A 60,647-nucleotide genomic window follows, 5' to 3' on the forward strand; every position below is an offset into this window, starting at 1 on the left:
GAAACCGCAAGGAAATATCAAGGGATGGTATGGCCTTGTTGGAGAGGATACAGCTATTCTTTAAAATCAACAACATTGATGATACGTAGATTATAAATAAATAAAAAATGCTAGAACATGACATACAATTGTTATTTCTTTTCAATTTCAGGACAAGAAAAACAATGAATTTACATAAAATTTCCTACATTAACCGATTCCAAGTTTTGTAAAAAGGATATTTCAAATTTCAGTATTAGTTTGCTATATTTAAGTTGTAGTTTGTTCTGAAAAGCTGTTTGTGGTCAATGTTTCTTTGTTATAGCCTTAATTGCTGAGAGGGTGGTATACTGCAATCCCGTTGTCCGTATCTTTCACTACACAAATGTAGAAATGATCTTATAAGTGGTCTGGAACTACTGACTTGTATGGTTTAATTGATGACTAAGGATTTTCTTATCCTAGGCACAGATTACCTTAGCCGTATTTGGCTTAACTTTTTGGAATTTTGGATCCTCAATGCTCTTCAACTTAAAGTTTGTACTTGTTTGACTTTATAAATATTTTGATATTAGCGTCACTGATGAGTCTTATGTAGACGCGCGCCTGGCGTCTGGCGTAAATATGCCGGTTATTGGCATCCTGATTGGCGATACTTATAGTTCCAAGAAGTGAAGATTAAATTACTCTTTCATAAATTTTACGGATGCCGTTGGTTGACCAGCATAGCGGTGTATACTCGCACGTAATAGTTTTGGTTTCACTTTGGTAATCTTATGAAGCCAATAATCGGATAACATTATGTGTTCAAATTCAGGATATTCTTCAATTTCACAATCTCTACTTTGTTAATTGTTTCAAACACATCAAACGAATGGATAACAACGTTTACTGTCATATTCCTGACTTGGAACAGGTATTTTCTCATGTAGAAAATGAAGGATTAAACCTAGTTTTAAAGCTAGCAAAATTTCTCACTTGTATGACAGTCGCATCAAGTTCCAATATATCGTTCTATTTCGGTCTATGCCGGTAAGACCTAAGTGACCGTGTTCAAATGGGCTGATAGGTAAAAAATCCAGCTGAATCAAAGCAGGCGACTGAAGACCACTTTATACTCCTTTTTAAACTGTCAAATATGAGAATGGACTTAGTAATAACAAAATAATCTTTCTTTCCAAAGTAAGTCTGTTGGCTTCTTTTTTTAGCCATAATATGGATACACGTGGAAGAGTGTAGTAAGATACCAGAGGGTCATTCAAACTCATAGATCGAAAATAAACTGACAACGCAATGGCTAACCATGAACCCTATCTGACAGACCTACCACGGAAGCCATATACACAACAATGAAGAAGCCGAAATCTCTCTACTTCTTTACTTGCATAGGTTTTATGTTTATAGCCCTAAATATAAGGCTTTACTTCTAGTATCACATAAACTTAACATGATCCAAGAAAATGTCAAGGTCAGATAAATCCAACAAGCAATGTACAACCTTACAATCATTCAATAAACCAAATATAGTTGACCTATTGCTTATAGTTCAAGAAATAGTCTTAACCAAGAAAAGTGAACATTGGCAAATGAACCATTATAACGAGGTATGCGTAAAATGAACCATGCCAGATATACGTGTGCACCTTAAAAGTAATTTATGCATAGATACAGTTACCATATTGCTTATCAGGTTAAGCAGAACAATTAAATATCAAGTCGACGACATGGGTATCTATCAAGTTGGATGTAGTAAATGCATAACATCCGATTTTTTTGAAAAAAAATTACCACGGACGGAGAACATATCAATCTAATAGTTCAGCAATTTTCGTGTCTGCCCTTCAATTACTGTGACTCAAGAAAAAATTCTTAAAAAATGGGTAACAATTGTATCGAAAAGAGTAAATCGAGTGCACCTTTTTATGTTAGGGCGTGTTTGAGTTGAATATCTTGTCTAGAAAACGTTCAAATCAAGAATATCTGATACATCATCTCGTTTCAGATTCTACCATTTTTATATATCAAACCTACAGATTGACTTTATTACATACAAAAATCACAGTATTAAAAGATGAAATATATGGGTCAAGTGAAATACCTATCTAATGAATCATAAAAACAGAGTACGTGTGTTCGAATAGCTATTTTTTTTTTACTAAAAGTACTTTACGACAGTCTTTCAAGTTGGATGATGAAAATGCATATCTTCGAAAAAAAATGTTGTTTTTTTTTTTGTGTGATAACTAAAGGTTTATAGTCTTCAACCACTTAAAACATCTAGTCTGCCCTTCCACGAAATATTTAATTAGAATTTTTTTAAATGTTTATGAATTTTCAAAAAATTCCACCTGACAACCGATTAGACAATAGTTTTAAGTTGAATCAATGCAGGCACGACCATTAACTGATGCTCATTAGCTAGTAGATACATTTGTCTTTTAAAATACAACTTACATATAAGGATCGTAATGGTGCTATGCGGACAAATTTATCGGTTTTTTCAAGAGCTAAATTGGCAGCGATTCATCCCTACAATGGCTTCCATTTTTACGATTGTAAAAATGAACTGGTGTAATGGAAATAATTTTGACGAAGTAGAATCCTGACTGTTATACTATCTGGAAACAAAACTTATATATTTTGGCCACGAGCATCACTGAAGAAACATGTATTGTCGAAATGCACATCTGGTGCAGAAAAATTAGTACCGTTACTGTTATTACTACCACTGGGTCGATGCCTCTGCTGGTGGACTGTTAGTCCCCGAGGGTATCACCAGCCCAGTAGCCAGTACTCCGGTACTGGCATGAAAATACGGATTTTCTGTGTTTCTAAATTTGCTGTTACAAAATATTAAAAATTATTATAAATTAAGGAATGTATCTCCCTCATGCAAAGCTCTGATTCCTTTCACGGATTTTTGGAATTTTTGGATTATAGCTCCCTCATCTTTGATATAAGCTTCGGATTTTACATATTTTGGCCACGAGCATCACTGAAGAGACATGTATTGTCAAAATGCGCATCTGGTGCAGAAAAATTGGTACCGTTAATGTTATTAACTATGAAAACTTCATATTGAACAATAAACCATACAAATGAGATCAAGGTTAGACAATACCTACCCGACAGACATAAACACCTTTTACAATGTTATAATCATTCCGTATAACAAATATAGTTAACTAATTGCTTATAGTTTTAAGAAAACAGTCCAAATTACAAAACTTAACACTGAACAATTAACCAAGAAAATTGGGTCAAGGTCACAAAAGTCCTGAGAGACTGACATGCACATCATAAAATATTTCCATATACCGGAAATATTTGACCTAATGAATATGATATTAGAAAAAAAAATCTCAAAAACTTCATTTCGAATATGACCGTTGTTATCCATTCGTTTCATGTGTTTGAGCTATTGAGTTTGCTATTTGATCAAGGACTTTCCGTTGGTAATTTTCTTTGGAGCTCAATATTTTTATGATTTTACTTTTTTCGACCACTGAACCATATAAAATGAGGTAAAGGTCAGATTACACAGGCCAGTTGGACATGTACATCTTATAATCATTTAATTTCATACACTAATTACAGAAGACTTAAAATATAAAGTTTTAAGGAAGTGAACTAAAGCCATTGCCCCCCTGCTGGATCACTATCCATATGTCGTGGTTTAAGTGACAGAAGTAGCCAGCTCCACAAAAAAAATACTTAATATCTTATTACTTATTATGTAAGTATCTTAAATTACAAAACAAGAATGTTTCCATAGTACACGGATGCCCACTTGCACTATCATTGTCCATGTTCAGTGGACCATGCAATTGGTAACAAAACTAGTTTGCATTAGAAAGATCATATCATAGGGAACATTAGTAATAAGTTTCAAGTTGATTGGACTTCAACTTCATCAAAAACTCCCTTGACCAAAAGCTTTAACCTCAAACTTTGCACTATCATTTTTTATGTTCGGTGGACCTATAAATTGGGTCTTAACTTTAATTTGGCATTAAAATTACAAAGATCATATCATGAGAACATGTGTACTTAGTTTTAAGTTGATTAGACTTCAACTTTATCAAAATAAACTCATCATAGATACCAGGATAAAAAAATATTTACGCCAGACGCGCGTTTCGTCTAAAAAAAAAAGACTCATCAATGATGCTTGAATCAAAAAAAGTTAAGACGGCCAAATAGAGAACAAAGTTGAAGAGCATTGAGGACCAAAAATTCCGAAAAGTTTTGCCAAATTAAGTTAAGGTAATCTATTCCTTAGGTAGAAAAGCCTTAGTTTTTTTTTTAAAATTCAAAGTTTTGTTAACAGTTAATTTATAATTATAAACTACCTTGACCAAAATCTTTAACCTGAAGCGGAACAGACGGACGAATGGACGCACAGACCAGAAAACAAAATGCCCATCTACTATCGTAGGTGAGGCATAATAAGTTTTTCAGCAAACAAATACCTGAACATTAATAATAAGGACAAGAACAATGAACATAGTACAGACGGTCACATAAGATATCTGAATAAAACACATGAAGCATCCAGGTCTTCTGTATACCTTCTAAAAAATGCAGCTTTATGCAAAACGTTTACACTGTCATCGACAATGCTTGATTCCCATCACTACATCTTGCAGAATTTTGTCGCAGATTAGAGAAAATTATACTTTATGCTGATAAATGAATCATGTAGATTACCTCTGATCATCTGGATCCTGATGGCAAGTTATCTAAACCTTATAATAATTTCATACATAAAACATAATTGATCTTTTCTTAAAAGTATTTGCGATAGAAAAACAAAATTAGACTAATATTGGTCAGGTTGTTGTCTCTTTGACATATTCCCCATTTTTATTCTCAATTTTATTATCTGACATCATATAGACATTGCAATGATTTCAATTATCAAATATATTTATCACAAACTGGCAACACATAATAAGTCAAACACTCAAAAGTATGAACACCTATATGTAACTATGAAAGCATTGCTGAACAATGAAGATTAGGGTAAGGACAATCAGCATATCAGAGCCTGACACTTAGTAACATAGGATATCAGCATATTAGGAATCACATATCCATATGAAATTTAAAGCTTTTAACATTACATGAAATAGTTCACGCCATCTTCTTTGACATCTTCAAATAAGCATCCCTTTGACTCCCATTCAGATACTACAAGTTGACTTAATCATGTAATTTTTTTTTTATTTAAAACAATTTTCAAAATATTGGACACACCTGGAGTTTACCGATAAACTAAGCTTAGCCTTGGTGACCATGTTGATTAGCAGACATGATTATCTGACATAATTGTTTAATAAAACACAATAAGGAGGATTATGGTGGTTTGGTTCCAACTGGCCAAAGTTATATTTTACAGGAGAAGAATTTTTTTGGCAACAAAAGGATGACTTTGGTAAGAGAATGCAGGTGATCGGAAAATGACTTTTGGCAAGGTTAGTCAAAAAAGGCATTTTAGAAATTAAAACAATGATAACTTATAATTTCTTTATTATCTGTCCTTAAATAATCATCCACACAATAATATAATTATCTACTAATCTTTTAATATCCACATCATTAAAAACATTTCCCTTTACAGTGCTAACTCATATTTCTCTGTACTTGTATATAATTTTTAAAAGTAACACAAGTCCACTTTAAAAACAAATTTATTAACTATAAAACAAAACAAAAAAGTTTTTTTCTAATGTAGGTTTTGTGCTTGTATGCTCTAGGCAAATCATTTCTCTATTATCTATGCAAAAACATATGTAGTTGTTTTTAATTTAAAAGTGGAGATGTCTATCTTTCTTTAATGGTCCATCAATTTCAAAGATTTAATTTTTGCATTTTTTCTGCTTCTGAATCTAATCATCTATAAGATCAAATTCATTACATCAGATATTAAAAAAAACTACTTTATTTATCTTACACAATTTTTAAAATCTTAAACTTTACAATCTTAAACTTTACAATCTTAAACTTTACAATCTTAAAATTGACAGTTTAAATTGACATACGCATGAGCATACCCTTACATAATTATGTTTATAATATTACAAATTAAGAAAACAAACGATTACAAATCGAGATAATCAAAAAATCCAAAATAAAGTCTTAGATCATCAAATAATTAAATAATCACGAATATTTTATATAAAAATGACCACGTATTCATGTAATCAAAAACCCTTCAGACAAGGCTCATACATAATAAATGATGCACCACATTGATAATTGTAACATGACAAGGCGCGAAAAAAAGCATAAACATGAACACACTAAAAACAAATATGACACATTGGAACTTTATTTTCATAAAAAATATCAATAAAAGAAAAAAAGCACACTAAAAGTAATATCTATAACAGAATTTAAACCCAATATACAAACAGCTGGTCGATACAATCATGATCAATTTCATTTCTACCTAAAAAAAAAATTGTCTAATAAGACAAAATGCTAACAAATAATAAAGCAACAAACATAATTAATGAATCACAAATGAGCAATTACCAATAACATGATTTTGTAATAATATTTTAAAAAAAAAGCAACATAAAGGACAAAAGACTGGTAAAACAGAACAAATATTCTTGAAACAAGTTTAATAAAAAGTTGAATTAAAATCAAATTTAATAATTCATAAAAGCATTTCTATTGACATTCCCATTCACTGATCTTCAAACACTTCATCATTTTTTCTAGAATTTCCATAACTTTTTTTTTCAACAAGTAGGTTATTGTGAACAACTATAAATTTATTAACGAATTTGTTTTTCAAACTTCCCTGAATAAAACAAAAATGTGTATTGTCAAAAAATATGTCAAACGAGGATTTTATTTATCAAATGAATGTAATAATTTTCTAAGCATAAATTGTTTTGAAGTCTACTGAAAAGTGTATATTGTCAAAAAATATGTCAAACAAGGATTTTATTTATCAAATGAATGTAATATTTTTCTAAGCATAAATTGATTTGAAGTCTACTGAAAAGTGTATATTGTCAAAAAATATGTCTAACAAGGATTTTATTTATCAAATGAATGTAATTATTTTTTAAACATAAATTGTTTTGAAGTCTACTGAAAAGGGGGAAAAAACAGCAAAACATTTTTGTTTTATATTCTATTTTGACAAACATTGTTTTAAAACCTTTAATATAATCTAATATTTTTTTCTAAGACTGACATTAATTGTGTATCAATCACCAATCTACAGTGGACAGTCTATATATATTTCACCAGTTTTGATTTATCTTATCTCAAATAATTGTTTATTGTCCTTGAATCTTAAAGACAATTAACAATAACATGTATAAGAATATTTGATGTAGTCAGTTCTTTTATTAATGCGATTTTAACACTAATTGTTGCTAATTATTGCCATTTCAGAAAAATCTGCATAAATATATACGCATTAGATTTTATTATGCGAGTTCTTACTTTTGAGATACCCACCCAGTAGCATTATTCGCATAAAAAAAACCTTCCAATATTTTATACAGTATCAAAATAAAAGTAAATCATGTCTTGTAATATGGCTTCAATACATTAAGAATCTTGCTTTTAAACTGGCTATGTTTTGCTATTCCTAGGTCTTTAAGTCTTTGACAACTTAGCTGAGAATTGAATGGTCTAGAGGCTCCAGGTGAAGGCTTTTTGTCAGGTTGAATATGATCTGAAGGAAGACTGAAAACCTCTGCCATTACTAAAGCCATGTCATATTTAGTCATATTTTCATCACCACTCCAATGGTATACCCCTTTTATACTATTATCCTGTGAAAAAGAAAAAAACAAATATTGAAACAAATTAAAAAGAATCAGATATTATTTTAATGACAGTTCCATCTTGAATTGGTTTATAATGTTTTTTAATTACAATTTGTAGAGGTAAACAAGAATGTTTCAAGTGTAAACATTGTAAAAGTTATTACGGATATGATTATATTATATATGTGGTTTCATTGCCTATGATACAACTATCTACCTGATTCAAATTCAAATGAACTTATGTCCTGTAACTAAAAGTTCATTGTAATGCCCTCAACAATGAGTAAACTCATACACTAGAGTAAGCTATATATATTAGAGGTCCTAATTATATATAACATGACAACATAAGTTCATCTCACATAACATGTTTCTGGTATGACCTTTACTAGTAATATGCTCCTGATAAACTTTTAGAAAGTACCAAAAAAACAAAACATTTGAGAGTATCGAAAATGTAAAGGATTGATCTGGAAACCTGAACAGAAATGCTTAAAAATTGAAAATTGAAAATTGAAAGGCAATATTTAACATAAAACCTTTGTCCCTCACTTCTGTGGAATTGATAAAAACAAATCACCACACTGTCATCACTGTAATTAAAGAAAATACTCTCACAATGACAGAACCATAATGCCAAGTACAGTGTAATATTTTTTAACATTGAGACAAATGCCAATAACTGATACAATGTTATGCCTTGCTAAAAGATGTTGTCTAACACACAAATGTTTTCCTTTTTAACCCTGTCTATAGTGGATAGGTACTCAATGTCTTCTCAAATGTATACCTTTGATCTAAAATTATAGAAATGTTAATACAAATTTTTCTATCAAAATTGTCAAGAAAGTGTGCTAAAGTTTGTGGTTTTTTTTATTACCAGAGCCCCTTTGTACTGAAATAAAAGCAAAAACCCTGTCCTTTGTAGTGTATATTAAAATTGTGAATCAGTCCAACACCAAGAACCAAATCAGTGAAAACATTTATCAAAAAAATATAACATCTGATGAAATCTGTGGAAAAAACAACACCAGTGTGAATTCTATTTCACCTCCAGCTGTAAATTGTCCATTAATGTTGAGACCATTTCCTTTCCTTCAGAAGAATTTTCAGTATGAGAATCCATTCCTACTTGTTTATCACTTTTGGTTGTTTCCATTGTCTTTCCATAGTATTCTTCTAACTTTTTTGCCATTTTATAAATCTCAGTATCTGGTTCGCTGTGTAGATAGCAGTTCTGGTATAGAAAACGCATGTCATCACTGAATTCATCTACTGATTTGTATAGACAACATTCCAAATTATTCTGAAAAAAAACATACTCAACATGTAAATAAAAAAACAGCTCTAATGTCCTACGCATAGCACACATTTTATCTATCCAAGGTATGAGGCCAGGGCAACAATAAAAAAAGCCCTATTAGTTTGTTTAATACAACTTTTTATTAATTTATTTTAAAAAAGAAATGAAGGCTTCAAGACAAATACAATGTGATTTTCATTTTAATCTCGTAGGGGCTTAACTTGTTAAAAATCTCTCATCAGAACTCATGTTCAAAATTATCAAAAACATTGCTGGCATAAACCTATATATATTTATAAGTTTCAAAACATTCTGGCAAGAATTGAACACATGAGAGCAATAACATTGCAATTCACATATAATCAATATTTTCAAGGGGCATAACTAATGGATACTGTTTTTTGAACTCTTGAAGAAAATTGATGATATAAACCAATAAACATAAATTTTATAAAAATTTGACAGGAATTGTACACATTAGAGTGCTAAATGTGCAATTTTCCATGACATAGATATAGGAAGATGTGGTGTGAGTGCCAATGAGACAACTCTCCATCCAAATGACAATTAATAAAAGTAAACCATTATAGGTCGAGGTACGGCCTTCAACACGGAGTCTTGGTTCACACCGAACAACAAGCTAAAAAGGGCTCCAAAATTAAAAGTGTAAAACTATTCAATCGGGGAAAACCAACTAATGTTTCCAAGGGGCAAACATTGATACGAACTGAATTTCTATCTTGTACAGGACATTGCTGATATAAACCTATGATATAAGTTTCATAAAAATCTTGCATTAATGGTACACTTGAGAGGACTTACAAGGCAGGACAGACGGTCAACAATATACCATAATATGTCCCTTGAACAGGTGGATACACAATGTTGTACAAAGCCTCTTAATTAGATATAAGAAGATGTGGAATGAGTGTTAATGAGACAACTCTCCATTCAAGTCACAATTTATAAAAGTAAACCATTAAAGGGCAAAGTACGGTCTTCCAACACAGAGCATTGGCTCACACTAAACAAAAGCTATAAAGCTTAAGGGACCCAAAAATTAACCCTGTGTGTCACTCTGTTCATAATAAAGCACTTGCTTGTGTTTATTATTCTTACCTTTATTGTACTGAGGTCCATTGGTTTCTTGACTATCTCAAAGTAATCATAGAGGCCTAAGGCTGTTTGGTCCACTGGTTGGTAGAATGGCCATATATAACTCTAAAATATACAACATAAGGTGTCACTAACCATTGCTGACAAATAAATATGCAGATTAAACAAAAACAGAAATGTAAATGTTAAAATCTGTTCATTTTTTTCTGTAAAAACATTGTTTTAGTGTAAAAAATAGAATATGTGTGTTGAATTGCATGAGATAGTAAGAAAACATAAGAGATTGTATTATTGACCTGAATAATGTTTACAATATTTTATCAATTAAAAAATATAATATAATGCATAATTTACATTATTTTTTACGTATTTCATATTTATATTTAACATTAAACAATAAAATATCAGCTCTTTTTTTTTATTTTAATATGCATAGTCAAAAGAGTTCTTACAAGCTAAATCACGTAAGTACAATGTATATAAATTAACTTTAGATAAAAATATTACCTGATGTTTTTCACTCAACAAGTCATCTACTAACTTTATACAGTTTTCCAAGTCTACATCTTGTATTTGACACCTCTGATTCTAAAATAAACGTTTTTCCCTTAAAATGTCCTCTGAATTCATGCTCCAGAAAAAGTGCTCCCTTTTCCAGTGTGCTTTTTAGTGCATTGAAGTATCCCAGACCCTAAAAGATTCTTAAGTACCTGTCTTTGTAAGAATCATGCAGGTTCCTGTTGATAGGCGATTCATGACCCCTCTCCAAATGTCTTTATATTTTGTTTATGAAGAAGTTAAGGTATGAAAATAAGTTTTATGTTTTATTTTTTTTTTTCTTTTGAACCTTGGTTCCCAAGGAAACCATCCTTACAAAATTTTGCCTAAATACGTAAATAAGTAGCCTTTGAAAAATGAAATATAAGGGATTTTAAAGAACCATAGAAATAAAGTTAATCAATATAAACAATATGTATACTTACAGTATTGACAAACTTAACCCCAAACTATACAAAAACGTTAAAATTTTGAATTTACTGAATAGTTTGTTTCCATAGCAACCATTTAAAAATGTGTAAAAATACGTAAATGAAAATTTTTAAAAACTCTTAAATTTCAAATCTGTTTATCTCCCAAGACCAACAATACTATGACATGTCATTGACAAATTTTGAAATACCGCGTTCTATATATTGATAAAATAAAAAGAAAGTCGTGTGTTTTTTTTTCTTTAAAATTGTCAATTTTCACCAAAATTCAGATTACCAAACAGATGAATACTGAAACATTTTGAACTTAAAAAGCTAAATCATTCCATTTATACGTGCATTTCTGACACAAATTGGGTAATGAATAAATGAAAATATATGATTGATAGAGGTATTTTGGTGGAGAAGGAAAATTTTCTCTCTGGGCATGAGGCCCCCTTTTTTTTGGAAAGAAAAAATCTTTTTTTTCAAAATTAAAAAAAATATTAAAAATTTTAAACATGAAATTTCTTCAAAGGGTGAGGGCAACAATAGAACCCCCTACACCATTTTTATATATAAAGATTTTTTTTAGAAATTGGGAATGTGTCAAAGAGACAAAAACCCAAACAAACAACAGAAAAAAGCTGAAAAGCTGAATGAAGGATAGCTGCGTCCCTAAATACACTTGTTTTGTGCAAATTGAAATTAAAAACTTTTATATGCTATTTCATGGTTTTTTAAATAAGACTCTGTCCAAGTTTCATTTCAATCTATGTAAAAAAAAACTTAGTCTCAGACTGTCTTTAAATTTTTTATTCTAAACAACAGGCTTTAAAGAGCCGTGAATCGATCACCTGTAATTTTTTGGTTAAATCTTGTATCAATGATTATCTGTGCTTTTCAATATATATCAATGAGTGGCTTAACAATTCCATTTAAATGTTCTTTGTATCAGTCGTTTTTTCTTTAAAAGTAAAAAATGCATTTTACCCCGATGTTCCATTTTAGCCATAGTGGCTAAGTTTCTTGAAGTACAAGGAAATAAAATACAAAATTTATACAAGATATTCCCAAGTTGGGGTGAAATTGATTTAGCATATTCAGATTAAGAAGATTTTTTTTAAAGTAAGCAAACTAGAACAAATTGTGAAAAATTTCTTTAAAGGGCAATAACTCCATATGGATTCAATTGACAATTTTGGTCATATAAACTTATTTGTAGATATTACTTTGGCACATATTTGAAACAACTTTTTGGAATTTTGGATCCTCAATGCTCTTCAATTTGTACTTGTTTGGCTTTATAAATATTTTGATATGAGCGTCACTGATGAGTCTTATGTAGACGAAACGCGCGTCTGGCGTACTAAATTATAATCCTGGTACCTTTGATAACTATTTACTTTGCTGAATAATAAAGGCAACAGTAGTATACCGCTGTTCAAAATTCATAAATTGATAGAGAAACCAGATGCTCCGCAGGGCGCAGCTCTATACGACCGCAGAGGTTGAACCCTGAACGGTTGGGGCAAGTATGGACACAACATTCAAGCTGGATTAAGCTCTAAATTTGGATTGTGATTAAATAGTTGACACTGCATAGGTTTCTGACACAGAATGAATGTGGTCTAATGAACTTAAAATAATTTTTTTTTCTTTGAGTAATTCACTATGCTGTTGAATATTAATCCTCTCAAAAAAAAGTTTGAAGAAATTTTCTATTTATTTATGAAATCTGAAATGAGAAAAATTCCCCCCCCCCCCATTTTTTTTCACATCCCCCTTTCCCTTTTTCCAAAACTTATCTCAATTCAAATTTCTAATGGAGTTTGCAACAATAACTACTCATTTAAATACATCATAAAATATTAAAATGTAACAAAAGGTGCTTGTTATCACTGAATGGTAAAGATTGTTTTAATTTATCAGTTGGTAGTAAAAGTGAATATACATTGTATATTGTATAAAACAATGATTTAAGTTGATTCAACTACTATTCTGGACAAAGAAAGATAACTCCAATCAATTGAAAATTTCTTGCTATTTCAAAATATTGTGCAATTAGATATTTCTTGCTATTGCTCAATACTGTGCAATTGAAAATATTTGCTATTGTACAATACTGTACAATTGAAGATTTCTTGCTATTGCTGAATACTGTGCAATTGAAAATTTCTTGCTATTGCACAATACTTAATATAATAATTTTGGATCCTGATTTGAACCAACTTGAAAACTGGGCCCATAATCAAAAATCTAAGTACATGTTTAGATTCAGCATATCAAAAAAGCTCAAGAATTCAATTTTTGTTAAAATCAAACTTAGTTTAATTTTGGACCCTTAGGACTTTAATGTAGACCCATTTCAAAACGGGACTTAAAATGATGAATCTACATACACAGTAAGATTTGGCATATCAAAGAACCCCAATTATTCAATTTTTGATGAAATCAAACAAAGTTTAATTTGGACCAACTTGAAAACTGGGCCAATAATAAAAAATCTAAGTACATTTTTAGATTCAGCATATCAAAGAACCCCAAGGATTCAATTTTTGTCAAAATCAAACTAAGTTTAATTTTGGACCCTTTGGACCTTAATGTAGACCAATTTGAAAACGGGACCAAAAATTAAGAATCTACATACACAGTTAGATTCGGCATATCAAAGAACCCCAATTATTCAATTTTTTTATGAAATCAAACTAAGTTCAATTTTGGACCCTTTGGGCCCCTTATTCCTAAACTGTTAGGACCAAAACTCCCAAAATCAAACCCAATCTTCCTTTAGTGGTCATAAACCTTGTGTTTAAATTTCATAGATTTCTATTTACTTAAACTAAAGTTATGGTGCGAAAACCAAGAATAATGCTTACTTGGGCCCCTTTTTGGCCCCTAATTCCTAAACTGTTCAGACCTTAACTCCCAAAATCAATACCAACCTTCCTTTTGTGGTCATAAACCTTGTGTTTAAATTTCATTGATTTCTATTTACTTAAACTAAAGTTATTGTGCGAAAACCAAGAGTAATGCTTATTTGGGCCTTTTTTTGGCCCCTAATTCCTAAATTGTTAAAACCGAAACTCCAAAAATCTATCCCAACCTTCCTTTTGTGGTCATAAACCTTGTGTTAAAATTTCATAGATTTCTATTCAATGTTACTAAAGTTAGAGTGCGAAAACTAAAAGTATTCGGACGACGACGCAGACGACGACGGCAACGTGACAGTAATATACGACGAAAAATTAAATTTTTGCGGTCGTATAAAAACAAATCCGGGTTACAAACTAAAACTGAGGGAAATATATCAAATATAAAAGAACTACGATATAACAGAGACACAATACCGAAATGTAACACACACAGAAATGAACTATAATAATGTAACAATGGCCATTATCCTTACTTGGTACAGGACATTTTATGAAAAAAATGTGGGTTGAACCTTTTTTTATTTGTGGCATGCCAAACCTCCCGCTTTAATGGCAGAGGATGAATTGTTTGCTGTTTACAGTTTATCTTTGTCATTAATAATATTCAAGATAATAACCAAAAACTGCTAAATTTCTGTACACTTAACAATTTAGTGACAGCAACCCAACAATGGGTTGTTAGATTCAACTGAAAATTTGATCTTAAGGCTTTAGTGTTTGAGATATAAGCCACACACTGCATTTTACCCCTATGTTCTATTTTTACCCATAGCGGCCATGGTTTTTTACAAAATAGAAAATAAAACACACACTTTATTCTAGATATCCTAAGGATCATTCAGTTTAAGTTTCAGTAGTTTCAGAGGAAGTGTTTCAAGTATTTAACACCGTACAGACGGCGGATGCCAAGTGATGACAAAATTCACAGTTCCTTTGAAACGGTGATCTAAAAAAATATGTTCGTTCTATCAGAAATAAACTGAAAATAAAAAATAAAAGACTTGTACCATTGAGAGCGCTAACGAGGCCACTTTCCATAAATTTAAATACTTTTAAGGATCATAACTCTTTTAAAAAAGTCCATTGTCCATCATTATAGAACTTATCCGCGATATTGTTGATGTTAAACTAGTTTATAAGTTTTGTTAAAAATCTGGCAAGAATTGTACCTGTGGGAGCGCTAGGGGCTTTTCCATAAATTTATTATTTTCAAGGGTTATAACTGCTTTTATAAAAGTCGATTGGCCACCAATGTATAACTTGTTTGAGATATTGCTTATACTTAAAGTATTTGTTTCGTAAAAATCTGACAGGATTTGTACATGTGCGAACGCTGCAAGGACCAGACAGACAAACACAAGGACAGCCCGATGGACGCAAGGACAGATTGCAATCAAAATGTTAAGCAGACCATGTTTAAGTTTAAAAAATTTCGTTCTAATTTAGAATTTTTTGTTTATAAAAATACTATTTTTGATATAACAAAAATTTTTGAAAATCAAATATTTTTTTGGGGTCTTAAAGAAAATAACACTCTGTAAAGACTAGACCAATGGGACAGTTTAAGTTTAGTACAGTGTATCCAATTTCATTATCTATGGAAAATGCATTGCCTTGTATCATTTCTTTTGTTGACTAGTATACTTACTCTTGCGCAGAGTCAGATTATGTACCCATAATGGCTGTTACTATAATTTACCTCTCATGTAAATCGACATGTATCGAAACCTTTATGCAAACACTTATTTGTCACTATGTCGATTTAACTGTGTTAAAATAGAAATTGAAGAAGAACTACAAACCGTTTCTTTCTATCATAATATATAATAATCTTAACTTATGCAAAAGATTTGAAATAAATGCGGAATGTGTCCATTAGACACAGATGATGCTCCCGCTTGCATATCATTAAAGTTATAAACGGACATAACTGAATTACGGTAAAAGTGACACTAACCAATTGTGTACTAACGTTTATGGTGATAAGTATTGTATAAAAGTTTCATAACATTTGGTTGAGGCAAACTAAAGAAATAAATACAAAACAAGAAATTCAGCAACTTTTTCCGATCTATAAAGAGGCATGGCATAGAACAGTAAAAGTGACACCACCAAAATTCAAACTTGATCTGTATTTGGTGGTTTTAAGCATTGTGTATAATTTTCATAGCATTTGGTAAAGACAAACTAAAGTTAGAGAACAGAAACGGGAAATTCAGTAATATTTCTATTTGTAAAGGGCATAACTCTTGGACGGTTTAAGTGACACCACCAAAATCCAACCTTAGTCTGTGTGTTATGGTAATAAGCAATGTGATCAAGTTTCATAACATTTGGTTGAGGCACGGTGACCTATAGTTGTTAATGTCTGTGTAATTTTGGTCTCTTGTGTACAGTTGTCTCATTTGCAATCAGCTAATCTTATTCTGACCTCATTTTCTTAGAACATTGATAATGTTAAGTTATTATGATAATTGTATTATAATCTTTACATAACACTTACAGAGTTGTAAAAGTAATTCAATGATAAATAAAACCAACCAGACATTTCAGGGTGAGCCTTCTTGTTAAACAGATCAAAGCCTAGGGTTTAAGTTTTTAAAGAATCAATCTGTTTCAAAAACCAACAATGAGTTGCAATAAATTGTTACTGTAACTACTTTATAACCATTTTGAAAGAGAAAGTATCCTGAGCTATTTTTTTTTAAATGTTCATTAAGATTTATTTTATAGATAATCATGCTATGCTCATTGTTGAAGGCTATACAGTGACCTGTGGTTGCTTATTTCTATGTCTTTGCTCTCTGGTGGAGAGTTAATGGTTTCATTGACAATTAAAACACATCCTCTTATTTTTATACATAGACTTAATAGAGTAATTAAGTTTTGGATTCAACATTATTCTTTTTCACTGACAGCATCAGTCCAAGGCAAGATAACGGGTTTTGCGTATTACCATTTTTAAACAAGAGGCTCTCAAGAGCCTGAATCGCTCACCTGAATTTTTTTGGTTTAATCTCTCATCAATGATTATTTTGGCTTTTCAATTTATTTAAATGTTCTTTGAATCGTCCTATTTTCTTCAAAAGCAAAAAAAAAAATCATTTTCTCCTATGTTCTATTTTAGCCATAGGAGCTATGTTTCTTGACATACAAGGAAATGAAATATAAAATTTATACTAGATACTCTGAAACTCTAAAACTCATTTAGCCTAAGTTTGGCTGAAATTGATACAGCAGTTTCAAAGGAGAAGATTTTTAAAGTAAGTCAACATGATGAACAAATTGTGAAAAAAGTCTTTAAAGGGCAATAACTCCTTAAGAGGTCAATTGACAATTTTGGTCAAATTGACTTATTTGTAGATCTTACTTTGCTTAACATTTTTGCTATAACAGTTTATCTGTATCTATAATAATATTCAAGATAATGACTAAAAACTGCAAAATTTCCTTAAAATTACCAATTAAGTGGCAGCAACCCAACAATGGTTTGTTTGATTCATCTGAAAATTTCAGGGCTGATAGATCTTGACCTAATGAACATTTTTACCCCATGTCAGATTTGCTCTAAATGCTTTCGTTTTTGAGATATAAGCCAAAAACTGCATTTGACCCCTATGTTCTATTTTAAGTAACGGCGGCCATGTTTTTTGACGGATCAAAAATCGAAGCACACACTTTGTGCAGGATAATCTAAGGAACAATCATGCTAAGTTTCATCCAAATCCATTCAGCAGTTTCAGAGGAGAAGATTTTTTAAAGTTAGCAAATATGATGAACAAATTGTGAAAAATTGTCATTAAAGGACAATAACCCCTTAAGGGGTCAATTGACAATTTTGGTCATGTTGACTTATTTGTAGATCTTACTTTGCTGATCATTTTTGCTGTTTACAGTTTATCTTTATCTATAATAATATTCAAGATAATGACCAAAAACTGCAAAATGTCCTTAAAATTATCAATTAAGTGGCAGCAACCCAACAATGGTTTGTTTGATTCATCTAAAAATTTCAGGGCTGATAGATCTTGACCTAATGAACATTTTTACCCCATGTCAGATTTGCTCTAAATGCTTTCGTTTTTGAGATATAAGCCAAAAACTGCATTAGACCCCTATGTTCTATTTTAAGTAACGGCGGCCATGTTTTTTGACGGATCAAAAATCGAAGCGCACATTTTGTGCAGGATATACTAAGGAACAATCATGCTAAGTTTCATTCAAATCCATTCAGTAGTTTCAGAGGAGAAGATGTTTGAAAAATTGTTAACGACGACGACGACGACGACGACGGACGCCAAGTGATGAGAAAAGCTCACATGGCCTTTTAGGCCAGGTGAGCTAAAAAACTTATGACAAATCTTACATATAAGATTGAAGGGAGGGGTACACATGCAGCCCTCAACTTTAGAAGTTGTGTTATGCTTAAATTCTTAAAATACTTAGTTCACAAGTAAACACTATGAGATACCACACTTTTTTCAACAAATTTTATAATTTTGAAAAAAAAAAAAATCGACTTCATTTATCATATATTTTCGTTTAAAATTACCATATTTGTGTCAGAAATGCACGTATAAATTGAAAGTTTTAGCTTTTTAAGTTCAAAATGTTTCAGTATTCATCTGTTTGGTAATCTAACTTTTGGTGAAAATTGACAATTTTTGACTAAAATTATTTTTTTAAAGAAAGAAAAAACACACGACTTTCTTTTTATTTTATTAATATATAGAATGTGATCTTTCAAAATTTGTCAATGACATGTCATAATAGTGTTGGTCTTGGGAGATAAATAGGTTTAAAATTTAGGTGTTTTTGAAATTTTTCATTTTCGAATTTTAACACATTAATTTTTAAATTGTTGCTATGGAAACAAACTATTTAGTAAATTCAAAATTTTAACGTTTTTGTATAGTTAGGGGTTTAGTTGCAATACTGTAAATATTCATATTGTTTGAATTGATTAACTTTATTTCTATCGGACTTTAAATTTCCTTATTTTATATTTTCAAAAGGGTCTTTTTTCACATATTCAGGCAAAATGTTGATTTGATGGTTACCATGGCAACGGGCATAAAACAGGGAAAAAAAAGACAGAATTTTACTCATCTACCAAAGTTCTTATAATATAGGGCAAAAACAATTACTTCTGTGACATGTCATGAATCACCTTCTGCATGATTTTTACAAAGACCGGTACTTAACAGGTTGAAGGCGACTTGAATAGAGTTTAGTACTGATTTTCCAACTTTGATTGTGGCCCTGATAGTCTGATAGCACTCTCCACTTTTAAATAGGATTTGTGCACTGTAGCATGACATCTCCACCTCCAACTGTGATTGGTGCAATGGTGCAAGACATCTTCATCTCCAACTGTGATTTGCGCACTGTAGCATGAAGTCTCCACCTCCAACTGAGATTTGTGCACTGTAGCATGACATCTCCACCGTAAACTGTCATTTGTGCACTGTAGCTAGACATCTCCACCTTCAACTGTGATTTGTGCACTGTAGCATGACATCTCCACCTCCAACTGTGATTTGTGCACTGTAGCATGACGTCTCCACCTCCAACTGTGATTTCTGCACTGTAGCATGACATCTCCACCACCAACTGTGATTTGTGCACTGTAGCATTATATCTCCACCTCCAACTGTGATTTGCGCACTGTAGCATGAAGTCTCCACCTCCAACTGTTATTTGTGCACTGTAGCATGACATCTCCACCTCCAACTGTGCTTTGTGCACTGTAACATGACGTCTCCACATCCAACTGTGATTTGTGCACTGTAGCATGACATCTCCACCTCCAACTGTGATCTGTGAAATGTAGCATGACATCTCCACCTCCAACTGTGATCTGTGAAATGTAGAATGACACTTTTAAGTGAGATTTGTGCACTGTAGCATGACGTCTAGTCAATCTCCATCTTCAACTGCGATCTGTGCAATGTAGCATGACATCTCCACCTCAACCTGTGATTTGTGCACTGTAGCATGACATCTCCACCTCCAACTGTGATTTGTGCACTGTAGCATGACATCTCCACCTCCAACTGTGATTTGTGCACTGTAGCATGACATCTTCACCTCAACCTGTGATTTGTGCACTGTTGCATGACATCTCCACCTAAACCTGTGATTTGTGCACTGTAGCATGACATCTCAACCTCAACCTGTGATTTGTGCACTGTAGCATGACAACTCTATCTCCAACTGTGATTTGTGCACTGTAGCATGACATCTCCACCTCAACCTGTGATTTGTGCACTGTAGCATGACATCCTCACCTCCATCTGTTATTTGTGCACTTTAGCTTGACATCTCCACCTACAACTGATCGTACTTGATTGAAATAAGCTTTGAGATCAATGCAGTATTATAAACTTCACGTGCACGTTTAAGGTTTATGTTCTTATAATATCAAGATAATCATAGTAATGGAGTGTGTGCTCGAGCGACAGTTCTTTTCTATTCTTTGTCAAATTGTTGTCTCTTTGACACATTCCCCATTTCTGCTCTAAATTTTATTAGTTGAACTAAATACAATAAAGAAAAGAAGAAAAATGAATTGCACTGTAGCAGGACTTTCCTGAAATATAAATGTGTTAAATTTTAAGAATAAGGATGATATATACAACAAAATTTCATTTTTGAATAAAATAAACACACAATTTCACACAATAATTTTGACTAAGGTTGCAGCTGAAAATTTCGAAAAGCACAAGGGTTGCAAGATGTTACAATAAGAGAGAAAATATTTTGAACCTATTTTGAAAAGTGATTTGAGAAAACTGTATGTTAAACTTTGTTCGATAAAAAGAATTATGTGACAGTAGGTATAGTTATATTGTTGTTGGTAATTCTGTTTGTAATTTCTTGATAATATGTTTTTGTTGTAATTTCTTTATATTTTCAAACTGAAACTGTCCAATATTGATATCAGATATAAAAAAGAAACGTAAGGCTTCCGCGGAACCAAGTGTCTCGCCTATTTTTGCTGAACATCGCAGGCTCAACAAAAATTAGGAAACAAATTAAGAAATAGATTTCTCTCGATTCTATCTGTTGATTGTAAGATTGAAGCTTCTGTCCAAGTTTGGTAAAAATCAGGGATACTTGTAGTTTGTGAATCTTATGTATGTTTTTGTTAAACTTTAACTGCAGACTGTATGCAATGTTATGTTAACTGTAAGAAAAATTAAGACCATTTAAAAGAAAAGTACGGAAAAACAGGTACAAAATACAGTGAAATAATAACAAAATTTCCTTCTAGATACTAGCTTTTGATCATAAACAAGATTCAGTCCAAGTTTGGTACAAATCCAGGATAGTTTGAGAAAGTAATTAGAATTTTAAAAACCTTAGACCACCACAGAGTGAATTTAATGTTTCCTGGCAGAAAAACTAAGTTCATTTATAAGTAAGATATGGAAAAAAAATCCAATAAATTTACTTCTGGATCATAAACTTCTCTCCAAGTTTGGTTAAAACCTAGGATATTTTAAGAATGTAATTAAAAATTTTTAAATTTTAACCAGAGTACATTTAAGTAAAATACGGCAAAACAGGATTATTTGTTTTACAAAATTTACTTCTGGAAACTATCTTTTAATAATAAATAAGCTTCTTTCAAAGTTTGATAGAAATCCAGGATAGATTAAAAAGTTATAACTAGTGTTGTCAACGGTTAACCGGTTAACCGGTTAACCGGTCGAACGACCGAATACCGAATACCAAATACGCTAACCGGTTAACCCCGGACTTTTTTACAATTTTAATAGATTTGATATAAATTTGTATTGAAATCATTAAATAGTTAGGTTTTAATTGTCGTCGTGGTAATTAATTTTACAGATCAATTGTTCAGTAAATTGATTGCTATTGTTAATCATATAAACATAAAATTAATTAGAACTTGTTTCTCAGCTCGGGGCAGGATCTTAAAGAAACATAATTAGTATACATGTTTTTTTAACAGTAACTCTAAATCAGTAATGCGATTAAATTTTACGATTTACTTCATTATTTCGTTTCTGATCTAACATTGTGTAAACCTACATCTAATGTGAAACCTCCGTCGTGCAAGGCTTAGTCTTACTTTAAACGAAATGCTTAACAAGAATGTGTCCACAGTACACAGATGCCCCACTCGCACTATCATTTTCTATGTTTAGTGGACCGTGAAATTGGAATAAATTCTCTAATTTGGCATTAAAATTAGAATGATCTTATCAAAGGGAACATGTATACTAAGTTTCAAGTTGATTGGACTTCTACTTTATCAAAAACTACCTTGACCAAAAACTTTAACCTGAAATTTGCACTATCATTTTCTATGTTCAGTGAACCGTAAAATTGGGGTCAAAACTATAATTTGGCATTAAAATTAGAAAGATCATATCATAGGGCACATGTATACTAAGTTTCAAGTTGATTGGACTTCAACTTCATCAAAAACTACCTTGACCAAAAACTTTAACCTGAAGCGGGACAGACGGACGAACGGACTTACGGACGAACGAACAGACGGACGGACGAACGAACAGACGGACGGACGAACGGACGCACAGACCAGAAAACATAATGCCCCTCTACTATCGTAGGTGGGGCATAAAAAATGCTCAAAAATTGTGAAATGCAAACCAATGTGAATGTACTCAATGTATCCGTGATAGTACGAGTAACATGCAAACAAAGTAAAGAAACAGGCCGTACGGTGACCTATAGTTGTAAATTTCTGTGTCATTTTGATCTCTTGTGGAGAATTGTCTTATTGGCAATCATACCACATCTTCTTTTTTATAATTAATCATTCAAACTGAAACATGAATGATTTTCGGAGACAACAAGTGAAAAGAAAAGAATAATCAGTTTCAGACATATTCAATTCTAAGAGATCAAGAAGTCTTTTTTTTATCTTTCAATCTAAAGTTGGTACAAACACTTTTTTCACAGACAAGCCTTATAATGCCAGAGGACTTCAATTCTAAAAGCGTAAATGTATGACTTGGATGAAAGGTTGTCAAATTGACTATCATACCACATCTTATATCTAAGTGTAGGGTACTACAAGCACCAACTCAAACTACCGGTTAACCGGTTAATCGGTCGAACGATTATCCGAGTAACCGGTTAGGCAAAAGTGTACGATTTGACAACACTAGTTATAACACATTCTAAAACTTTAACTACAGAGTGAATAATTGTTGACGCCGCCCCGGCGACATCGACGACGACGACAACGTAATGGAGGATCGCTGTTTCGCTTTATCGACCAAAGTCGAAGGGTCGACAAAAAGAAGTTAGATGAAACATGTATATGAAGGAATATATTTATCTACGCATTGATTTAATGTGCAGTTGGAGAGCTAGGTTTTATTTCAGTAATTAGATGATAAAACACGAACTTTCATTTTTTTATAGAAATAAAGCCGTTAGTTTTCTCGTTTGAATTGTTTTACATTGTCATTTTATAGTTGACTATGCGGTATGGACTTTGCTCATTGTTGAAGGCCGTGTCGTGACCTATACTTGTTAATGTCTGTGTCATTTTGGTCTCTTACGGAGAGTTGTTCTCATTAGCAATCATATCACATCTTCTTTTCTATATTAAACAATGAGGTATAAGTAAATAATATTATTTGGAGTATTTTCAATATTTGTAGAAGATTCTATTCACGTTATCGTATGCCCCATCTTGTTCTGAACAATATTTGATGCTCTTCAATGTTAATGTTAAAAGGGAGGTATGGTACAAGGTTCAATAAATATATAAAGATACAAAGATGTTAATGTTGCTGTTCTTGAAATGTTACGGACGGTTCAATACTTTTTACTTATTAAATTAGATCCAACACCATAACAGAGATCAGTTCTGTGGAAATTTGATTGAAATAAGGGAAAACCAATTAGCATATATACAATGGTTTGGCGGTAAAACAAAAAGATAAACCTATTGCGAACACTCGATTGATAATATATCAAAAATCATGACAAAGTGACGGCGGCTGAACTTAGGATTTTAACCACAGGATAGAAATCAAGTCATATAATTAAAATGAGCATGCAAACATGTATATGTCCATACAAAAATATAACACACCAATGAATCAAACTGTCGACTGCACTATCAAAATTAAGTAATAAATACATGTAATGGTACTGTACATATAAACTGTACAATCAATGATAAAATGTAAATTTGATGAAATGTTATCAAACTACCAGACCATACTAGTAGTTGTTTTACATTTTCCTGGAATTACTGTAACACGTTGTACAGTATTGATTCATAGAAACATGTAAACATGATAGAAACAAATAACACATTATCAAATTACAGTTTACTAAAACAATAAAACAGTTAAAACATTTCTACAGTTTACATTCAGTTGGTAGATTGTTCCCGAAATGAATGTATCCTTCAGCAAAATGTTCTTATTGAAAATAATCCTAGTTACAACGTTTGTTGTTATGGTAACTACAACGAACGCGCAGATTGGGAAAAATTTTCATAACACGAAACGTACGCCATCCACAGGTAAATATCATGTTAAAAAAAAAAAAAAAAAAAATATATGTTTGTTCAAGAATAATAATTATGTTTGAGTGAATAATTGATAAACTTATAAAGATGAATAATATATCCGAAGAGCTTAATAAAGTGTATTGAAGTTATAATGACGAGTTTTAACATGATGATAAAAAAACCTAGAGTTGTAATATGTTTGTTTTGCAGTTAACGGTATGATAACAACTAGTAACGAAATTCTGTAATCTATATATAACACTGAAATTTTATTGTTTTAATAGAAAAATATACATATAAAGTGACATAATGTATCAATAACATTAATATTTAACGTCTCCACCAAATTACAGTGCACTTTTGTATGTTCCGTTTATATTCAATGTTAACTGGTTTCTTTGTAGTAAAATTGTGAGATGAATATTATTTCACCCATTACAACAGGTGTGATAACTTTAATAAGGAAAATATGCAAACACAGAAAACGTAATACAAAACCGCGAAGAAAGCATTTGTCTAAATTTCTACCTAATTGTATCATAGAAAAACAATATTACAATATGCTTACTACACAAGAAAGAAACTATTTGTTAGAATATAATGTATATAAACTCATCATAGATACCACGACTAAAGTTTGTATATACGCCAGACGCGCGTTTTGTCTACAAAAGACTCATCAGTGACGCCCGAATCCAAAAAAGTTAAAAAGGCAAAATAAAGTACGAAGTTGAAGAGCATTGAGGATCAAAATTCATAAAAGTTTTGCCAAATCCAGCTAAGGTAATATATTCCTGTCTATGAATGTAAGTTCAAATATTTATGTGTAAATTTGTCGATTTCGTATATACACTTGTGTTTCTACAATTTCAATTTAATTGTATATTATGCAACGTACGTTTATTATAACTATTGTGCATCATAACGACATCACTGTTGAATGTTATGAAATAATTGTTTTACGTTATAATTTTTACAGGAAATTTTAAGTATTGGCAAGGGAAAATGATCAATAACTGGTGTCCAGGTAAGACAATTGTTTTACGCTTCCGTTTTGTTTTTTCAATACTCATACTGATCTTTAAATATTTTTTGATAGGTACTTTGATTTTCTTAATAATTAATATAAATGTATTCGGTAAATATGTATATAACTAAACACTAATAGACGTTTACGGTCTTTGAGTCATTGCAGGAGGTCGCACTTATTTTACATTTAATATTTTTGTAAGTACCACGATTAGTTATAATTGGCTTTGGAATACTTTTTAATATCGTGAAGTACTCCTCAATGTATATCCGATCCAAGTGTTTTCGCTACACTTCTGCCCTATTAGTGTGAGAGTTTGGCACGTGTTAAATATTTGATCCCATCATATTCTGTATCCGCTTGTACTAATTCAGGGTTTATTTTCGTTCACCAAATTATCGGTTTGAGTAATTAATTAATTTATTTATTTGTTTGTTTTTTTTTTTTTTTGGGGGGGGGGGGGGTATTTTACATTTTGTCATATTAAAGCCTTTCATATCTTATACCATGTGAATCGTTGAAAAAATATCAAACAGGAATGTTTTGTCCAAATAGATTAAAATGAATCATTCAATTCATATACATGTACCTGAACATCAAACTACCTGATTTAATAAGGCTTAAAATTGTCATCATCGAATTACTATTTGTATATTGCTTCAAATTTTAACAATCGTTTACTTTCGATAGTGTTTCTATATTATGAAGAAAACAGACATATTATCAAATACATATTATTATTGTTCTTTCAATCACTGTACCTTCTGCTTATTTGAAAATTACCAAATAGTTAAAATTCACATATTTTTACATCAACCTAAAAGCTTTAAACAAGTTAAGTTAAAAACTTCAGACGCAAATATTTGCAGAAAAGTAATATGAATAAAATAATTGGTAATAGAACAAAAACCCAAAGAACTATCTAACCTATTAAACTGTAAATAACATTTAACCTTTTAGTTGCAAAACCCAAAGACTGTGAAGAGATAGACCCAGCACATTGTAAAAGTGGAGTATATACAATCTTCCCGACAGGACTAAAACCATTTGACGTTTACTGTAAACTGACCAACCAAGGGAAAGCTTGGACAGTGAGTTTTATATTATTATACTTTTCAGATAAAGTACTTTGTTGTCCGTTAACGATTGATAAGAAGTATCCCTCTAAGATTCCAACCGACTAATGATTAAGTAAAAATATTATAAGGCAATTGATACAGTGTCGCTTATAACGACTGATGAGTAACAAATCAAGACGTTTTAGCGTTCATATTCTTAAATATTAACAACGAGTCGGTTAGTATGTTATGAAATAGACACATGTTCACAAATATTCTGTAGTTGTTAGTTCATGTGTGTCATATTTGTTTTCGTAAATTGTTTTGTTAAACAGTAGGTAGTTAGTTTTCTACATTGAATAGTTTTATATTTTTCATGCCGGTTCTTTTATGGCCGACTTTAAACTATGTTTTTTTTTTTTCATGGTTGACGACCGTTTGGTTGCCTTTTACCTACTTTATCTACTTCATTTCAACTTTGGTTTATAGTTGTGTCATTAGCAATTACGCCACGTACTCTTTTTTCATAGTTACTTCATGTATAAAAGTATAACAGTAATGATAAAACAAAAGACAGAACAATATACCTCATTAACATTGATTTATGGCCAAAATGTCAAGAAAGGAACAAGGACAACTCATTGCTTGATAAGTTTCAGTATATCTATAACATGACATTGATATCGTATTCAGGTTATTCAAAGACGATTCGATGGGAAAATAAACTTCTACAGAACCTGGCGAGAGTATGAGCATGGGTTTGGTAATCTTAAAGGAGAACACTGGCTTGGTAAGTTCAACAATCTCACACAAATATACTGGAGCGTCGAATAGCTTGTTTAATATATCCATATTTGTTTGTCTCAAACGTATTCCATTTGTTTTTTTTTTTAACTTGCATTATCACAAATAAGTGTGGAAATACATTGGTTGTTGTTATGTGTTTCAATTGCTTAAAAGGACACATTATTTAAATAATCAGTGGTTCTTTTTCTCAACGTGTGCGTTGTTGAGACATAGTGTATTAACAGGTTTTTTTTATCAAATTTTTTTTTTATTTGATATTGTAAAAGAAAATAACTTTACAGGATAAATATTGAGATAAAAGGTTGCACACAAATTATTACAAATATTGGTGATTTAATTTAATATATTCTTGTGTTATTTTTTGTTAAAACATAAGTATATATAGCTTATATTAATGGGGGGGGCAAGGGGGTCCCAATAGCAGCATAACAGCAAATTGATTTGGCTTATAACAGATAACAAGGAATTAAAATGGACAAAAACAGATAACAGTAAATGAAATATTAAAATAAGTCAGGTCGTGGACTGATTCAACGATTATGTCTCCATCATTTGAAAATCAAGCACAATCCCTTCCGTTGCTGATTTTTTTCATTAATTGTAACTCATAACAATACAGAAACAGGTCTACAATAAGTGGTGCACAGTTAGTCTCCATTGGAATTCTGATAGCTTGACAATCTACGGAAACTCCATAGCAGACAGAAATTATATATAGTAAAAATTTAAGGGCAGTTATGGTATCAAAGCAGGTCCAATTGACATAGTTTTTTTGTTTGTTATTACTAAAAATGACCTGAGTTTGAATATATATATTTGTATTCTGAATTTTTTTTTAATGCATTACAATAATATAAAATGTTAACTGGTAGTAAGGACATACATGTAGTTCTTAATTGAGATCCTCATCAGATATCCATGGCCATATATTTTCCTTTTTGTCATATTGAGAAATGTTCGAATTTAATATGTACGTACGGGAAACAAGGAACATCATTCCAATACAAAAAAAAATCTAAATACATATAGATATAGGAAAATGTGGTATGAGTGCCAATGAGACAACTCTCCATCCAAGTAACAATTTATAAAAGTAAACCATTGTAGGTAAAAAAAAAACAGCCTTCAACACGGAGCCTTGGCTCACACCGAACAGAAAGCTACATGTTCATAAAAAAATGGATTTTATTGCAAAGGATAATCATAAAATATACTGGAATTGTCCTGGACCTCACTGATATTAATATGTTTATGTGTTGATCTGTGATGGGTATATATTAATGAATCCTTCACCGAATACGGGACCACCATATCATTAGTGGCAGACCCCAATGTCCAATAATATTCAATTTCTACCAAATATGGGCTGTCAAAAAAAAAAATGCTAACATTCCAATTTTCAATAACAGTTAACAGCAAATATATTATCACAATTACAGATATCAAAATACCTAATAGTCCAATAACAGCTAATAATGAATAAGACAATAACAGCTAACAGCAAATATATTTTCAGAATAACAGATAACAAAGAATTAAATTGCCCCATAACAGCATAACAGTTAAACCCCTTGCACCCCCCCCCCCCCCCCCCATTAATATATAATAAATTACAGTTTTGATCACAATACAATACATGATGCATACTCTCATAATTTTCGTTTTTGTTTTTAAAAATCAAGAATGATGAACATTTATCATTAATATTACAGTTATAAACTAACTGATTACTGAAAAAGAAATGTTCGGAAATCTCCGGATTATCTATCATGTCTATCCCAGGAATAAATTACCCTAGCCATTTTAGAATTGTGTGTCCAAAGGCTCTCAAACGTCGTTCGTTCATGGTCGTTACTTCAACATTTCAACTTTTTTTTATTAAGCGTCAGTAATAAGTCTGTAGTAGACAGAATGCGCGCGTCTGGCCTATACCATTGTAATTCTTGTATCTATGATGCATTTGGCCAAAATGAACGGGAGGTGGTCAATCATATATAAGAGTTCGCGGCAATTACTTGAATACACACAGATAAGAAATTTTGTAGTAGATATTATACACCAAAGTACGAAATATGACACATCAATCCGTTAAACGTTTCATCCGTTAATATGTAAGGTTCAGTGACTTTAATGCCCAATATGTGGTTCAAAACCCTCGAATACTGTAAACCAAATAATATTCGCGATTGAATTATTTTCATGAATTTCGCGAGTAGAAAAATAACGCGAATATAAATTTATTTGTCGCGAATATGTAAAACTTGATCTTTTCTTATTTACTACATCAATCAAATTTGAAAATTGCGAAATGAATAACAATGAAATGGGCGTGTGAGGGCATATAAACGCGAAAATAAGTATTCGCGAAAAAAAGTTGGTTTACAGTAGTCATAAATTAGACATAATCTCTGAACATGCTCATCAAGTTTAGTTACCAAAGGAAAGGCAAACTAAATAAGTGATCATGAAGATGCTCAGTTCTGTATGGCTGCTTGTATCTATATAAAAATTATAACAATTGACGTGTTTAGTCTAGTTATGTAATATATTTTCTATTTATAGGTAATGATAAAATACATATTTTAACTTCTGGAGGATACTCTGAATTAAGAATAGATCTTGCGGATTTTGACGGAGAGACCAGATATGCTTTATATAGGAAGTTTTCGGTTGGTAATGCTGGTTCAAAATACAAACTGGAAGTTGGTGGTTACAGCGGAAATGCAGGTATGTACTTGAAATGAATTTTTAGACAACTCTATTGATAGTTTTGTGTTTAGGTTTTTTTTAGATTACTTTTGTATTTAAAGAAAACATTTAAGTAGTTGGTTTTGACAGAAAACGTGGATTGACAGGACACGAAGAACACGAACTAGAAAGAATTAAACCGTATTTGATTACACTCAAACTGGAATCACTTTATTTCAGTTATCTTGAGTGCTTATGTAAACAACAAATCAACAAAAAATCACACAAAATATAAACAATAAAAAAACTTCAAATGTTTACAAACAATGCGGTAGGGCTTGGCAACTATTTACCTGTATCATATTTTTTTATTTTTATTATAATATTTTCTAACAAAAGATCATTGTGTATTTATTGCACTCATTCATTTTAAACTAATTTTATACAAAGCCAAAATATATATTTATGTTATGAGTTGGAAAATAAAATGGTTAAAATTAAGCAACACACCATTCCTTTGTTACAGGGGACTGTCTAACTGCCCATAATGGTAGGCTTTTCTCGACTCCTGACCAGGACAATGACACCTCTGAAAAATATAACTGTGCCGATTCCAATAAGGGCGGCTATTGGTATTATAAATGTTATCGTTCAAATTTAAATGGAGCCTATTTGAAAGGTGGAACCAAAATCAAATATCAAGGGATCACATGGCCTTGTTGGAGAGGATACAACTATTCTTTAAAATCAACAACATTCATGATACGTAAATTATAAATAAATAAATAAAAGCTAGAACATGACATACAATTATTGCGCCTGTCCCAAGTCAGGAGCTTCTGGCTTTTGTTAGTCGTGTATTTTTTTTTTATAATTTTATCTTCTTGTGTGCAATTTGGAGTTTAGTATGGCGTTCATTATCACTGAACTAGTATATATTTGTTTAGGGGCCAGCTGAAGGACGCCTCCGGGTGCGGGAATTTCTCGCTACATTGAAGACCTGTTAGTGACCTGCTGTTGGTGTCTTTTCTATGGTCGGGTTGTTGTCTCTTTGACACATTCCCCATTTCCATTCTTAATTTAAATTGTTATTTCTTTTAAATTGCACGATACAAAAAAAAATTAATTTACCTAAAATTTCCCACATTAACCGATTACAAGTTGTAAAAAGGATATTTAAAAATTCAATTTTAGTTTGATATATTTAGATGTAGTTTGTTCTGAATTAATTAGAAAGCTGTTTGTGTTTCTTTGTTATAGCCCCAACTGCTGAGAGGGTGGTATACTGCAATCCCATTGTCCGTATCTTTCACTACACAAAAGTAGAAATAATCTTATAAGTTGTCTGTTGACTTGTATGGTTTAATTGATGACTAAGGATTTTCTTTTCCTAGGCACAGATTATCTTAGCCGTATTTGGCTTAACTTATTGGCATTTTGGATCCTCAATGCTCTTCAACTTTGTACTTGTTTGACTGTATAAATATTTTGATATGAGCGTCACTGATGAGTCTTATGTAGAAGAAACGCGCAACTGGCTTCTGACGTAGATGTGCCGGTCAAAGACATCCTGATTGTCAATACTTATAGTTCCAAGAAGTGAGGATTAACTTATTCTTTCGTAAATTTTACGGATGCCGTTGGCTGACCAGCATAGCGGTGTATACTCGTACGTTTTGGTTTCACTTTGGTAATCTTATCAAGCCAATAATCGGATAACATTATGTGTTCAAATTCAGGACATTCTTCAATTTCACGAACTCTACTTTGTTAATTGTTTCAAACACATCAAACGAATGGATAACAACGTTTACTGTCATATTCCTGACTTGGAACAGGTATTTTCTTATGTAGAAAATGAAGTATTAAACCTAGTTTTAAAGCTAGTAAAATTTCTCACTTGTATGACAGTCGCATAAAGTTCCATTATATCGTTCTATTTCGGGCTATGCCGGTAAGACCTAAGTGACCGTGTTCAAAGGGGCTGATAGGTAAAAAATGTGGAACCAGCTGAATCAAAGCAGGCGACTGAAAACCACTTTATACTCCTTTTAAAACTGTCAAATATGAGAATGGACCTCGTAAAAACAAAATAATCTTTCTTTCCAAAGTAAGTTTGTTGGCTTTTTTTTAGCCATAATATGGACATACGTGGAAGAGTGTCGTAAGATATCAGCGTGACATTCAAACTCATAGATCGAAAATAAACTGACAACGCCATGGCTAACCATGAACCCTATCTGACAGACCTACCACGAAAGCCATATACAAAACAGTGCAGGAGCCGAACTGTCTCTTCATTTTTACTTCCATAGGTTTTATGTTTATAGCCCTAAATATAAAGCTTTACTTCAAGTATCACATAAACTTAACATGTTCCAAGAAAATGTAGTCAGTGTCAGATAAATCAAACCGGAAACGTACACCTTACAATCATTCAAAAAACCAAATATAGTTGATCTATTGCTTATAGTTTAAGAAATAGTACTAGTCTTAACCAAGAAAAGTAAACATTGGCAAATGAACCATCAAAACGAGGTATGGGTAACATGAACCATGCCAGATATACGTGTGCACCTTACAAGTAATTTATTCATAAATACAGTTACCATGATGTTGCTTATACTATCTCGAGACAAAACTTGACTATGAAAACTTTATATTGAACAATGAACCATAAAAATGAGATCAAGGTTAGACGATACCTCCCCGACAGACATATACACCTTACAATCATTCCGTATAACAAATATAGTCAACCAATTGCTAATAGTTTTAGGAAAAACAGCCTAAATCACAAAACTTGACACTGAACAATTAACCATGGAAATTGGGTCAAGGTCACAAAAATCCTGCGAGACTGACATTCACATCATAAATTATTTCAATATACCGGAAATATTTGACCTAATGCATATGATATTAGAAAAAAAAAATCTCAAAAACTTCATTTGAATATGACCGCTGTAATACATTCGTTTCATGTGTTTGATCAAGGACTTTCCGTTGGTAACTTTCCTTGGGGCTCAATATTTTAATGATTTTACATTTTTCGACCACTGAACCATATAAATGAGGTAAAGGTCAGATTACACAGGCCAGTTGGACATGTACATCTTATAATCATTTAATTTCATACACGAAACACAGAAGACCTAAAATATAAAGTTTTAAGGAAGTGAACTAAAGCCATTGCCTCCCCTGTTGGATCATTATCCATATGTCGTGGTTTTAGCGACAGAAGTAGCCAGTTCCACAAAAAACTACTTATCTTATTACTTATTATGTAAGTATCATAAATTACAAAACAAGAATGTGTCCATAGTACACGGATGCCCACTCGCACTATCATTGTCCATGTTCAGTTGACCATGCAATTGGTAACAAAACTTTAATTTGCATTAAAAAGATCATATTATAGGGAATATGAGTACTAAGTTTCAAGTTGATTAGACTTCAACTTCATCAAAACTACCTTGACCAAGAACTTTAACCTCAAACTTTGCACTATCATTTTTTATGTTCAGTGGACCTATAAATTGGGGTATAAACTTTAATTTGGTATTAAAATTATAAAGCTCATATCATGAGAAAATGTGTACTAAGTTTTAAGTTGATTGGACTTCAACTTTATCAAAATAAACTTATCATAGATACCAGGATCAAAATTTTATATTTACGCCAGACGCACGTTTCGTCTAAACTAGAGGCTCTAAAGAGCCTGTGTCGCTCACCTTGGTATATGTGAATATTAAACAAAGGAAGCAGATGGATTCATGACAAAATTGTGTTTAGGTGATGGTGATGTGTTTGTACATCTTACTTTACTGAACATTCTTGCTCCTTACAATTATCTCTATCTATAATGATCTTGGCCCAGTAGTTTCAGTGGAAAATGTTAGTAAAAATTTACAAATTTTATGAAAATTGTTAAAAATTGACTATAAAGGACAATAACTCCTTAGGGGGTCAACTGACCATTTTTGTCATGTTTGACTTATCTTAAGGTCTTACTTTGCTGTACATTATTGCTGTTTACAGTTATCTCTATCTATAATAATATTCAAGATAATAACAAAAAACGTCAAAATTTTCTTAAAATTACCAATTATGGGGCAGCAACCCAACAACCGGTTGTCGGATCCATCTGAAAATTTCAGGGCAGATAGATCTTGACATGATAAACAATTTCACTCCGTCAGATTTGCTTTAAATGCTTTGATTTTTGAGTTATAAGCCAAAAACTGCATTTTACCCCTATGTCCTATATTTAGCCGTGGCAGCCATCTTGGTTGGATGGCCGGGTCACCGGACACATTTTTAAAACTACATACCCCAAAGATGATTGTGGCCAAGTTTGGATTAATTTAGCCCAGTAGTTTCAGAGGAGAAGATTTTTGTAAAAGATCACTAAGATTTACGAAAAATGGTTAAAAATTGACTATAAAGGGCAATAACTCCTTAAGGGGTCAACCGACCATTTCGGTCATGTTGACTTATTTGTAAATCTTACTTTGCTGAACATTATTGCTGTTTACAGTTTATCTCTATCTATAATAATATTCAAGATAATAACCAAAAACAGCAAAATTTCCATAAAATTACCAATTCAGGGGCAGTAACCCATCAACGGGTTGTCAGATTCATCTGAAAATTTCTGGGCAGATAGATCTTGACCTGATAAACAATTTTACCCCATGTCAGATTTCCTCTAAATGCTTTGATTTTTGAGTTATAAGCCAAAAACTGCATTTTACCCCTATGTCCTATATTTAGCCGTGGCAGCCATCTTGGTTGGATGGCCGGGTCACCGGACACATTTTTTAAACTACATACCCCAAAGATGATTGTGGCCGTGTTTGGATTAATTTAGCCCAGTAGTTTCAGAGAAGATTTTTGTAAAAGATTACTAAGATTTACGAAAAATGGTTAAAAATTGACTATAAAGGGCAATAACTCCTTAAGGGGTCAACTGACCATTTTGGTCATGTTGACTTATTTGTAAATCTTACCTTGCTGAACATTATTGCTGTTTACAGTTTATCTCTATCTATAATAATATTCCAGATAATAACCAAAAACAGCAAAATTTCCATAAAATTACCAATTCAGGGGCAGCAACCCATCAACGGGTTGTCCGATTCATCTGAAAATTTCTGGGCAGATAGATCTTGACCTGATAAACAATGTTACCCCATGTCAGATTTGCTCTAAATGCTTTGGTTTATGAGTTATAAGCCAAAAACTGCATTTTACCCCTATGTTCTATTTTTAGCCATGGCGGCCATCTTGGTTGGTTGGCGGGGTCACCGGACACATTTTTTAAACTAGATACCCCAATGATGATTGTGGCCAAGTTTGATTAAATTTGGCTTAGTAGTTTCAGAGGAGAAGATTTTTGTAAAAGTTAACGACGACGGACGCAGGACGACGACGGACTACGGACGCCGGACGCAAAGTGATGGGAAAAGCTCACTTGGCCCTTCGGGCCAGGTGAGCTAAAAAAGACTCATCAATGACGCTTGAATCAACAAAAGTTTAAAAGGTCAAATAGAGTACAAAGTTGAAGAGCATTGAGGACCAAAAATTCCGAAAAGTTTCGCCAAATACAGCTAAGGTAATCCATTCCTGAGGTAGAAAAGCCTTAGTTTTTCAAAAATTCAAAGTTTTGTTAACAGTAAACTTATAATTATAAACTACCTTGACCAAAAACTTTAACCTGAAGCGGAACAGACGGACGAACGGACGCACAGACCAGAAAACATAATGCCCATCTACTATCGTAGGTGAGGCATAACAAGTTTTTCAGCAAATAAATAACTGTACATTATTAATAAGGACAAGGACAAATGAACATAGTAAAATGTACATGTAGTACAGACGGAAACTTTGTCACATTAGATATCTGAAAAAAAACACATGAAGCATCCAGGTCTTCTACCTTCTAAAAAATGCAGCTTTATGCAAAAAGTTTACACTGGGTTCGACAATGCTTGATTCCCCTCACTACATCTTGCAGAATTTCGTCGCAGATTAGAGAAAATTAAACTTTATGCTGATAAATGAATCATGTAGATTACCTCTGATCATCTGGTTCCTGATGGCAAGTTATCTAAACCTTATCATGCTTATATTAATTTCATACATAAAACATAATTGATCTTTTCCTAGAAGTATTTGCGATAGAAAAACAAAAATAGACTAATATTGGTCAGGTTGTTGTCTCTTTGACATATTCCCCATTTTCATTCTCAATTTTATTATCTGACATCATATAGACATTGCATGATTTCAATTATCAGATATATTTATCGCAAACTGGCAACACATAATAAGTCAGACACTCAAAGGTATGAACACCTATATGTAACTATGAAAGCAATTGCTGAACAATGAAGATTATGGTAAGGACAATAAGCATATCAGAGCCTGACACTTAGTAACATAGGATATCAGCATATTAGGAATCACATATCAATATGAAATTTAAAGCTTTCAACATTACATGAAAAAGTTCATGCCATCTTATTTGACATCTTCAAATAAGCATCCCTTTGACTCCCATTCAGATACTACAAGTTGACTTAATCATGTTAATTTTTTTTTTTTATTTAAAACAATTTTCAAAATATTGGACACACCTTGAGTTTACAGATAAACTAAGCTTAGCCTTGGTGACCATGTTGATTAGCAGACATGATTATCTGACATAATTGTTTAATAAAACACAATAAGGAGGATTATGGTGGTTTGGTTCCAACTGGCCAAAGTTATATTTTACAGGAGAAGAATTTTTTTGGCAACAAAAGGATGACTTTTGTAAGAGAAAGCTGGTAATCGGAAAATGACTTTTGGCAAGGTTAGCCAAAAAAGGCATTTTAGAAATTAAAACAATGATAACTTATAATTTCTTTATTATCTGTCCTTAAATAATCATCCACACAATAATATAATTATCTACTAATCTTTTAATATCCACATCATTTAAAACATTTCCCTTTACAGTGTTATCTCATATTTCTCTGTACACTTGTATATAATTTTTAAAAATAACACAAGTCCACTTTAAAAACAAATTTATTAACTATAAAACAAAAAAAAAGTGTTTTTTTTTAATGTAGGTTTTGTGCTTGTATGCTCTAGGCAAATTATTTCTCTATTATCTATGCAAAAACATATTTAATTGTTTTTAAATTAAAAGTGGAGATGTCTATCTTTCTTTAATGGCCCATCAATTTCAAAGATTTAATTTTTGCATTTTTTCTGCTTCTGAATCTAATCATCTATAAGATCAAATTCATTACATTAGATATTAAAAAAAAACTACTTTATTTACTTTACACAATTTTTAAAATCTTAAACTTTACAATCTTAAACTTTACAATCTTTAAATTGATAGTTTAAATCGACATACGCATGAGCATACCCTTACATAATTATGTTTATAATATTACAAATTAAGAAAACAAACGATTACAAATCGAGATAATCAAAAAATCAAAAATAAAGTCTTAGATCATCAAATAATTAAATAATCTCGAATATTTTATATGGCAATCAAACAATCACTATGAAAATGACCAAGTATTTATGTTATCAAAAGCCCTTCAAACAAGGCTCATATATAATAAATGATGCACCGCATTGTTATTTTAACATGACAAGGCGCGAAAAAAGCATAAACATGAACACACTAAAAACAAGTATGACACATTGGAACTTTATTTTCATAAAAATATCAATAAAAGAAAAAAAGCACACTAAAAGTAATATCTATAACAGAATTTAAACCCAATTTACAAAAAGCTGGTCGATACAATCATGATCAATTTCATTTCTACCTAAAAAAAAAATTGTCTAATAAGACAAAATGCTTACAAATAATAAAGCAACAAACATAATTAATGAATCACAAATGACCAATTACCAATAACATGATTTTGTAATAATATTTTTAAAAAAAAGCAACATAAAGGACAAAAGACTGGTAAAACAGAACAAATATTCTTGAAACAAGTTTAATAAAAAGTTGAATTAAAATCAAATTTAATAATTAATAAAAGCATTTCTATTGACATTCCCATTCACTGATCTTCAAACACGTCATCATTTTTTCTAGAATTTCCATAACTCTTTTTTTCAACATCATTTTTTGTGAACAACTATACATTTATTAACAAATTTGTTTTTCAAACTTCCCTGAATAAAACATAAATGTGTATTGTAAAAAAATTTGTCAAACAAGAATTTTATTTATCAAATGAATGTAATAATTTTCTAAGCATAAATTGATTTGAAGTCTACTGAAAAGTGTGTATTGTCAAAAAATATGTCAAACAAGGATTTTATTTATCAAATGAATGTAATAATTTTTTAAACATAAACTGTTTTGAAGTCTACTGAAAAGGGGGAAAAACCAGCAAAACATTTTTTTCTTTATATTCTATTTTGACAAACATTGTTTTAAAACCTTTAATATAATCTAATATTTTTTTCTAAGACTGACATTAATTGTGTATCAATCACCAATCTACAGTGGACAGTCTATATATATTTCACCAGTTTTGATTTTAAATTCTTATCTCAAATAATTGTTTATTGTCCTTGAATCTTAAAGACAATTAACAATAACATGTATAAGAATATTTGATATAGTCAGTTCTTTTATTAATGCAATTTTAACACTAATTGTTGCTAATTATTGCCATTTCAGAAAAATCTGCATAAATATATACGCATTAGATTTTATTATGCGAGTTCTTACTTTTGAGATACCCACCCAGTAGCATTATTCGCATAAAAAAAACCTTCCAATATTTTATACAGTATCAAAATAAAAGTAAATCATGTCTTGTAATATGGCTTCAATACATTAAGAATCTTGCTTTGAAACTGGCTATGTTTTGCTATTCCTAGGTCTTTAAGTCTTTGACAACTTAGCTGAGAATTGAATGGTCTAGAGGCTCCAGGTGAAGGCTTTTTGTCAGGTTGAATATGATCTGAAGGAAGACTGAAAACTTCTGCCATTACTAAAGCCATGTCATATTTAGTCATATTTTCATCACCACTCCAATGGTATACCCCTTTTATACTATTATCCTATGAAAAAGAAAAAAAATAATATTAAAACAAATTAAAAAGAATCAGATATTATTTTAATGACAGTTCCATCTTGAATTGGTTTATAATGTTTTTTAATTACAATTTGTAGAGGTAAACAAGAATGTTTCAAGTGTAAACATTGTAAAAGTTATTGCTGATATGATTATATATAAGATATGTGGTTTCATTGCCTATGATACAACTATCTACCTGATTCGAAATCGAATGAACTTATGTTCTGTAACTAAAAGTTCATTGTAATGCCCTCATCAATGAGTAAACTCATACAATAGAGTAAGCTATATATGTTAGAGGTCCTAATTATATATAACATGACAACATGAGTTCATCTAACATGACATGTTTCTGGTATGACCTTTATTAGTAATATGCTCCTGATAAACTTTTAGAAAGTACCAAAAAAAAACAACATTTGAGAGTATCAAAAATGTAAAGGAAACCTGAACAGAAATGCTTAAAAATTGCAAATTGCAAATTGAAATGCAATATTAAACATAAAACCTTTGTCCCTCACTTCTGTGGAATTGATAAAAAAAAATCACCACACTGTCATTACTGTAATTAAAGAAAATACTCTCACAATGACAGAACCATAATGCCAAGTACAGTGTAATATTTTTAACATTAAGACAAATGCCAATAACTGATACAATGTTATGCCTTGCTAAAAGATGTTGTGTAACACACAAATGTTTTCCTTTTTGACCCTGTCTATAGTGGATAGGTACTCAATGTCTTCTCAAATAAACTCATCATAGATACCAGGACTAAATTGTGTATGTACGCCAGACGCAGGTTTTGTCTACAAAAAAGACTCACAAAAAAGTGACGCTCGAATCCAAAAAAGTTAAAAAGGCCAAATAAAGTACAAAGTTGAAGAGCATTGAGGACCAAAATACCTTAAAGTTTTGCAAAATCCAATGTATACCTTTTATCTAAGATTATAGAAATCTTAATACAAATTTTTCTATCAAAATTGACAAGAAAGTGGGCAGAAGTTCTGTTTTTTTTTTTTTTTGTTACCAGAGCCCCTATGTACTGAAATAAAAGCAAAACCCCTGTCCTCTGTAGTGTATATTAAAATTGTGAATCAGTCAAACACCAAGAACCAAATCAGTGAAAACATTTATTAAAAAATATAATATTTGATGAAAACTGTGGAAGAAACAACACCAGTGTGAATTGTATTTCACCTCCAGCTGTAAATTGTCCATTAATGTTGAGACCATTTCCTTTCCTTCAGAAGAATTTTCAGTATGAGAATCCATTCCTACTTGTTTATCACTTTTGGTTGTTTCCATTGTCTTTTCATAGTATTCTTCTAATTTTTTTGCCATTTTATAAATCTCAGTATCTGGTTCGCTGTATAGATAGCAGTTTTGGTAGAGAAGCATCATGTCATCACTAAATTCATCTACTGATTTGTATAGACAACATTCCAAATTATTCTGAAAAAAAACCCCATGGTCAACATATTAATGACAAATTAATTAAATAAAAGATAAGACTTCTAATGTCCACCCAGTAGAACATATTTTATTTATCCAAGGTACAAGGGCAACAACTAAAAACTAGATGTGTCAAAGCGACACTAATTGCCCGTCTCAAAAAGTTGAACATGTGAACACAAAAATGATGGTGATTTCAAATATCAAAAATCAGCTCGAAATCTGATGGCGTATAGAGAAAAAGTCTGTATAACTGTGATTTTCTAAAATTTAACATAGTCCAAAGCCCTTAACTTTGGCAAAAAATAGCTGAATGGAAAAACACTTAAACTTGATCTGTAACTCATCATGAGTAACTCACATACCAAAAATCAGCCCAATTTCTGAAACCGTTTAGAATAAATGTCAGTATAACTGTGATTTTCAACAATTTAACAAAGTCCATAGACCATAATTTCGGCAAAAATTAGCCGAGCGTAACAAAACTTGAACTTGATCTGTAACACATCTTGGTTAACTCACATGCCAAAAACAATCCCAATATCTGAAGGGTTTAGAAAAAAAGTCTGTATAACTGTGATTTTCAACAATTCAACAAACAAAGTCCAAAGCCTGTAATTTCGACAAAAATTAGCAGTGTGGAACGAAACTTTAACTTGATCTGTAACTCAAAATAGTTAACTCACAAACCAAAAATCAGCCCAATATCTGAAGTTGTTTAGAAAAAACTCCATATAATTGTTTGTTGCGGAATGAAGGAATGACGGAATTTCGGACAAGGGTAAAACTATTTGGCACCAACAACTTTGTTGCGGGGCCAAAAAAAACACGTTTAGTTTGTTTAATAAAACTTTTTATTAATATATATTAAAAGAAATGAAGGCTTCAAAACAAATACACTGTGATTTTCATTTTAATCTAAATTTGAAAGGGGCATAACATGTTAAAAATATCTGATCAGAACTCATGTTCTAAATTTTAAAAAACATTGCTGGCATAAACCTATGATATTTATATAAATTTCAAAACATTCTGGCAAGAATTGAACACAGGAGAGCAATAACATTGCAATTCACATAAAATCAATATTTTCAAGGGGCATAACTCTTTTAAATATAAGTAATGGATACCATTTTTGAACTCTTGAAGAAAATTGGTGATATAAACCAGTAAACATAAATTTCACAAAAACTTGGCAGGAATTGTACACATTAGAGTGCTAAATATGAAATTTTCCATGACATTAATGTTTCCAAGGAGCATAAAAATTGATAAGGACTGAATTTCTTTCTTGCCCAGGACATTGCTAATATCAACCTATGATATAAGTTTCATAAAAATCTTTCATTAATGGTTCACTTGAGAAGACTAACAAGGCAGGACAGACGGTCAACAGTATACCATAATATGTCCCTTGAACGGGTGCATACAGAATGTTGTACAAAGCCTCTTAATTAGATAAAGGAAGATGTGGTATGAGGTCCAATGAGACTACTCTACATCAAAGTCACAATTTATAAAAGTAAACCACTATAGGGCAAGGTACAGTCTTCAACACAGAGCATTGGCTCACAAAACAAAAGCTATAAAGGGCCCCAAAAATTAACGCTGTATTGCCCTCTGTTCATAATAAAGCATTTGCTTGTGTTTATTATTCTTACCTTTATTGTACTGAGGTCCATTGGTTTCTTGACTATCTCAAAGTAATCATAGAGGCCTAAGGCAATTGGGTCCACTGGTTGGTAGAATGGCCACATATAACTCTAAAATATACAACAAAAAAACTAACCATTGCTGACAAATAAATATGCTGATTAAACAAAAACAGAAATGTAAATGTTAAAATCTGCTGTTCATTTTTTCTGTAAAAACATTGTTTAAGTGTAAAAAAAATAACTTTGTATTGAATTGCATAAAGTAGTAAGAAAACATAAGAGGTTGCATATTTAACCTTAATTATGTAAGTTTACAATATTTCATCAATTAGAAAAATACAAAAAGATGCAGAGGATTGTTTTTTTTATATGTTTAATCATGTCCATATTTATATTTAACATTTAGCAATTAAGTATCAGTTCTTTTCTTAAATTTACTAACCTAATATATGTAAAATTAGTACATTCTTTATACCGTAAGTACAATGTATTTAAATTAATTTAAAATTAAATTATTACCTGATGTTTTTCACTCAACAAGTCATCTACCAACTTCATACAGTTTTCCAAGTCTACATCTTGCATTTTGAGTTCACAGCTCTGATTCTAAAATAAATGTTTTTCCCTTAAAATGTCCTCTGATTTCCTGCTCCCAAGAAAGTGCGCCCTTTTCCAGTTTGCTATTTAGTACATTGAAGTAAAACACACCCTGACAGTATCTATACAGATAGAAAGAGACTTGAATAGAGTTTAGTACTGATTCTCCAATATTGATTGTGGCCCTGATAGTTTGATACCACTCTCCACTTTTAACTGTGATTTGTGCACTGTAGCATGACGTTTCCATCTCCAACCGTAATTTGTGCATTGTAGCATGTCTCCACCTCAACCTGTGATTTGTGCACTGTAGCATGACACCTCTACCTCCATCTGTGATTTGTGCACTGTAGCATGACATGTCCACCTCCAACTGTGATTTGTGCACTGTAGCATGACAAGCCCACCTAAACTTGTGCTTTATGCACTGTAGCATGACATCTCCACCTCCAACTGTGATGTGTGCACTGTAGCATGACAACTCTATCTCCATCTGTTATTTGTGCACTGTAGCATGACATATCCACCTTCAACTGTGATTTGTGCATTGTAGCATGACATATCCACCTCCAACTGTGATTTGTGCACTGTAGCATGACAAGCCCACCTAAACTTGTGCTTTATGCACTGTAGCATGACATCTCCACCTCCAACTGTGATGTGTGCACTGTAGCATGACAACTCTATCTCCATCTGTTATTTGTGCACTGTAGCATGACATATCCACCTCCAACTGTGATTTGTGCATTGTAGCATGACATATCCACCTCCAACTGTGATTTGTGCACTGCAGCATGACAAGCCCACCTAAACTTGTGCTTTATGCACTGTAGCATGACATCTCCACCTCCAACTGTGATGTGTGCACTGTAGCATGACAACTCTATCTCCATCTGTTATTTGTGCACTGTAGCATGACATATCCACCTCCAACTGTGATTTGTGCACTGTAGCATGACAAGCCCACCTAAACTTGTGCTTTATACACTGTAGCATGACATCTCCACCTCCAACTGTGATGTGTGCATTGTAGCATGACAACTCTGTCTCCATCTGTTATTTGTGCACTGTAGCATGACATCTCCACCTACACCTGTGATGTGTTCACTGTAGCATGACATCTCCGCCTACACCTATGATGTGTTCACTGTAGCATGATGTCTCCACCTCCACCTGTAATTTGTGCACTATAGCATGACACCTCTACCTCCATCTGTGATTTGTGCACTATAACATTATGTCTCCACCTCCATCTGAAATTTGTGCACTGCAATATTAGGCTTCCATCTCCAAATGTAATTTTTGCACTGTAGCATGTATGACATCTCCAAATTTAACTGTGATATGTGCACTGCAGCATGAGGTCTCCTCCTACACCTGTGATTTATGCACTGTAGCATGACGTCTTCACCTTTAACTGTGATTTATGCACTTTCGCATGATGTCTCAACCTTTAACTGTGATTTGTGCAATGTAGCATGATGAATGTGAATTGATATAAGATAGTCTTCAAACCAAAATTTTCACTACCCCTCTAGTATTTTCAAATACTACCAACCAGTGGACCCAATTACTTGCTCCGATGATTCATAGACCAACACTTATCATACATTATACTATAATTACATTAGATGTATGTTTCATTATAATATGTTATTCTGATTGGCTAACTGCACATCACGTGCTATTCCTGAAACAATTGTATTAGACAATAACATTTATCATTCATGATGACACGAGGTCCCACAAAAAAGTGCACAGGTAAATTAATTGAAAACTTGATAAAAATCGTGTTTTCATGATTTTAGCTAAAAAAAAAGTAATTATAAGTATTGAATGCTTCTTTTTGTAACTTTATAGGGTTGTAAAAGCGTTGACCGTGCGCACATTTTTAGTATACAAAATGTACTTCGGTCAACGCTTTTACCAGTCAGGGGCATTACTTAAACAAGTAACAATTAAAATTACCAATACAAGTAATGTTGAAATCGAGTCTATTTTGAATATAACTTATATAAGTAACTTTTCTGAATAATAATTTTATAGATGTCCATTAATACAGATTTTACTAACTTTAACAAATTTTCACAGTCATCTGGTTATTTTTCCCATGAAATATAAAATCTAATTCTTCTGAAACACTAATTAACTTTCGACGCACTTATCTTTCATACCGACGCTTCTTAGTCAAAGATTGGTCTCTTGGGACTATTAAATTATCATTTTCCTCCAAAATCTTGAAGGTAGACTGATATACATAGATAGATACTTGAGAATTAATTAAGACTTGAAGTTATTTATAATTTGTAATCAAAATCAATCACATATGTTCCTAAAATAAGTGTAATTACTATTTTTTTTCAAAAATGTATAAAATAACTTATTCAAGTCATATTTTTGTAATTATTTTTAAATTAACACTTTATTTCTATACTCCCCTCAATTCGAATAAATTCTTTGTTTTATGATATAAAGTGATGTAAAAATTCATGAAAACTACATGTAGTCTATGTTTCTATTAAAAATTAAAATAACTCCATTAAGTAATTTTATTATTTTTAGAAACAGAAATTACTTATATAAGTAACTTAAAAAAATAACTTGTTTAAGTGACACCCCTGACTGTTTACACCCCAATATATTTACAAAAAGCAGCATTCAATTCTTAAATAAAATCTTTTTGGATTCTTACATTCATTTACTTAGTTGTATAAAATTTCTAAAACATCAGAAGTTTCACTAGTGCAAATATGTTTGGCTCTAAATAATTAATCATACCATAAAATAAAGACATGAGAAATTTGAAGCCAGATGAACTGCATTGCAAATTTGATTTAAAATAAAAAAAGAAAGAGTTGTATTTTGTTTGCATTTGATGAAATGTTGCACAGACTTCTCAGCAAGAATCAAACCACTTAAAATACTTGTAAGTCATGCCCCTTCAAGTAACACTTATTCAATTATTGATTATTAGTTGTGAAAATAGTCATAGAGCTGTAATTAAATATTAAATGAACATTCAATGGTATTTTTGAACATAGTGTATATAAAATACCAATACCAAATTGTTTATTATAGTGACATGTGTTTTATGACAATATACAATATTTCAATAAGCAGTTGTAATTACATGTATCAACACCCGGCCCTTTGGACCCATAAGTCACTTTAAACATTTATACATAAAAAATAATAATCATAGTGTATAATTTCAAGAGCTTACCACGATCCTTTTATCTGCTAACTGTCTTATCACATATGCTATGTCATCACAATGAGTTGGAAAACGTCTTTCATAATCTGACATAGGACATGGTTTAGATGAGTCTGTCACCTTCTGAAATAGTGTAGTTACTGCACTCTCGTCCAAGTACTCGATATCTCCATACAGAATAGGCACTCTTAATATTGAATTATCTACAAACAAAACACATTGATATAGGTTATTTCCCATTGTCACAAAATTAGGTTCGGAGTTACTGCCCTTTGCCCAATTTTGATAAATCAGCCACATACCACTTCCTTTTTATACCACTAGATTTTAGAAATTTCCTGAATGATTTTTATTTAAATAAGCCTTGTTTTTTTCAACACTTCAGATCATCTACTGATTCAATTTTGATGTACAACATTTAACAAAATGGTAAGTCAAATATGATAAGCAATCAGTTGGCCCTGCAAGACTGATCCAAGGGAAACAACTCCATCTTGTATTACATAAATGAATAAACAGCTGCGCCATGAGCGCATGATACGCCCTTCGTCTTGTGTGTGAATATTATGCAATAATCATAAATAGTTTCTGACATACGGTGAGACATGAGAAAATTCTTAATTTTTTTTATTTACAAAAAACTCAATTACTCTAAAATAAAATTTTGAATCATCACCAAAAATTATACAGCTCTTTACATTAATAACTAAAAAGTGTGTAAAGTTTTAAGCATTAACCATAAATTGTTTTTGAGATACGGCGAGACATGTAAACCTCTCCCCCCTTTTTTTTTACACAAAAAACTCAATATCTCTAAAATAAATTTTTTAATCAAAACAAAAAAGTATACAGATCTTTAGATTAATATTACTTAGAAGTGTTTAAAGTTTTAAGCAATAATCATAAATCCTTTTTAAGATAAGTGTGACATGTGAAAACCCCCTCCCCTTGTTTATAAAATACTCAATAACTCAAAAATGAAATTTTGAATCATCACCAAAAATTATACAGATCTTAAGATTAATATAACTAAGAAATGTGTAGAGTTTTAAGCAATAATCAAAAATCGTTTTTGAGATATGGTGCGACATGTGAAACCCCCCCCCCCCCCCCCCCCCCCCGGCCCCCTGTATTAGTTACAAAGTGCTGTAACTCAAAAAGTTTTAATCTTATTTTCACCAAAAAATATACAGATCATTTGACCATCATAAGAAACAACCATATTCAGTTTCATGAAATTTGGATAAGTTGTTCTCAAGTTACGGTGCGACATGTTTACGCTAGGACGACAGATGCATGACATTTGTATACCATAATACGTCCCGTCAAAATTTTGACAGACGTATAAAAACTTCAAAAGGATTTCAGCACGAACATATATATATGGTAGAATAATATTTTAAATTCGTTGCAACAATAATCCTATAGATAGTTTTCAATGATGAAATACAATGAAATATTAGTTGGATTAATCATCCTTGGCTGCCATGCATCTTTGAGGACCAACTGTTAGATTATTTTTTTGGTTGAATAAACCAATTTTAAACATGCGGTTCTGTAAATGTTTTCAGTGTAATCAAGTTTTAAACATGAATTGACAGTATTTTTAAACTACATTTCTATAAAAAAAGAAGATGTGGTATTACTGCCAATGAGACAACTATCCAAAAAAGACCAAAATGACACAGACATTAACAACTATAGGTCACCCTTATGTTTTAAAAACATATTCTGGTCTACTAAAATTAAGATGGGACCTAATTCCAGGTAAGAAACAACTATATTTCACAATTTTCTGACAGCATCAAATAACATAGTCATATAAAATTAAAATGTCTACCTTGACTAACCTCCATTGTGACCTTTTCACCTTCAAATTTACTTTGTCCATATTTGTTAAGTGGATTAGGTATAGCATCTTCCTTATATGGCGGTGACGTCCCTTCAAACACGTAATCTGTACTAATATATAATACCCATGCACCAACAGCAGCTACGAAAATAAATGTTTTATGAAAATATATTAGAATAAATCAGTCATGTCAGTTAGACAACTTTTATCATTCTTTTTAATTTTAAATGAAAATCTTCTACTGTAATAATTATCAAGATATCTAAATTGAATAACTGTGAATTCATTGGTATAGGTGAACCATGATTTGAAATATTCTATAGGCTTGTATGCAGACTTTGGCAAAACCAAAAAATAAAATATAAAAAAAAAGTATGTTTTCCTCAATCCTTTAAACTTGGTAACAACAAAAACCAAAGAATTTCCATCAATTAATTTATAAGAAACATATTAAGGATCGAAGTAATTTTGTCTGTAATTGTAATTATGATAGATTGCTCAATGCTTTACACATGTTATAAGCAATGCACTTTTTCTGTAACTCATGTAAAATGTTTAAGATATGTTGTCTAAGGAAGCACGATAAGTATGGTAAAATGCATACATCATAAACACACATCATTTGTTTTAATTCATATTTAACCAATATAAAAAGATTTGGAATGAGTGCCACATAGACAACTCTCAGACTATCCAAGCCAATTAGTTAAAAGTCAACCATGATACATGTAGGTCAATGTACAGCCTTCAATAAGGAGCCTAATTAGCTGACACCGAACAGCAAGCCATAAAGGGCCCTACAAATGAATAATGTAAAACCATTCAAACAGGAAAATCTGTTATATATATATATATATACAAAAAAAAAGAAATGAGAAACACTTATGAACCACATCAACAAATGACAACCATTGAACAACAGGTTCCTGACTTAGGACAGGTGCAAACAAATGCAGTGAGTATATATTATAAATATACTGCTTAAATTATGTATGTCCCAGTACTGGTTTTCATTTGTAACTGTATATAATATTTATATTTCTTTTCATATGAATAATAATTATGCAAATTTTTTAATGGCACTTCCCTTATAAAACAAGATGATTCTCAATACCTGACTGAAAGTGTTAAACAAGAGTAGCAAACATTGTTAAGACCATGCTAAAAAAAAGTTAAATATAGGTCAAATTGTCAATGGCATTTTTATATGTGGTATAGATATGATACAGATTGACAGTACACATGGTACAGATCGAGTTTTTCTAGACTAAAAAAAATTAAGCAGTTAGTTTTCTCATTTGAATTGTTTTACATTGTCATTTCAGGGCCTTTTATAGCTGACTATGAGTTATGGACTTTGCTCATTGTTGAAGGCCATACCGTGACCTATACTTGTTGTATCTGTGTCATTTGGTCTCTTGTGGAGAGTGGTCTCATTGGCAATCATACCACATCTTCTTTTTTTATAAGTATGCATAGTTATCTTTATCTGTATACATGGTATATGCAAATAAGAAAATATACCTGCATTCTGACAGATAACTTTGGTAGCTGATACATTAAGTTGTTGGGTTGCTTCTGGTTTCTTTTCTACAGCATCTGGCTTTCTCTCAGCAGCAGAATGTATAACTACTGATGGCTGTTATAATATATATCAATTTACATTACAATAAAATAGTGCAAACATAAAGAGATGTGATTGTCAATGAGACAATAATCCACTAGCTAAGAGACCAAATAATATGGATACATTTAAGCTATAAGGACTCTGGCATTATTCAAACGAAAAAATCAGGTGCTCCGCAGGACGCAGCTTTACACGACCACAGAGGTCGAACCCTGAACAGTTGGGGCAAGTATGGACACAACATTCAAGCTTGATACAGCTCTGAATTTGGATTGTGATAAAATTCTTAACATAATATGAGTTTCTGACACAAAACAAATGTCAAGATCTTACAAATTTATTATGCAATATTGTGCAATAAAAGTTTTCTTCTACAAACTTTTCAAAAATTTGCAATTTGAGAAATTTGGAAAAAAAATTGAAAACTACTACCACCCCCCTTTTTTTTTGCAATAAGTCCAAAACCTGACATTTCTTTATACATTATTTACAAGTAGTGTAAGGGAGGTAAATCCAAACATACCAAACATTGTATGTTAATTATTTTTGAATTACCTCCTTGTGTTATAATTTCAGAGAGATTCATCCACTTAAACACAAGTTATTGTTTGAAAACTACAAAAATGCTTATTTTGGGCCCCCTTTTTGGCCCCTAATTCCTTTACTATTGGGACTATAACCCCTAAAATCAATCCCGTTCTGGTAAAAATTTATAGAGATCCATTCACTAAATCTAAAGTTATTGTCCGGAAAACCTAGTTTTCCCCATTTTTAGCCCCAAATTTCGCCTATTTTAGCCCCTAATTCAAAAATATTTTGAGCCATAACTCCCCAAAGTCATTACTAACCATCCCTTCATGGTATGGAAACTTGTGGTATAATTTCAGAGAAATTCATACACTTAAACATAAGTTATTGTTTGAAAACTACAAAAATGCTTATTTTGGGCCCCCTTTTTGGCCCCTTTTTCCTAAACTATAGGGACCATAACCCCCAAAATCAATCCCAACCTTCCTTTAGTGGTATTAAACCTTCTGGTAAAAATTTATAGAGATCCATTTTATACTAAATCTAAAGTTATTGTCCGGAAACTAATGCGTCTTTTGACGACGCAGTCCATGAAATGATACCATTATACTACGCAGAATTTTTTTTGTGGTCATACAAAAAACAGCAATATCTATGCTAAACAATACATGTAGCTTAGAACAGATGTACAGCATGTACAGAAGGACAAAGATAACACTTTATGAACATTCTGCTGTGGCAGGGCATATTTATGAACATTCTGCTGTGGCAGGGCATATTTATGAACATTCTGCTGTGGCAGGGCATATTTATGAACATTCTGCTGTGGCAGGGCATATTTATGAACATTCTGCTGTGGCAGGGCATATTTATGAACATTCTGCTGTGGCAGGGCATATTTATGAACATTCTGCTGTGGCAGGGCATATTTATGAACATTCTGCTGTGGCAGGGCATATTTATGAACATTCTGCTGTGGCAGGGCATATTTAAAACACAATAATTTCCCATCTCAATTACTCACATGTATAATGACTAAGCATTTCACCTTTCATTTTAAACTACCAAAATGTATTCTACATAAGTTGGTATTCAAAGCTATTTATAGGAGCTACTTTGTTGTAAATATGTACTACATTCCAATGTGTTCTTTTTAAGAAAGCCAGTTTGTTTTGTTGGAGTAACATATTCAAATCTAACCAGATTATTTTAAAAAAAAAATCAACTCTGGCCGTGCTAGGAGCAGTCTCATGATCTCACAAACATGTTTAACCCCGCCGCATTTTTGCGCCTGTCCCAAGTCATGAGCCTCTGGCCTTTGTTAATCTTATTTATTATTTTTATTTTAGTTTCTTGTGTACAATTCGGAATTCAAATTAGTATGGCGTTCATTATCACTGAACTAGTATATATTTGTTTAGGGGCCAGCTGAAGGACGCCTCCAGGTGCGGGAATTTCTCGCTACATTGAAGACCTGTTGGTGACCTTCTGCTGTTGTCTGCTCTATGGTCGGGTTGTTGTCTCTTTGGCACATTCCCCATTTCCATTCTCAATTTTATTATATATACTTGCAGTGATGTAAGAGTTTTTTTTTGTTGCTCTGTGTTGAAAGCCAGGCTTCACTGTGACTATTACATGAAGAACAACAATGAAAGAGCTGTTCCTTTGCTTTTGTTTGTTTAAGAGTGCATGTACTGATTTTATGTCATGGATGGATACCCATGCATATACTTTATGTACTTGTTTTTCTATTATATCCCTAATTAGAATTTTTTAAGCAATTATTCCCAGGACAAACACACTTACATTAAACTCTTTCATCACAGTTTTTACTTCCTCATCTTTTGTAATGTCACACTTCCTTAACTTTCCTGTGCACCTACTGAATGCCAAACCCAAAACTTCCCATGATCCTTCATTCACAAATTCCTTGTACACAGCTCGACCTAATAATCCAGATGCTCCAGTGATTAAGACTTTCTTAGACATTACCTAAAAAGAATAAAAATATTTTTTAAAAGTTATGAACAACAAATGAACAAGATATAAAAAAGAAGATGTGGTATGATTGCCAATGAGACAACTATCCACAAAAGACCGAAATGACACAGACATTAAAAACTATAGGTCACCGTACAACCTTCAACAATGAGCAAAGGCCCATACCGCATAGTGAGCTATAAAAGGCCCAGATAAGACAATGTAAAACAATTCAAACGAGAAAACTAACAGCCTTATTTATGTAAAAAAATGAACGAAAAACAAATATGTAACAAATAAACAAACAACAATATACATGTTTTTTGTTCACCATTTTAACAAAGATTACACTGAGTTTAAAAATATCATTAAAAGTTCTAATTAACTAATAATTGTCATTTTAAGGTTATGACTGACTTATCCATGATATATAGGTAGAATGCAAATGATGTTTCATAGTGCTCAAGTTTTCTATTGTATTTACAATCACTATGAAATAGCTTACTGTTCTCTTGCAATAGAATGACTTCTAAGCATGCTAGGTAAAGACAACTTGTAAACTATTAAAAAAAAAATGGAATTGAAACTTACAATAAATTTTCCCTCTATATCTGTCTATAACTGCTGTTAACATTTAAGTGGGACTGCAGACTGATTTGTATTTATAATTTGACTAAAACTTTGAAATATTTTTGCTAATTCCCTGATTATATGTACTTAAAAAATAGATGAAGGTATTATTAACAGGATGTCATTATCAAAAAATCCAGACACACACTGATAAGATTAATGAATCTGGATAAATAAGAAATAAATACATTGGACAACATAATCAAATATTTTTTAATCATTTTCTGAGTACAAATATACATGAATATAGTCCCCCTGTTATCTTAAAAGATTACCCTTATATGCAAAAACAAACAAACTAGAGGACTCATTTAAGTGTGCAAAAATTGTCAGAACTACATGTTCTTGTGAATGAAGATCTACACTACCTACATTTTGTAACTACTTTAAACAAGAATGTGTACACAGTACATGGATTTCCCACTCGCACTATCATTTTCTATGTTTAGTGGACCGTGAAATTGGAATAAATTCTCTAATTTGGCATTCAAATTAGAATGATCTTATCAAAGGGAATATATGTATACTAAGTTTCAAGTTGATTGGATTTCAACTTCATCAAAAACTACCTTGACCAAAAACTTTAACCTGAAGCGGGACAGACGGACGAACGAACAGACGGACTAACGAACGGACAGACGAACGAACAAACGGACAGACGAACAAACAGACAGACAGACGGACAAACGGACGCACAGACCAGAAAACATAATGCCCCTCTACTATAGTAGGTGGGGCATAAAAAACATTGTAAATACTAATGACCAGTGGACCTTGCAGAGATTCATATAACATGTATAACCTTTCCTTGCTTTTCATTTTTGGTTGCACCCACTTAAAATTCAAATTTATCAACATCTGCCCAACTTCATGCACTTGCATATATACATGATATTTGATCAATAAGCCAAAAATAATTTTACAATTGGAAATGTTAAGATTGGAAAGAAAAAAACAATGTTATATATTATATACAACATGATACATACGCCTACGTAGTTCAACAACAAGTACTTTTATTATTACCTACGAATGTTACATATATAAGTAATCAGTTTCTATATTAGCCATGATTTATTGTTATCTGACACGCTGTCAATGTCTTTACACAAGAAGAATAAATTTCAGAACTTACAAAGTCATTCAAATCTACTAAAATAATTTATATAAAGTATTAATCTGCAAATAAAACTATTTTTTATTACTAACCGGCATGTAAGCTGCAAACTTCCTACTGACCTCGACAGTTATAAAATTATTTTTTTGTAGACTTATAAATAACCTTGATTTGTGTTTACATATAATCTTTAATCCTAGCAATGTAGCAATCCAGGGCAGATTTTGTTTAAGGAGTTCCCTTAATAATCATGTAAATAATCACATTGAATCATATATTTTGTACATGTCATATATAAATATGTAGCTATGAAAAAAAATAATAAATACGGACTTAAAATCTTTACTTGTGTTAATAAATAAAATAATAAAGATTTGACATTTTGATTATTTATCAATAATATCTGTTCAATGTAAAGGGCGTTTTTAATCGTTGGTGACCTAAATGACAGTCTATGTATATCATGTATATATAGAATGTATATCTGTATATTGTCATGATTAATGTAAAAATATGGTCAATATGCAAGCTGTTGCATAAAATTATTGACATAAAGATATTTACTGCAAGAAAAACCTTTCAGTACTTTTAAAGATTTTATTGATCTGAGTTTCAGATGTACATGTATCATGAGTGTATGTTTTAATGGGTATAGATTCATTTTGATTCAAATTCATTGTTTTAACTGTATGTTTTATATCATTGTTTATAAGCCAATTTTGTCCAAAATCACATAGTTGAAAGGTCCAAAATAAAAGCCTTCCCCGGAAGTTACAGTCTTAAACATGTTAAACTCTGGATTTCATGTATTTAAGGCCGGGATTTCGGGATCAGGACCCCTCTGACCCCCTCCCCCCCCTCTCTTTCTTATGTTGTACTGTTATACCACTGTCCCAGATTAGGGGGAGGGTTGGGATCCTGCTAATATGTTTAATCCCGCCACATTATTTGTGTATGTGCCTGTCCCAAGTCAGGAGCCTGTAATTCAGTGGTTGTCGTTTGTTTTTAAGTGTTACATATTTGTTTTTCGTTCATTTTTTTACATGAATAAGGCCGTTAGTTTTCTCGTTTGAATTGTTTTACATTGTCTTATCGGGATTTTATAGCTGACCATGCGGTATTGGCTTTGCTCATTGTTGAAGGCCGTACGGTGACCTATAGTTGTTAATGTCTGTGTCATTTTGGTCTTTTGTGGATAGTTGTCTCATTGGCAATCATACCACATCTTCTTTTTTATAACATGCTTTAGATGTATAAAAATCTCTACAAGTGGGTAGATTTCTGGAAACCACCTAGACATCCTATATCCATGAATGATATCTCTTGAATTAAAGACCCACATAAGAAAACTTAGGCAACAACAATGCATAGATGTACTCTTTATAGAAATACCATTCATTGCCAAATTATGAACACCTCAAGTTCACAACTCACTGCTCCATAGAATTATCAGAAGAAATTTGCACCACAACTCTAAATCAGCAATAAATTGCATAGAAACTGATGACAATAGTATCTATTTCTGGCTAAAAAACCAAAGGAAAGAAATTATCACCTACTTATTGGCAAAATCATATAGTCTGGCAGGGGCGGATCCAGCCATTTTAAAAAGGGGGTTCAAACCCCTGGAGTCTAACCCCCTCCCCCCTTGGATCAGCCACAGTCTGAAATATCTTAGACAAGACAAAAGCTGAAGTTCAGAAAGCTATTTTTGAAACTAGTCTAAGAATAGTTTCAAGAACATTTATAATGTTTGTACTCAATTCTCATATGGCAAAAATTCATCAATCACCTTCTCCACCATTTGTCCACTTTTTAAGTTAATGAGTTATGTAATCTTTGTGAGAAAAATATCTATCATTTTCTTTTGAATTGTCCAAGTACTGTTATTCAAAACAAGAATTACATATTTTGAACCTATCAAGGACTATGTTATTCAACATACAACAGAAGAAGTCTGGCACAATGGGTTTCGTTCTTATGTTGTACTGTTATACCACTCACCACTGTCCCAGGTTAGGGGGAGGGTTGGGATCCCGCTAACATGTTTAACCCCGCCACATTATTTATGTATGTGCCTGTCCCAAGTCAGGAGCGTGTAATTCAGTGGTTGTCGTTTGTTTATGTGTTACATATTTGTTTTTCGTTCATTTTTTTACATAAATAAGGCCATTAGTTTTCTCCTTTGAATTGTTTTACATTGTCTTATCGGGGCCTTTTATAGCTGACTATGCGGTATGGGCTTTGCTCATTGTTGAAGGCCGTACGGTGACCTATAGTTGTTAATGTCTGTGTCATTTTGGTCTTTTGTGGATAGTTGTCTCATTGGCAATCATACCACATCTTCTTTTTTATATATTCAAGAGGGGGGTAGGACCTTTTTCAGGACGTCAGGATTGGGTGTTTTTAAGGTTGGGATTTTGGGATTGACCCTTTCGAGATCCAGGATATCTTTTTTGAGTGTCAGGATTTTATTTTTTTAAATTCAGGACCTCTGGATTTCATGTTTTTAAGGCCGGGATTTCGGGATCGTGACCCCTCTGACCGCCACCCCCTCTTTCCACTTAAACCAAACATTTGGCAACTAGGTTAATCCACAGATTGTAGGTATTCATATGCAGGGGCAGATGCAGCCATTTTAAAAGGGGGTTCCCAACACATGATTTAGGGGGGGGGGGGATGGTTCCAACTATATGTCCCCATTCAAATGCTTTAATGCATTAATCGTCCCCAATATGTAATAACCAATACTTGGATTTTATCCTTGTGTTCCTTACAAAGGAAGTTCATACTGAGAGAAGAAGAAGAAGTTACAGGCCGACTTTAATATGGGCCGAGTTATAATTATGGAATGCGATTTTTTTTTACCAAGGACAAGGTGACTATATTTCTATACCCCAGGCCCAGTAACTCTTTGACAGTTTGATTGTTAGTGCTGGCAACTATGCTACAAGGTAAACATTTCTAAATTGAAATATATTCAGCTTTAAATCCGCTTGATCAGTAAATAAAACCTTACAAACAAGTTGTTTACATTTGTAAATTCTGTCTACATGGGAGATAACCAACATGACCAAGAAAAGGTGTGATTAATAACCATAAAAAATCTTTTATATTCGAAGTTTGGGAAGTACCATTTTTAATAAGCAAACTGATATAGATTTAAAAAAAAAAACTTGAATTATTTCAGTATTTGTAAAACAAATTTCAAATTGAGTACAGATCATCTTGTGAACCTGATAAAAGAGGGACGAACGATACCAAAGGGACAGTCAAACTCATAAATCTAATAAAAACAAACTGACAATGCCATGGCTAAAAAGCAGCCGGTGCTGCTGGAATGTTGCTACTTAGAAATGGAAAGTTCACAATTGGAAAGCTGAAATCATCTCTTTTGTCGTACAGTTTTGTTTTCAACCGACACTCATTGTCAATTTCTAGGTGTAAGTCAAGATATGAAGCCGACTTAACTGTATCTGTAGTATCCTTTATCTCCAATTCGATGGGATAGATGCGTTCCACATAGTCACCAAATTTTGAATTGTTTAGTGAAAGAACGTCATCTATATAGCGGAAAGTAGAGTTAAAGGATATTGCTAACTTCTTATCTTTCTTCCTAAGAAGTTCCTGCATGAAGTCAGCCTCATAATAATAAAGAAACAAGTCGGCAAGTAGAGGGGCACAGTTTGTTCCCATTGGGATGCCGACAGTCTGTTGAAAAACACGTCCTCCGAACGTTACAAATATGTTGTCAATCAAGAAATCAAGCATTTTGATAATATCGGTTTCCGGCAGAGAATTTTTTGTTTGAATCAGAGTGATTCTTTACAAAGTATGATTTATCCCTCCCTAAGACAAGATACTTGTATCTACGTTGGCCATTCTTTTTTATGAAGCAAAGTAATACCAACTCTTTCAATTTGTCTTTTAGTTTGGAATGTGGAATACTTGTGTAAAGAGTAGAAAAGTCAAATGTTTTAATACTGTTACAAGATGAAAGAGAGTTAGATTGTATGTACAAATATCTTTGGAATTTTTAAGTATCAACATCTGATTCACGCCACCTCTAGAATAGGCAGTTTCACAATAACTTTGAAGCCCGTCTTTGATTGCTGATAAAATAGATGTTAATAATTTAGAAAGAGGTTTCGTGGAGTACTTGGAAGACCCAGCAACATACCGTTGTTTGTAAGGACACTTATGTAGTTTAGGTATCCAATACAGTGATGGAAGATCCAGTTCTTCATCTTTGGTTGAAATACCAAAGAAACAAAGAACAGACCTATGATTATCCAGGATTTCGTCTTTGGTAAGTGTTGTGAGGGTATATATGTTGAGTTTCCAAGTGAATTGTCTATACCTAATTCGTTTATCAAGCAATTAATGTAGTGACTTTTACAGACAAAAACGATGTTATTTGGGGCTTATTTGTCTGCGGGGACAACAACATATTTATCATGGAGGTCGGATAGGTGTTTAGCAACATTTGGGTCTTTAACATGTTTAAAGATTGACGTAGCATGGGCATTGATGGACCCATTCAGTTTCTTAATTCTGATTTGTATTAATGACTATGATAAGTTTTGTGCATTTCACTTTAGCTGATTTATCATATAGTAAACAAACTTACTGGATTTTCCTGTTATCTTTTTTGTATTCCTGCCTGCATATTTGCCTAAAATAAACTAAGTTGAAAATTTAAATGATGCAGATCCAGGATTTTGAAAGGGCCCCTAAGGGGAAGCAAAACTAGGCAACATTTGGACTGTATGAAAGGCCGTTCATGTCAAAAACCTGATAAAGTAACACGATAAATTTAGTTTTAACACGTAAAAAGATCAATTTAACACGTTAAACTTTGCAATTATCAAGTTTGGGATTTAACCCGTGGGTGAAAAAAGACGTTAATCGCGATAAAATACCTGTCGCACTGGCCACGTGTGTCATAATGAATCACTTTTACGTGTTAATGTCAACACAATTACGTTGCTACGATACATTACTTTAACGCGTTAAAACATCATTTAACGCATCAAAACATCTTTTAACGCGATATTGTTTAACGTGCTAAAGCGTCGTTTTACGCGCTAAAACATCATTAAACGCGATAAATCAACGTGTAATGTGTTTTAAAAGACATCGTTAAATGCGTTTAAACATCGTTTAACCTGTTAAGACATCATTTAACATGTGTAACGCGTTAAAACATCGTTGGATGGAGTTATTGAATAATGTTGCTCACGAATAATAACTTCCAGGGAGGGATATGGTTTTTTTTTCCTTAGTAAGAATTGTTTCCCACGCAAAATCGCGAAGAATTTTAAATAGTTTTTCAAAGCTATTGATCAGATTATTTTTTTCATTATTCCACACTACCAGGTATGAGAAATATATGGATTCAGAATATTTATTTTTGTCATCTGCTTGATCAAAATATTTTTTTCTCATAAAATTGGAGTTCAGGATTCAATTCATTTTTTCCTTCATTTTATTTAACCTTGCCAATTTATGTTATTTGTTATTTATTGAGTTGCTGTTAATTTCAATAAAAATCTGTTTAAAACGTCTATAAGAACCAAAAAGACAAATATTTACATTAGAATCTAATTAACAAATACAATTTGAATTCATCAAGAAAACAAAAATAATTCATAGGCCACCTTTTAGATTATATCCCAAACCAGATCAAAATAGCAAACACGTTTTGTTAACTGAAAACCATATCCTATTTGTAACAGGGATCTTGAACAGCATCAACTCTGAATACATCTGTTTACGCGATTTTAATACTATCAAAAACAAGTGGTGCAAATGAAGACCTGTTGGTGACCTTCTTCTGTTGTCTGTCCTATGGTCGGGTTGTTGTCGCTTTAACGTATTCCCCATTTCCATTCTCAATTTTATAAATGAAATTATTTCTAATGTAGTGTTGCGTGTTTTAGTTAACAAATGTCAGACGTTTGGTTATGTGTAGATCGTAGATACACGATAGGAGGGACTAAAATTACACGAGAAAGTTCATTTTACAACAGAAAGTCGAATGAACTACGTATGGTACGTAACAGTAAAAGATAATACTTTTTGTATTACTGGCATATTTTCGAACATCCTGGCAGTTTAAATTTCTAGGAGGTGGAATTCTCGGGATTTTACCTCAAACTCTATGGGAAAATACAGCATACGGGATACGGGTCTTCTATACTCTTAAATATTATAGGCCATTTGTCTGTTTTTTGGGGGGTTTTTTGCCCACATTTCTCTATTCTTTAAATTTTGGCATTCCATGAGTTTCTGTTCCTTATTTTGTTGGCAATTTTTTCTGTTGTATGTATTTAAATAATAATTATACTTCTATTATTTTTTTAAATTGGGAAGTGTTTCCCGATTTTTTTGGGGAAAAAAGATGAATTTATGAAGAATCTGATGTCATCTCATACTTTCGATTGGACCTGCTGAGTTATTTATTTTCAATTTACATTGCAAGTCAGGTAATTTATTTTCAAACTACCACAGAACAAACCATTTATTTTTGTAATTATCAAGGCTGAGTCATTTATTTTCAAAATCCCCCCCCCCCCCCCCAGAATAACAAATGGTCGTCCCCTTACTTGGAAATTTGAAAATATGTAACATACATGTACATGTGCATACCCGTAGCCAG

General features: G+C 32.0%; 4 protein-coding genes across 6 annotated transcripts; 1 reads left to right on the forward strand and 3 right to left on the reverse strand.

Moving 5' to 3' along the window:
* Nucleotides 1-5,493: 5,493 nt before the first annotated feature.
* LOC139484471 (bromodomain testis-specific protein-like) lies at nucleotides 5,494-11,262 on the reverse strand. Its single transcript, XM_071268204.1, has 5 exons — nucleotides 11,236-11,262; nucleotides 10,705-10,785; nucleotides 10,201-10,302; nucleotides 8,830-9,084; nucleotides 5,494-7,784 (listed from the first exon to the last, which is right to left on the reverse strand). The coding sequence occupies exons 1-5, from the start codon at nucleotides 11,260-11,262 to the stop codon at nucleotides 7,530-7,532; spliced, it is 720 nt and encodes a 239-aa protein (XP_071124305.1). The 3' UTR covers nucleotides 5,494-7,529.
* Nucleotides 11,263-24,442: 13,180 nt separating this feature from the next.
* Nucleotides 24,443-31,018, forward strand: LOC139486493 (ficolin-2-like). The gene is made up of 6 exons (XM_071271389.1): nucleotides 24,443-24,644; nucleotides 25,612-25,659; nucleotides 26,623-26,753; nucleotides 27,414-27,510; nucleotides 30,090-30,254; nucleotides 30,742-31,018. The coding sequence occupies exons 1-6, from the start codon at nucleotides 24,515-24,517 to the stop codon at nucleotides 30,990-30,992; spliced, it is 822 nt and encodes a 273-aa protein (XP_071127490.1). The 5' UTR covers nucleotides 24,443-24,514; the 3' UTR covers nucleotides 30,993-31,018.
* A 6,834-nt stretch (nucleotides 31,019-37,852) lies between these two features.
* Nucleotides 37,853-57,072, reverse strand: LOC139486494 (methionine adenosyltransferase 2 subunit beta-like). Of its 3 annotated transcripts, none has more exons than XM_071271390.1 (6): nucleotides 54,079-54,140; nucleotides 52,066-52,251; nucleotides 49,629-49,743; nucleotides 48,093-48,245; nucleotides 46,262-46,455; nucleotides 37,853-39,314 (listed from the first exon to the last, which is right to left on the reverse strand). In XM_071271390.1, exons 1-6 carry the CDS (start codon nucleotides 54,082-54,084, stop codon nucleotides 39,060-39,062), a joined length of 909 nt encoding a protein of 302 aa, XP_071127491.1. In that variant the 5' UTR covers nucleotides 54,085-54,140; the 3' UTR covers nucleotides 37,853-39,059. The 3 variants fall into 3 exon arrangements, with proteins under 3 accessions (XP_071127491.1, XP_071127492.1, XP_071127493.1); XM_071271391.1 differs by lacking the exon at nucleotides 54,079-54,140 and adding an exon at nucleotides 57,021-57,072 and having other exon boundaries at nucleotides 37,854-39,314; XM_071271392.1 differs by lacking the exon at nucleotides 54,079-54,140 and adding an exon at nucleotides 57,006-57,061 and having other exon boundaries at nucleotides 37,854-39,314.
* On the reverse strand, nucleotides 40,433-43,312 carry LOC139486657 (bromodomain-containing protein 2-like). Its single transcript, XM_071271581.1, has 3 exons — nucleotides 42,961-43,312; nucleotides 42,448-42,549; nucleotides 40,433-40,786 (listed from the first exon to the last, which is right to left on the reverse strand). Exons 1-3 carry the CDS (start codon nucleotides 43,024-43,026, stop codon nucleotides 40,433-40,435), a joined length of 522 nt encoding a protein of 173 aa, XP_071127682.1. The 5' UTR covers nucleotides 43,027-43,312.
* Nucleotides 57,073-60,647: the final 3,575 nt, after the last annotated feature.

The sequence above is a fragment of the Mytilus edulis genome, chromosome 8 (assembly GCF_963676685.1).
Source record: "Mytilus edulis chromosome 8, xbMytEdul2.2, whole genome shotgun sequence".
NCBI lineage: Eukaryota > Metazoa > Mollusca > Bivalvia > Mytilida > Mytilidae > Mytilus > Mytilus edulis.

What these genes read in the sequence shown, in the direction of transcription:
- LOC139486494 (XM_071271390.1), bottom strand. An exon ending in AGTTATCTGTCAGAATGCAG is followed by an intron (nt 48,246 to 49,628) that starts GTATATTTTCTT and finishes TTATTTTCGTAG; the next exon opens with CTGCTGTTGGTGCATGGGTA. An exon ending in CACAATGGAGGTTAGTCAAG is followed by an intron (nt 46,456 to 48,092) that starts GTAGACATTTTA and finishes TTTTGTTTGTAG; the next exon opens with ATAATTCAATATTAAGAGTG.
- LOC139484471 (XM_071268204.1), bottom strand. Translation starts at nt 11,262, where the DNA reads ATGGTTGCTATGGAAACAAACTATTCA. An exon ending in CTATGGAAACAAACTATTCA is followed by an intron (nt 10,786 to 11,235) that starts GTAAATTCAAAA and finishes CGTTTATTTTAG; the next exon opens with AATCAGAGGTGTCAAATACA. An exon ending in TGGACCTCAGTACAATAAAG is followed by an intron (nt 9,085 to 10,200) that starts GTAAGAATAATA and finishes GTTTTTTTTCAG; the next exon opens with AATAATTTGGAATGTTGTCT.
- LOC139486493 (XM_071271389.1), top strand. Translation starts at nt 24,515, where the DNA reads ATGAATGTATCCTTCAGCAAAATGTTCTTATTGAAAATAATCCTAGTT. An exon ending in GAAACGTACGCCATCCACAG is followed by an intron (nt 24,645 to 25,611) that starts GTAAATATCATG and finishes TAATTTTTACAG; the next exon opens with GAAATTTTAAGTATTGGCAA. An exon ending in TGGTTACAGCGGAAATGCAG is followed by an intron (nt 30,255 to 30,741) that starts GTATGTACTTGA and finishes CCTTTGTTACAG; the next exon opens with GGGACTGTCTAACTGCCCAT.
- LOC139486657 (XM_071271581.1), bottom strand. Translation starts at nt 43,026, where the DNA reads ATGCAAGATGTAGACTTGGAAAACTGTATGAAGTTGGTAGATGACTTG. An exon ending in TGTTGAGTGAAAAACATCAG is followed by an intron (nt 42,550 to 42,960) that starts GTAATAATTTAA and finishes TGTATATTTTAG; the next exon opens with AGTTATATGTGGCCATTCTA. An exon ending in TGGACCTCAGTACAATAAAG is followed by an intron (nt 40,787 to 42,447) that starts GTAAGAATAATA and finishes GTTTTTTTTCAG; the next exon opens with AATAATTTGGAATGTTGTCT.